The sequence below is a fragment of the Neltuma alba genome, unplaced genomic scaffold (assembly GCF_004799145.2).
Source record: "Neltuma alba isolate B1F8T4 unplaced genomic scaffold, ASM479914v2 tig00013223_pilon, whole genome shotgun sequence".
In the NCBI taxonomy this organism is placed as follows: Eukaryota; Viridiplantae; Streptophyta; class Magnoliopsida; order Fabales; family Fabaceae; genus Neltuma; species Neltuma alba.
In genome coordinates, this window is record NW_021637523.1 from 114,747 (window position 1) to 186,835 (window position 72,089).

The 72,089-nt window shown below is 32.5% G+C and overlaps 5 protein-coding genes across 5 annotated transcripts in view; 2 read left to right on the plus strand and 3 right to left on the minus strand.

Moving 5' to 3' along the window:
• Positions 1 to 18,699: 18,699 nt before the first annotated feature.
• LOC114735544 (uncharacterized) lies at positions 18,700 to 19,107 on the minus strand. The gene has a single exon (XM_028923244.1). It carries the CDS (start codon positions 19,105 to 19,107, stop codon positions 18,700 to 18,702), a length of 408 nt encoding a protein of 135 aa, XP_028779077.1.
• A 3,403-nt stretch (positions 19,108 to 22,510) lies between these two features.
• On the minus strand, positions 22,511 to 23,746 carry LOC114735545 (uncharacterized). Its single transcript, XM_028923245.1, has one exon. It carries the CDS (start codon positions 23,744 to 23,746, stop codon positions 22,511 to 22,513), a length of 1,236 nt encoding a protein of 411 aa, XP_028779078.1.
• Positions 23,747 to 30,731: 6,985 nt separating this feature from the next.
• Positions 30,732 to 37,170, plus strand: LOC114735551 (3-oxoacyl-[acyl-carrier-protein] synthase III, chloroplastic). The gene is made up of 8 exons (XM_028923249.1): positions 30,732 to 31,389; positions 32,719 to 32,867; positions 33,195 to 33,331; positions 35,001 to 35,103; positions 35,182 to 35,300; positions 35,729 to 35,793; positions 35,875 to 36,097; positions 36,539 to 37,170. The coding sequence occupies exons 1-8, from the start codon at positions 31,205 to 31,207 to the stop codon at positions 36,758 to 36,760; spliced, it is 1,203 nt and encodes a 400-aa protein (XP_028779082.1). The 5' UTR covers positions 30,732 to 31,204; the 3' UTR covers positions 36,761 to 37,170.
• A 20,296-nt stretch (positions 37,171 to 57,466) lies between these two features.
• LOC114735546 (probable trehalose-phosphate phosphatase F) lies at positions 57,467 to 61,547 on the plus strand. The gene is made up of 11 exons (XM_028923246.1): positions 57,467 to 57,766; positions 57,866 to 58,006; positions 58,126 to 58,197; positions 58,577 to 58,702; positions 58,842 to 58,898; positions 58,979 to 59,080; positions 59,215 to 59,292; positions 59,401 to 59,470; positions 59,564 to 59,634; positions 60,246 to 60,338; positions 61,467 to 61,547. Exons 1-11 carry the CDS (start codon positions 57,467 to 57,469, stop codon positions 61,545 to 61,547), a joined length of 1,191 nt encoding a protein of 396 aa, XP_028779079.1.
• A 4,689-nt stretch (positions 61,548 to 66,236) lies between these two features.
• LOC114735548 (LL-diaminopimelate aminotransferase, chloroplastic) overlaps positions 66,237 to 72,089 on the minus strand; it is an 8,333-nt gene continuing 2,480 nt past the window's right edge. The window contains exons 4-10 of the mRNA XM_028923248.1: positions 72,045 to 72,089; positions 71,419 to 71,481; positions 70,354 to 70,458; positions 70,142 to 70,192; positions 68,629 to 68,949; positions 67,446 to 67,652; positions 66,237 to 66,733 (exon numbers count right to left, since the gene is read on the minus strand). The exon at positions 72,045 to 72,089 is cut by the window's right edge and continues 72 nt beyond it. Of these exons, the coding sequence (XP_028779081.1) occupies positions 66,440 to 66,733; positions 67,446 to 67,652; positions 68,629 to 68,949; positions 70,142 to 70,192; positions 70,354 to 70,458; positions 71,419 to 71,481; positions 72,045 to 72,089 (1,086 nt within the window). The 3' untranslated portion in view covers positions 66,237 to 66,439. The remainder of the gene's footprint in view (positions 66,734 to 67,445; positions 67,653 to 68,628; positions 68,950 to 70,141; positions 70,193 to 70,353; positions 70,459 to 71,418; positions 71,482 to 72,044) is intronic.

Consider the following 72,089-nt stretch of genomic DNA (forward strand, 5'->3'; position numbering starts at 1 on the left):
TGAAACATTTATCCATAAAAGATACATAATTATTAAAATACAAACTTTATCGGATTATTTTTTTTTTAAGTTCAAAACATGTCATTTAAGGCTCAATAAGAAAAAAAATAACTCAATAAATTCATTCAAAATTCTTGATCAAAGCCATCAAGAGTGATTAACCAGTTTACTGGTTAAACCTACCTTATAAGGTACGACCCGGTCATTCCATTTCCACCGCCCTTTCACATTAAATAAATGTCTTTTCTCATTAGAAAAATCTCCATTAATTAAAACAAAAAGATTATCTTAATAAATATGAATCCCAAACTATGCATTGCAAATCTTTTATTAACGAATTCCCTTTTCTCCTCAAAATATGAAAATATGAATATGCTTTTGACAAGGTAACGGTGCTCCACGTTCGTTAATGGGTTTTAACTTTTTCAGCAATCATGCTAATTAAAGTTATTTATTTGCATTTTGACCAAAAAAAAAAGTTATTTATTTGCATGATCATCCATAATTATTACAGCTTCATCTTACCCTCGAGACCACAAACGCCTTCCTTTGATCGTCCTCTTTTTCTCTTTAATTAGTCACAAGAAATTAATTAATTAAATTAAATATATGAGCTTTTTTTTAAAAAAATATTTCATTGTGCTGTGAAATTAAACGTGTTGTGCGTGTAAGTGGAGAACAGTTTTCATAGTTCAAATGAAATTGGAGTAAGAAACGAGGAATTTAAACCTTTGCCTGTTTCAGGGAACAATCATGAGTTTCCTTTGTCCTTTCCTTTGAAAATTTTCACCATAAGAATCATGATTCATGGAGAGAACTATGAATATTGAATATTGGAATTCTATTCACATCAATTGTAATAATGTCACCGGGCGTTGAATTCTTTTGTCCCCAAATTGAATCTTCTTATTTTCCTTTGTTGCTAAATTTTCATTAAATCTTAATAAAATAAGGATCTTGCCCTGCATTGATTATTTTTTAGAAAATCATCAATTGACCAATCTAATCATTAAATAATTAGCTAAAATATGCATAACTCCCCCAAACTTTAAGTTACTTGCACGCAACTACCTTGTGCAACATTTTAATTTTTGTATTTTTATTTTAGTATATAAATAATTAAAAATATTTAAAATTTATTGATAAAATTATATTTAATTTAATATAAATTTAATTAATTTAAAAAATAATATATATATATATATATATAAAAAACCATCGGCCTTTTTCCACCGACAGTGGAAAAACGGTGGTGGTAATTAAGAAGAAGACATGGAGGGTGGGTGGTTGGAAAAAGGTGACTAAGAGGGAGCCGTAGGATGAAAAAAATGGGTGGAAAGGTGTAGGTAGAAGAAAAACGATGAAGAGCATTAAATGTGAGGATATTAAATATTTATGACTTTTTATTTTTTCTTTATTTTGTAAGAGAAGCAAAGAGAAAGAGAGCGAGCGAGCGAGCGAGCGAAAGACCAAGAGAATTGTAGAATTGTAGAGTGCCTGAAAGATGGGACAGGTTTGGAAGATCATTTAGTTATACAAAAATAGTTTTTTATCAAATTTTTGTTTATGAATGTTTGTTTAGAAAAAAATTTTGTGGTTTGAATATAAAATAAGTAGTGAGTTTTAACGATATATGATAATATAAAAATTTAAAGATAAATTATTAATGAATTTTAATCGGTTTATATTTATTCATTGGTTGTTTTGAGAATTTTCAATTGAGAGTTCAGTTGAAAAATTTATTATTCAAAACATATAAAATGCTTTTACCGATTAAATTTAATTTAAATAATTCATTTTGGGTTATTTATCATATTATTGAGGTTTCAATTGGTTGGAACATTGAATCAGTTAAACATATATTATTGAAAAAAATTTTAAGCTTGAGACATAACTTATAAATTGAGAATTTTTGAAATTAAATAAAATTCAAGTTTATTTATAATTCAAAGAAGTTGTTTGGGTAGAAGAAAAATTTTAAATGAGACTAGAATAAATAAATATATATTTAGGTAATAAATATATATTTATTTAAGTTATTAAATTTAAATCTTGTATTATATGAAAATTTTTATTCAATAATATGGTATCTATTATGAATAGTTAGATATTTGAAATTTAATATGTTTATATAATTTTAATTTAGAGGATAGTCTTAGAATTTTAGGTAATTTTAGAATAATTTTGAGTCATATATTAATAAATATTTATGGATAATTTGTATACACTTGTTAAGAATTTTGGAGTAATCGTGGTGTGATTATTGTAAGCTAAAAGTAGTAAGTAACTCTAAAAATTATTTCATATACATTTAAATTGTGTGTGGTTATATTATTATGGATAAATACTTTTTGATCTAATTAAATTATACTAAATTATATGTACATATATAGATTGAGTTTTAATAGATTTACTTTTATTTTATCCAAGATTTATGCTATAAATTACAATTAATTTTTGAATATTTTAATTAAAGTATAATATAATGAGTTGTACTGTTTAATGGTACTGAAATTTTATGGTTTTCTTATTTGAAATAATAACAGGAAAAATCAGAGAGAAGGACATAAAAAAAATAGTATATATTAAGAGGGATATCAAAAATTGTAATTAATTTGAAAGGCCAGAAGTTAAAATAAAATTTCACAATTACCAAATTATCCCTTGCCAAATCCCCCTATTATCCCCAACACCCTCCTATCTCAATATTTAACAGTTAGTTATCAATTGAACTTTTCTTGATTTTTCTCTCTGTATATCTCTTTTTGATGTACACAAAGTTTCCATCAATAATAATTGTCTTTCTATAAATACAGAACAAAAAAGACAAATGGAAAAGAATCAACCAATAGACAATTATTCTGATCATTATTCTCCCTCCTTTAGTTTGTTTGGACCGAATGTTTTCTTCTTTTCTTGTGGCGTCTATCCCATTGTTCAATCTGTGAATTGTAAACATTAGTAATTACAATATAACACTTTTTTTTTTATACTTACACTAATTATATGCATATGTTTTGCATCCAATTTTATTATAATATATTGTATGCAAATTTGGATGAATAAGAACTAACAGCGATGATAAGATAGGTAGTGTCATGGAATTCAGGTGGATATGATAGATATTTAGTTCATTAATAACGCAAGCTCTTGACTGAAGTCAATGTTATTGTGCAATATAAGCATAGATATTCTAGTTTGCACAATTTAAGCAGATGAGGTAGATCATGAGGATCAATAAGCAAATCACGATAAATATCAAATTATTAAATGAATAGCAACACCATTTTATGAGCGATTGATGGGAGATGCGTCCTCCTTTTAGTTTAATCAAAAAATTAATTATTAGCTTTTCATTTTTGGAATATTAGAAAATTAGTGTAGTAATATGATTATATGACAATTATCTAATTAGTGTTTTCTCACTTAATGAAATTTCATTTGTAATTAATTTTATGGTTTTGGAACTGATTTAATATTAGAGAGGTTTCATCAAAAAATAATAAAGAGGTTGGATAATGATGGATTTCCAATATTCATCGGAAATTTTTTGTTATTTTCATATGGATGGACAAGTTATTAACCAATCAAGAAGAGTGCTATGCTATGACGGAGGGAGAACGATAGGTAAAATGATTGAACATGGACAATCATTGAAACTAATAACCGTGGTATGATCTTATTTGGGGGAAAGATATAAGTGGGAAGAGACTCAAATATAGTCTAAAGTTTGATCCTTCTCAGCTTATTAGAATGAAAGGCAAAATTGCAGTGGCACAAGCTGGAAATTTTTCCAACTGTATCAGAATGAAAGGCTAGTAGATGCACTACAAAAAAAAAAACGAATTTAGGTGACGACTTTCCGTAGTGACAAAAAAAGTCACCGCTGAAAGTGGACTTTCAGCGGCGATACCAAAAAGTCACCGTTAAAACTAAGACTTTCAACGTTAACAAAAATGTCGCCGCTGAAAGTGGACTTTCAGCAACGATTTTTTTTGTCACCGCTAAAAGTGAACTTTCAGCGATGACATTTTTTGTCGCCACTGAAAGTTCGCGGCTGAAACTAAAACTATCAGTGGTGACAAAAGTGTCACTGCTGAAAGTTCGCTACTGAAACTAAGACTTTCAACGGTGACTTTTTTTATCGCCACTGAAAGTATACCTTTGAGAATTATTAGATTCACTTTCAGCAGCGACTTATGAAAGTGTAATATAATAATATATATTTTATTTTACAATATTAATAAACAAATTCAATTTGGCTCAGCGGCAAGAAGATTGGACACGAAAGGAGGTGGTCACGAGTTCAAACCTTGAAGAAGACACATTTAAGGTGAAAATATTTGGACGATGACGTGGTGGGAAGGAGTGATGTGACAATGACGTGAAGGTGGCTAGTGATGACGTGGCAGCCGGTGACAATGACATGGCGGTCAACGGTGATGATGTGGCGTTGGTAAAACCAATTCTTGTTAGACATTACTTTCAGCGGTGACAAAAAAATTGCCACTGAACATCCCTTTCGTCATCAACAAATTGTCGCCGTTGAAAAGTCTTTTAGCGGCGACAAGAATGTCGCTGCCGAAAACGACTTTTTAGCAATGAAAAGTTGTCGCTGAAGACTTTCAGCGGCAACTTTTTGTCATCGCTGAAAGTTAATTTTTTTGTAGTGATGTAGATATGAATGGCTAGAAAATAGGACTCTAATTTTTTATTAATTGCTGTATTTAGTTTTTAATTTTAATGGGGGCAATTTAATAATTATAAATTTATATTTCAATTGATGAGTAACCATCATATATTGAGATGGGTGTTGGAGACAATGTAGGGATTTGGCAAGAGATAATTTCATAATTGTAAATTTATATTTTAATTTTTGTCCTTAAAATTAATTGCAATTTTTAAGATCCCTCTTAATAAATACTAATTTTTTTAGGTCCTCCTTAATTTTCCCATAATAATATATTTACAGATGTATTTTTAATATGACGTTATCTGCATATGACACATATATGAAAGCTTGGTTGGCGTATTTATATATGAATTTTTGCAAACCTTTCTTCATCCTCTTCTTCGTCGACTGAGGTTAAGCTTTCTCATTGAATAAGCATATTTAACCCAAAAAAAAATATTTCATGGTGTTTTGAAGGAGAATGATCTTTGAATGCGGCTTTGGTGCTTAGCTTCATTGATATAACAAGTTTCTGGGCTGTAAAAAGAAAGTTTCCCTTTGTATGCTACATTTTATGGATTAGTTGCAAGTTATACCCGTTAGGATTCTAAACGATCATAATTAGTCAAGTATGAAAATTTTTGGTTCTGAAACTTACAAATTTGAAAATGTCCATTGTTGTTGCTTGTTAGTTGCTACCCTTTCTTTCTTGTTCAATTTCTTCGATCATGAATTTCACAAATGGGAAAGATGAAATGGGCCCCTTCCTTTGTTTATTTGTTTTTGTGCTGACCTAGATAATCTTTCAATTGATACATCATTTCTTCAAGAGTAAAGGTATTCAATTTGTTCTGTACCAACTATTTCGTCCTTGTATCGATCAATTTGGGATGGGTAAAACAGGATAAAAAGATTTTTGGGATGGGACAAAACAGAACAACAACCGAAACGACCTCAAGAAGGGACATGATTTCCTTGTTTATCGATCCGTTCCTTGAACAACCCTATTTAGATATATTAGTGTACTTTTTTTACACAAGATAGGTAAAGTAGTTCCAAATAATGGAGAGTGTGCTTCAACATTTTATTTGGTTTTTTAGTTAAGACAAATTAAAATCCATTCCTTTTATAGAAGATGAAAACAATAACAAAAATAAATCATCTTTTCCGCGAAAAGATAACACTTCCTTCTTCCTTTCTGCACTTTCCCTATCGAGAGATTTGCAAAATAGAAAAGTGGAGAAAACTGTGCAAAAATATGTCAAGAGGTGGTGCTGCAGGAGTGGTTATATGAAGTATCAACAGCATCAGTATAATCAAAACACAGGAAAGTTGTGCCCAAAAAGAAAACACACAGGAAAGTCAAATTGCTACCATATTCGAACAAATTGAAGAAGTTAATGGAGATGGGATGCCTGCAGAAGGGAAATTCGAAGGAAGAAGATGACCCCTTATAGCTTTCTACATTTGAAGAAAATGAGGAAAAGAGGCTAGAAAAACCTAGATGAAGATGGAGATCAAACAACTAAATATGGAACTGATTTAAAGTTCGGGTGAGTTATGCAATTTTAGTCTAAAACATTTCATAATAATAAATGAACAGCATTAACTCATTGTCATTTTCTTTTTTTTTTTAAGATTAAAATGCATCTAGTACCCTAATTTTTTTAGATGCCTTCAACACCCCAAAATATTTTGTTGTACATCCAGCACCCCAAAATATTTTTTTAAGTGAATCTAGCACCTTAAAGTTTTTTTTCCCTTGGTGGTAGATACACCAAAAAATATTTTAAGATGTTAGATATACCTAAAAAATACTTTAAAATATTAGATGTACAAAAAATGTTTCACAGTGCTAGACACATTTGAAAAATACTTGAAAGTACTAGATGCATCACAAAATATTTTGGGATATTAAAGGCACCTGAGAAAATACTTCAAGATATTAAGCATACCTTAACCTTTTCTTTTTTTTTACAAAAATTTTTAAGACAGGAGGATGACAACCTAGTCTAAATAAGGAAAGCTTTCGAGCTCAACAAAAACCTACAAAAGATTTAGATTTATACCTCATCTTAAGAGGATGAATCGAAACTTGACATTACAAGCTGCTTGCTTATTATAAGACTTTCTGATAATTAAATTATTTATGTGGGATTGTATAGTAGTTTTCTCCAGATTTTTATAGTGACCTCACATAGAAAAGAAATGCAAGTGAATTATATATCATTTGAGACATTTCTAACATGATAAATCCATCAATTCATAAAATAAATTATATAATAAGTTGTACTATTTGTAACATATAAATTATGTAACTCATCTCAAAATTTATCGACAATTTAAGACTCACAATTAGTTTATAAAATAGACTGAAGTATATATTTACCCTTCTAAATTTACATCAAATTTTAATTTAATTCTTCAAATTTAGAAACTATATTTCCAGTCCTTAATAGTTTTATTAACAAAAAATGTTGACTCAACAAATTTAAGATGATAACTTTACAATAAAATCCTAACTTATTAGCTTTTAATTATTAATCTGTAAATTTAAGAATATTTAAACTAAAATCTAATACAGATACAATTTTAACATCAAAAACTCACCTTTCAAAATATAAAAAGGTTATATTAAAGGATTAAATTTTAACATGCTTTATTAATTTTTAATTGCAAATTTATCATTTAAATCTGTTGTATTTGCATTTTTTTGTTAATAAAACTAATATGGTTAACATTGAGACGCCAAAAATACATTTTATAACTTAAAAGAACTAAATTCAAATTTTATAAAATTTAGAGGAGCTGATATGTACTTTACCTGATAAAATATGATATGCTTAGGGCCTTTTAAGCATTGTACAATAAAAAATTTTTTTTAAAAAAAGGCGATTTTGCAGCCTTAGAAGAATTTCAAGTTTTCAGCTTTCTTTCAGAATTCAGGGAAGTCGGTCAGAAAACTAAAATTACATCGAAGCCCATGCAATTTTTGTTTTTCCTGGTATAATTGGGCTGCGGCCGAAAAACTGAGCCACGTAGATTTTTATTCACCCGTCAGTTCAGCCCCTAGGCCCTAGTCCATTTTCTCTTACCTGAAACATAAAAATTAGACTAATCAAATTGGGTTTAACCAAATGAGATGATTCCTACTCATACGGGGGTTGGGTAAGATTGATATGATTTCTTATAACGTAAATGATTAAAGGAAGAGGTAACTTAAGAAATTCAAAACATATTTTTCATGAAATAATTAATTTAATTTTTTTTAATATTTGAATTAGTTATGTAATTCTTACGTGTGACATTGTAAAACATTTTTTAACATAAACGGGGACACAGATTTATTTAGATTTTCCCTGAGAAGCCCTTGAGGCTGTGTAAGAAAGTTTGAAGAATCTGCAAAAGTGAGACACCTTTTCTGGGATTCAGTAATTGGGGTATGCTTCGTTTGTTTTCCACAAATTCAGCCACTGAGTCTCCAGCTATTAAAACCCTAAATTGAAGCTTGCACCAAACGGAGCAGAAACGATAGGGATCTTGGACGCTTCTCCTCTCACATGTGATACACAGCTTGCCACACGCCTCTCTCTCGTTTTGTGAAATATATTAATCTCTATTTATAATGAATCTATGAGTCTAGTTTTTCCCCTCTTTCTCGTTTCTTAATGCTTAACACTATGTTTGGTATGGGATTTTCAGAAGATAGGAGAGGGAAGCTGCTCCCTTCCTTTTGTTTGGCTGGTGCAATTTTTAGGAAGAGATCAGAGTTGCTCCTTTCTTCTTGTTTGGTTAAGATATTTTTTAAAAAAAAGAAGGGACTCTTCTCCCTTCTTTTTCCCTTCTAGGCTCCTCTCTAAAAGTAAGGTTTTTTGGAGGTGAAATGAAAGATAAAACTTTAAGTTTCAAGATTAGCCTAACTAAAATATTTTAATTCCTCATATACTTTTTTGATTTGTTAATCCCTAATCAGTTGTGAACATATCTACATAAGAGAATTCTTTTGAACATCTAGCAAGAGGTTGCTGAGATAGTTGTCTCCAAAATTAGTGAGCATTGTTGAACCTTTTTTTTTTCCCTCTTCTTCTAATGCCAAGAGGCCGTTAGTATTTTCTTTCACCTTAAAGGTTTTTTCTCTCATTGAAATTTATCACTCACACCTTTTTATCTTGATATCCTATAAGTGTGACTGTGTCTTGTAAGTCAAAATTGATGAATTGCATTATATATATAGTTATATCTTAATAAAATAAAAAAATGAGAAAATTCATTTAAATTTTATGAGGTTAAAATAGTTAATTTTTTATTAGAACAAAATAAGGTATTATTGAAATTCTTTCCTTCTTTTCCCTCCAATTAATCTAATAGGAGATCATTAAAATCTCTTCCCTCTCTCCCCCTCCCTCCCCTCCTCTTTGTAATTACCCTCCCTCCGTCGAGCCAAACACAGCGTAAAAGTCAAATTATCATTCTACCTTCACACTTAATTTACTCCAAAATACCTCATGCTTTTTTCCAGTTTTAGGGGTATTTCTGTAAATGGCATTTAGGGCAATTTTTCCAAATTTTTATATTATGGTGTAAAATATTTCATCAGTTTTATTTTTTTACCAAATGAAATATAAAATAAATATTTTCCTAAAAGAAACATAGGAAAAATTATCCACTGGTCCTAGGAAAAATATTAAATAAAATAAGTCCGTCAAATTTCATTTGATATTAATACGTACCAAGGAATTTAGTATTACATGTTTGACTTCTAAATTATGCAATTTGAGTTGTTAATTGGAAAGTTTGGTCTGCAAATATTAATTTATAAATTTGACTTTTAAATGAAACAACTCAACTCGTAACTATGAAGGTTTCATTTAATTCTCTGAGAATTTATTTGTATTAAATGAAATTCAATAAACCTATTTATATTTTATTTTCTTATATGAAACGTATGGGCAAGTTTCTCAAATACAAACCAGTCTAACCAAAAACAAAAGAAGAAGATTAAAGCTTGGCCTGGTGGTCTTTTTTTTTCTTTTTGGCTGGGCATATGTATTATCTTATTGGAGGTAATTTTATTTGGAGTACTGTAAGATACTAAATATAGGCACCTCTTTTAATAGAGATTTAATGGAATGCGTGTTGTAATGTGAGTTTGAGCCCACCCCTATGTAACTATAAAAAAAAATAAGGGATTGGACCACGTCATATTTTAGCATTTTAGGAAAAAGGCTTCATAGTTTTTAAGTTTTTTTTTGGGCATATTGGGTTCCTTTTGGGCTGTTGTCCAAAAAATGGGTTGGTCATACTTATAATGTCAGGTGGCCTAACGCCTTATTTTACTCCGAAAAAAATTGTTATCCATATAGTCCATTATTTCATTTAATTTTTAAGTTTATTTTGATCTCTATAATTTTTTGCCAACTGATCCCTAAAATTTGGAATTTTTTGATTGAATCTTTATAAGCTGATGAAACTTTCAATTAATTCATATCATTTTGAATATTTGTTAAACTGTTTTTTTGTTTTTTTTGTTTTTATGAGTTCATGGTATCCACTATCAGTAGTAATAACTAATCTCTAAATATTGTAAATTTCCTAAAGGGATATAGTGCTGGCCGTGAGACTCTTTCCATAAACACTATTAGAGATCGAACTCTTAACTAGATACTTAAGGAACCCAGCTAAATTTTATTGTTATTTTAGCATATATTATTATAATATTTTATTTTAAATAAATATAATTTAACAATGAGAGTAGTGAAAGGATACATAATAAATGAAAGTTGGACTAGAATACACGCTGAGGCCAATAGAGTGTTGACTTGTTTATTACGTGCAGGACCTGCTAGTTTGGATCAAGTTTGGACTAGAATATAAATAAAAGTTGAAATTTTGACGTTTGATCCGATGGATGATGGACGTGCATTTAAAAAAAAAAAGGAAAAATGATAAAAAAAAAAAATACCTGTTTAAATTTTGAAATAATAAATAGGTAACACTGATTATTCTTATAAAAATATTTAACTATGTTTATAAAGATTGTGACATGCTAAATCACATATTTATTTTTTGTCATTTTTCTTTTAAAAAAATCTATTCATGGCTTATGTGTGCACATATATCTATGAATACGTATAATTTAATTTTAATTATGAACTTAAAATTAAAATTACAAGCAGATTTAAATCTATAAACTCCTACTTATAAGAAAATTTCCTTGCCATTAGAGCCCGATGTCTTTCATTGAATATATATATACATATATGTATATATAAAATTTTTTTACCAAAATGAAATTATATAATTTACACTCTACACATTAGGATATGTAGTGATAAGTAGGATTTTAAGTTATCAAGTACATTATCATCATTTTTTAAAGGTTAATATCATTTTCAGTCTCTAAATTTTGACCTCATTTTAATTTTAGTTTTTGAATTTTGATCTTATTATGGCCAGCCTAAAGATTTTTAGTAAATAGAACAACCTTTTCTTGTCCTTGAAACCAAAACTACTGCTTTTAGAAAATAAGATTACATTTTATGGATAATAAAAACATCTTTTGGAGTAATAAATATTAAGAAAATACTTATGTCAAGTTCTTTATATTCTGTGTCAAGTTTTCTAATTACACATGATCGTATGTCTTAATTTGGTTCATATGGGTTTATAATTAAATGTTAATATTTTATAGGTAAAACATATGGTTATATATAATTAGAGAACTTAAAACTTGACATGAGTATTATTCTAAATATTAATCTTTGTTGTCTAAGTATGAATCACAAGAAATAATCATTTTAATCATGTTTGTTTTATAACTAAGAGCAAAAATATCGAAGTCTCGACAATTTATTTAAGAAATACGAGCACGTATTATATATTCAAATTAATCGAAGGGGAAATTGCAAAAAAAGACCTTAGAATTGTAAAAACGCAGATAGGGACCCTTGACAACTTCACTTTGGGTTTTGACAAGAATAATATGCCCTGAAGTTGTCAAACCCAAAGTGAAGTTGTCAAGGGTCCCTATCTGCGTTTTTGCAATTTCAAGGTCTTTTTTTGCAATTTTCCCTTAATCGAACCTCATCATTACTTTCTTTTAAATATAACCACATAAATTATTGAGATATATCATGTAGCCACATGATGTATTTCATCGCTGGCAAAAAAAAAAACATATTTTTTCATAAAAGCCCTTAAGATATGTAATATTTTACTATTTATAGAAATTAAAAGACACTTTTCTTTGTCATATATAGTTTTTAGCTTGAACAATGGAAAATGACCAATAAAGGATATATAATATTTTACTATTTATAGAAATTCAAAGACACTTTTCTTTGTCATATATGGTTTTTAGCTTGAACAATGGAAAATGACCAATTTAGGACTTTAAAAATATGAAACAAAAATGCCCTGTATTTTTTTAAAAAAAAAAGTTTCCATTTATTTTAAATAAGAGGTATTTTTGTCTTTTTGCTTGAATTTTAAAATTCCAATATAAGTTTTTGTACTTTTATAAGATTATGCATATTGTGATATTCTTTTGGGAATTTCATATTTCCAAAGTTTTTATTGGTCATTTTTCCCTGAATAATTTATTGTTGTGGATTTTAGATTTAAGTATTATCAAACTTGAATAGACATAATATTTTTAATGTAACTTTTTTTTTCAACGAAATTTAAATCCTGAACTAAGAAAAGTCAAGTCTTTTCACCAAATAAAACTATAATTGCTGCATTAAACTAACAAGTAACAAATAAATGATCCATTTGACTTGCGGACACCAACCACCGTTTGACATGGATCCGAAGCATCATTATCATATGTAATACTGCCTCTGTTTCTTAATATAAGATCTTGTTTGATTTTTATTTTGATTTTAAATATAAGATTCTAATCTACTTTGTTTCTCATATTTATATATTTTTTTTCCAAAGAAGTCCTTTTAATAATGATAGTTATAGCTAATACACTTAATTATTAAAGATATTTTAGGAAAATCAACACTTATTCATTACAAATAACAAACTTAACTTACTTCTTTAATCACCTCAAATTAGTCAATTAGCTCTTATAATTAGAATGAGAGTAGGACACAAATACAAAACCAGCACAGACAATGTTTGGAATATGCATTTTATACGTCTCTTTTATTAGGCAGCGCAACTGATAATCCCTATCCAATCACAATGGCCACATGTTTTACTTAACAAACGTCGGGACCCAAAGAGTCAAAAACAGTTAGCCCAACCAGTTCCTATCTTTTTCATTTAAATGGGATGGATTTGATTTTAAATATAAAATATTAATTCATTTTGTTTCTCATACTTATTTTTTTTAATCAAAATATCATTATGAATTATATCAGAATGTTGTCTCAATTTAAATAATTTAAGAAAGTATTTTAAAAAAATCAATATATATTTTTTATAAATAATTAATTTAACTGTTTTTTAAGTCTATTTAAATTAGTTAAGTAAATTTTATGTTAAAAATCACAGTAATTTATTATGATTTTTTTATAACAAATTTCTTAAGATTTGTTATGAATATTATAACATGTGGATGTCCATATCCTCTTCTTCCTCTTCCTCTTCCTCTCAACTTCATCATCAACTCCCACTACTTCCACTAAGCATTAATCTTCCACTACTCCATTACCTTTCCACTATGATTTTAATCTTATAACTCCTCCTACTCATACTTATGTGGTTTATTGTTCATTATCTATCATTTAAGTATAAATGTAACTTATGTGTAAGACTATGCCTATAAATAAGGCATGCCATTGTATTATAATGCAAGTGAAGCAAGTGAAGGAATACAATATTATTCTCTCATTTTCTTGTCTACTTTTCTTCTCCAATCTACTTTCATTGTTGGTTAATTTTATAACACGTTATTAGGACGAGATTCTACCATATGAGTTCATGGCTTCCAGATGATACACTTGAATGTTTTGTTCATTGAATGAAGATAGTTTGATCTGAACAGTTTGGTAAGATTCTCTAGTTTATTTAGAGCAAATGATGGTTTTGCATATTAACCATATTGATTCATTGGCAATCGAACATTTTATTCATCATATAGAGATATGAAAATTTTTATTTTTATTTCTTATTTTTCTTATATTTTCATGATTCTACTATCCTTATACTCATTGATTTGGTATGAGATTTATTTTCATCATATCATCTCCGATACTAGTTAATTATTGTATTAGAAAGTAAAATATTAAACATATATGGCTAATAGCTATTGTACTCTTGATTTTGTGATTAGATGGCCAGAAGCCACATCAAGTTTTGATGATTATTTGATAAAAGACCATCTTGTGGTAGTAACAGATGGCATGACAAGATTGTCACAATTTGATAATCTATATCAAAGTCCTAAAGATTGATGGTTAAAAATGAAACGATACAAAGGAACTTCGTAGTTCTGAAAATTTTGTTATAGTCCGGAAGACTAATATTTGAGAAAATTGATGGTGTGCTGTTAAAAGCAAAGAATATATCTATAAGAGTGATAAAGAGTATGATCACATATCAAAGGGGCAATAATCTTGGGGCTTGACTATTGAATCATAACAGCAGAATTAGTAATAGCCCTATGATTAATATAATAAAATTATGAACAACTATTATAATATGACCAGAAATCATATAGACAAATATGTATCAATTCATTAAAAAGCAAATGTTAAAAAAAATAGTTGTGAAACCAAAAAGACCATGTGATATTATCAAAATATCGAAGGTAATTCTAATACCTGAAGGCAATAAATTATGAAGAAAGATAAATACCCAAAGTATATATGAAAATAGAAAACATATAAGTATATGCCTAGAAGGCTATATGTATAATGTTTAATTTTTATCAGCCTTTAAATTTATTGTAATTTGTGAGAAACAAATTGTTATAAGAATTTGATATTGTGATATTAATAAGTGTGTGATATAGAACTAAATAGATCAAATAGACCTAAAAGTTACTAGTTATATTTTGTTTATTTATATCTTATTTATATGATATGATTCAGTATTAGTTTTGAATATTTTAAATGTCTGTAGTACGTTGACCAATATTGAGAAGTTTTGAATGTTAAGTATTATCTGTACTTTATTTTTTAAAAGTTCTTTTTTAAATCTTCTTCATTATTTTTGTGTGTTCTTTATGTGTATTGCAAGTTAAATCTGTGATACTCATAATTATTTGTTATTATGTTAATGATATATTGAAATAAAGTTGTCTTTCATATTCGTCTTAAATTATATAGTTCCTGATGAACTAGATGTAATAGTATTAATATAGTCCCAGAAGAACTAATACTGATTTTTCTTCATGAGCAGACAAAGTATTGATAGTGAAAAATATGACCCATAGATCTATATTACAACTTTGGTTCTCCAAAGAGTGTAAATGTTACAGTACAATTGGATTAAAGTCCATAACTATATATGAACTAGGAAGTACTTGGGCTTCCAAGCAAAAGATAGGTTATTGACTTTAACCTATTATATGCTAGCAGCTGTTTATGAAATATATGAATAAAGGAATCATGTTTGAATGGCTCAATCTTGAGGGGGGGACCATTAGAATATAAGTATGAGTTGATATTGGATATATTTTTCATATCAATTTCATAAATAGATATCACCAATCATATATTATATTGAAAAATTTATTGTTGGTAATGAAATATGGTAAGTAAACCAGAAGTTTACTGATATAATTAGATTTATTATTAGCATGACTTGTTTGATTATCTTAAACTATATGATGCAACAAATTATTGAAGATTATGTATTGATATCCATTGAAGAACCAGAAGATTCTTCCGAATAGCTAATATTTTTAAGAATTCGTATGTGCTGCTTGTTCTCAAAGAAAATCAATTATAAACTATCACTAGTTATGTTTTGTTTTCGAATGGATCACTACATTTCTGGAAATATATATGGGCCCATTTAGAAGCACATAAGCCATACAAGTATTCAATATTTGATAGATGTATCTATATAAAATGATACGATATGTGATTGACATTAATTTGCAACCTGAAGTTTGCAAGATTATTTAGATAAATATTTTCGGACTATGTGATTCTCAAAACTTGATTTTAAAGATGCTAGTGAATTTATATATCAGGCTTTTAATGTTGAAAAGCCTGCTTAACAAATTGATCAGGAAAAATCATTTGTTAATGCCTCCGTGAATAGCTTGATCAATATTTATGAAAACAAATTTTTTCATTTTAGTGTTGGCATATTTGATTTAATATATTGCAGCACTTATAGACATCAAGGCAACAAAATTCTCCCAATAAAATTGGCTTTTGGTTAGGAGCTAGATATTTTTCATCTAAAAAAATTAAAATGTACAATATTTATTCCTACCAATCCAGCACAATATACATAGATGGATATTAAAAGAAAGTTGGGACATATGTTGGGTAAGAACCTCCTTTTTCTTGTTTGTCTCTAAATGGAACAAAACAATGTTCCTAAAAGAAACAAATGGATTTAAGAGCCTTATACTACATAATTAGTTGACTGTTATTTGACAAAGTTTTCCCACCATAAGAGGGAGAAATTGAGTAGATGGAAAAGAGAACACATGGAATGCATTATTAATATGAAATACAGATCCTCATATATATATATATATATATCAGTATGAACCAGAATTTCATCAAAATTGCATTCATGAAATACTACAAAATATTTTACTGACCTGAATGAAAATTTTTAAATCTCTTATTCCAGCTGAAAATGCTCCAATTAGTATAAAGAAAAATAAGACATGCCAGAAGCATGAGAGGTTAATCGGTTCCAATATAAAGATACTGAATAGAGAGGAGCATACAGCTTAGAATTTGTATTGAGGAGGCATGTACTCTAGAAGAGTGTCAGGACATAACTAATTAGAAAACCCCATAAGAGGTTCAAGTACCTGAAAAGGAAGAAAGAGATCTCAACAAATTATGTCACAAAAGAAAAAATAGAACCGAAAAGGTAAAGTTGTTGCCAATGATTTTCATAAGAATATCACCTAATAAAAGGAGGATCTTACACATAGATCTATCATACAAAGTACATATAAATTTGGCCAAAAAGAAAAAGAAAAAGACGTGATTAAAATATCATTTCAATATGTGAAAATGGGCCTGCAGTCTCAACACATAAAATATAAAGTTTTTATAGAATATATGGACGTTTATGTGAAAATATAAATTTTCACAAATGATTATGATGAGACATGTTACTTTGTGGTGGATATAATTTTACATATTTGAATAGTCTGGCAGTTATGAAATGCGCCTGTTAGATATTATTATGACTCATGGATGAGGATAATTAATAGTGAAATTTACATAATAATCCTTGAAGGATCCAGAATATGCCAGGAGCATATATAAGAAAATCTTTCAGTATATAAAATATTATGAAGATTAAAATAATTTCAGTATGTATCATCATTTTATAGTTCTGGATCAAAATATATGAAATTTCCTGAAGGATTTCACTTGCCAGAAGCATACAATTCAAGTTCTTGAGAACAATGATTAAGTTAAATAAGTTGCCAGAAGCAATCAGGGCATATGTGGTATAACCGACTAAGCAAATATCGGTTGAAGAAATGACATAAAAATGATCCAATTTGTCCATGCATTTTTATGAAAAGATCTGAAAATAAGTTTGCTATAATTGTTGTTTATGTTGATGACATATATATTACTGGAACTCCTGAAGAGTTTACAAAAGTTATGGATTGCTTAAAAGAAAGAATTTGACATGAAGGACTTGGGAAGAACAAAGTTTTGCTTCGGATTACAAATTGAATACTTGAGAAATGAAGATTTTTGTATATCAAATAATTGATACAAGAAAGGCTTTCAAGTGTTTTTATATGGATAAATCATATCCATTATATATTTTGATGGTTGTGAGATATGTGGAGGTGAATAAAGAACTTTTTGGATTTTGAGAATTTGATGAAGAACCATTTAGTCTAGAAGTACCAAATCATAGGTCCAGAAGTATCATATCATATCTCATCAGTCACTCATGACTTGACATATCATTTGTTGTTAACTTATTACTAAGATATAGTTCTTCATGAAAAACATTGGAATAGAATTCTAGATTCCTTTTTGATTCACATGTTGGTAATTCCAGATGAAGTATTTCATGATATTCAAAAGATGGTGAAATATATATCTAACAAATCCGTTCCAATGAAAATCTGGCAGATTTGTTCACCAAGTCACTTCCTTGTATGATATTTGAAAAGTTTATTCATGATATCGGATGTCACAAACTCAAGGATATCAATTGATGTTATCAAGAGGGAGAGCTAATACACGCTGTACTCTTTTTTTCTTGTCTATGGTTTTTTTCCACTGGGTTTTCCTAGCAAGGTTTTTAATGAGACAGCACCAAATAGTATATCAATGAATGTGTACTCTTTTTCTTCTGCTAGGTTTTTGTCCCACAGGGTTTTTCCTAATTGAAGTTTTTTAATGAGACACGTATCTTATACAATGGACATCCAAGGGGGAGTGTTATGAATATTATACCATGTGGATGTCCATCTCCTCTTCTTCCTCTTCCTTTTCCTCTCAACTTCATCATCAACTCCCACTACTTCCACTAGGCATTAATCTTCCACTACTCCATTACCTTTCCACTATGCTTTTAATCTTGTAACTCCCCCCACTCATATTTATGTGGCTTATTGTTCATTATCTATCATTTAAGTACAAATGTAACTTATGTGTAAGACTATACCTATAAATAAGGCATGCCATTGTATTTTTTTTTTGATATACTGGAAAGCAAAGACAAAAGCGATAAAAGAAGCTATCAGTCGCCAGTATTTGAATGCATGATGCTGTCAACCATTTTAGGGTGCAGGAGATAGAGCCTAACGCCAAGCGTTAGAGCATTCTTTGCCAAAATGTCTGCCAACAGGTTTTTATCCCTCGAAACATAGCAGAAGTGTACTCTCCAGTCTCGTTTCAGCATTTTTTAATCTCCATGATTAGTTGATAGTCTTCGTGTAGATTAGACGGCTCATCTTGGATGCTAGAGAGGGCCTGTTGTGAGTCGCTACAGAGAGTGATCTTTCTGAAGCCATTATCCCATGCTCTTTTCAACCCCATGAGACAACCCCAAAGTTCAGCAGTGAGTTCATCTCCAGCCGGAAGCTTTAGCTGAAAGCCTTCTACTATTTTGCCGCACCTATCTTTAATGATTCCTCCGCAAGCTGCAACCTGGTCTCTCCTTGAGTAGGCCCTGTCAACTTCTATGGAGCTTTCACTCTCGTTCGGTGGCGAAGGTTCCCTACTGCCAGGAGCCCTGTTTCCCTGAAAGTTCACTCTAGAAAGCTTTTCCTGAGCATTTGTCATGCTGCCCAGAATTGCCATAGCTCGCGCCTATATGGTGTACACACTAGGTGCCGCCTTCGTGTGTACCCAATCGTTTCGGTCACGCCAAAAGAGCCAACACGTAATGACAAATAGCCCCTTCCAGTAACAGTCCTGATTGCTTACTTTGCGTGACAAGTTAAGGTGGACCCACTCAGTTATAATGCTGTTGAAAAAGCTGTTATGGTAGGACGGCTTAACTAGCGACTCCCACATCTTCTTTATTTCCTCACAATCTCTAAGAGCATGAAGAGCATCTTCGTCAGAGAGTTTGCATATGTCGCACAGACCTGTAGGGTGAAGGGTCATTCGGTGCTTCCTTTTATTCGTAATGAGACATTCATGCAACAAGGTCCACGCAAAGGTTTTGCAACGTTGTGGTATCTTAAGCTTCCACAGATCCGTCCAACGCACCCCATTGCTAATCTGGCTTTCTTGTAACGAGCGATAAGCTAAGTGAACAGAGAAAAGTCCACTCTTCTCCCATTTCCATCTTGCTCGAATCTCACCATTACTATCATAGACCTGTTCAAAACCATCGGTCACTTCCTTCCATTTTCGTTTGATGCCATTCCATGAGTTAGAGCCTAGCTTGTTAGGGGTGATTTTTGGCAGTAGATCGTTGCCGCAGCTGTATTTCCCGCGAATGACCCTCGCCTATAAGGAATGTCGATCATTTACAAGTCCCCAACCAAGCTTCATCATAAAATCTCAGTTCTACAGCTTCACATGCCTTAATCCGAGGCCACCGACTCTCTTCTCGCTGCACACCCTCTTCCACGCCACCAGATGAATCCTCCTTTTCTCATCTGATGAGCCCCACAGGAAGTCACGAGCTCTCTTCTCAATAGTGTTACACGTGTGGGGAGGAATATTAGCCGTTTGTATGGAATAGGATGGGATTGCAGAGATGACAGCCTTGACTAGCGTACCCTGACCTGCGAATGATAATCGAGTGGTGTTCCATGTGCTCATTTTATTCCGAACCTTGTCAAGCACAAACTGGTAGGTCTCTGAGGTGACTCTATTGTGATGAAGCGGGGCTCCTAGGTACTTCCCAAGATTTGTAGTGCTGGCAAAGCCTAAAGCTTCGCTCATTTGGGCGCTCCTTGCATGATTGACATTAGCGGAGAAGAACACCTTTGTTTTGCTACTTCTCACTCTTTGTCCTGAGGCTTTACAAAAGACATATAAGCATTTTTTTTATGATTCCCACTTGATCCATGTTGGCCTTTGCAAAAAGTAACAAATCATCAACAAAAAACAAATGGGATATGGGAGGGCCATTCTTACCTAATCTTATCGGTTCCAACAGTTGTTGTCCACTTCTTCTTGGAAGAGGTGGGCTAGTTTCTCTATACATATCACAAATAAGTAAGGGGAAATAGGATCTCCCTGTCTTAAGTCCCGCGAAGGGAGGAACTTTTTCGCCTTGCTCCCTTCCCAAAGAATTTGCATGGAATGAGAGGAGATACAAGCTTGAATAATATCTTTAAGATAAGGTGGGAAATTGAGCTCAGTTAGGCACTCCAAAACAAAATCCTACCGAATACGATCATAGGCCTTTTCAAGGTCAATCTTGAGGGCCATGAAGCCCTTTTTCCCTTTCATGTTTTTCATGGAGTGGATCACTTCTTGAGCAACAATTATGTTGTCCGCACTTGTCCTTCCCGGCACAAAGCTACATTGGTTTGGGGAAATAATCTACGGAAGAAGACATTTAAGGTGGTTAGAAATGACTTTTGTGATCGTTTTGTAAATGACGTTACATAAGCTAATAGAGCGAAAATCACAAATATATTCTGGATACTCCCTCTTAGGTATGAGAACAATGAAGGTGTGGTTGAGGCTTTTGATCGAATCTGGCTCCGCAAAGGCTGACGTGATCGTCTTAATGATTGAGGGACCAAGGGTATACCATTGGCTTTGGAAGAAGAAAGCGTTCAAACCATCCGGTCCAGGTGCCTTAAGAGCACCCATACTGAAAACTGCTGACTTTATCTCCTCACTAGTGACTTCGCTGGATAGGTTTGTGATATGAGAAGGCTCTAGTGGTGGGAAGGAAGAGCAATGCACCGTGGGTGGGGAGTCATGGTAATCATCCCTGAACAGGTTGACAAAGAAACTAGTCGCTGTGTCTTTTATCTCCTTAACATCATCCGTCCACTCGTCTTTCTCATTTTTTATAGCCTCAATTTTATTTCTTCATCGCCTACCGTTAGCTCGAGCATGGAAGTATTTAGTATTCCTATCTCCCATAGAATACCAAACACATTTGGCTTTTTGGGCCCAAAAGAGATCTTCTTGTAGGAGAATCTCTTCTAATTCCAACCACAGACTCCTTTGTAGCTGCTCGATTTAGGAGGGGAGGATCTGAGCTCCGTAGGACTTGGTAATGCCTTCAAGCCGGCCCATGAGACGACTCTTCTGTTGCCCCAGGTGACCAAAGACGTTATAGCTCCACTGGCCCACTTTCTTCATAAAGTTGCTAACATTGTTTAACCAAGGTATTTCGGTCTTCCAAGCATCCTTGACCAACCTGGAGAAGTCATCATGAAGGCACCACAAGGCCACAATACGAAAGGGTCGTTTCTGTTTGCTATGAGGCCTATAAGGGATGGTACTCAATAAGACCGGCCTGTGATCCAATTTGAACCAAGGAAGGTGTTTCACCGATACATCTATGAATAGCTCTTTAAATTTATTGTTAGCAACCACCCGATTGATCTTGCTTTCGCAACCTTCCCTCTTCTAGGTAAAGAAGGGTCCACTGCATCCCAAGTCATTTAATTGCAAGTCTTCGTACCAAGCCATAAAATCTCTGTCAGGAGGAGTTGGATGGAAAGCGGTGGAGCGACGCTCATTGTGGAACAGGGTTGCATTAAAGTCACCACCCAGGATCCAAGGAATGTTTTCATCTGCCGTAAGCTAGTGAGGTCTCCCCAGAGTTGACGTCGTTTGTTTATGTTGGGGCTTGCATAGATAGAAGTGACGTACATTCAATCTTGTCCTTTTTCCACCAGCACATGGATATATTGATCTGACTTTCTTATGACCGAAACTGAAAAATTCACCTCATTCCACGCTATCCATATACCACCTCGGAAACCGTTTGCATCAATTATTTCAAACTTCTCGAAGCCCAGCTTTTGACACCTAAGGCAAGCTTGAGAGCCACTACTTTTTGTTTCGAAGAGGGCGATGAAATCAATTGAGTACCTTTTCCTAATTTCTTTAACCAGCCCCGGTAAGCTTTTGGAGCCAGTTCCGCGACAGTTCCAGAAGAGACTAATCATGGGGTACCTTTTCTGGGGGATGCGATGCTTATAGGTCCCCTAGAGATAGCAATGGACGTGTCACTCATCATGGGTTGCTTCATAGAAGAGCCTTCTTCATCCCTGGGTCAATTCTGGTGAGCGACAGTAATATCTGTAGAATCGTCACTGGTTACGTTCAACCTCGCGTTGCTGTGTGTCTCAGGTGTGTTATCTTTAAGCAGCCCACATTCCTCCTCCATGGGTTCTTCATTTTGAGCATCACCAAGGCACTGGAATGGGTTTGGTGACCGAAGGAAGTGGCCTCTTTCCTCTTGGGTATGACGTTGAGGAGGCCCAACCCCTATACTTTTTTTCCTGAGGGTATTCTCCTTGCCTTTCAGAACTTCTGCACCCTTAGGCGTTTTTTTCTGAGTTACCGGGACCCATCTTTTATTATTAGTAAGCTCCTTGCCAAAAGATCCGGTTCTCTCTTTCATGGCTTCCACGTCAACCGCCTTTATTGCCTCCTGGAAAATCGCTTCATCAATATTCACATCTCTTCCCTTGGGATTTCGCTCTTTAGCATGTGATCGCCCCATGATCTTTGCTACATGATTTACCCCTCCTGATTTTTCAGTGTTTCCTGGTAAGCGTCTCCGTGAACGTTGGACGAGGTTCCAAACTCCGAGACCTTCCTTTTGCGGTTGTGCACCACCCATTGCCGCCGTCGGGCTCTCCATGACCATTCGAGGTCTCTTTTCACCAGCAGTTCCATCCTCCACATTGATACTTGCTTGTTCTGACTCAGCGTACCTTCTGGTCTGCTCATGTGTTGCACTAAACTCCTGTGAACCTTCCTGAGTAGAATTTGGAGCCTGGTTATTGTTGGAGACTACGTGGGTCTCTCGTTCTGGGCAAACGTCCCTATGGTAGCCATAAACACCACAGCAGAAACAAATAAGGTGCAACCCTTCATACTCGATGCGTCTTCTCGTCCCAAAGAGGTTAAAAGAGGATCTTAGTTTTTTGTTTAAGTCAATCTCGACACAAATGCGTGCAAACCTGCCGCGCTCACTAGCATAAGTCACACGGTCGATCTTCAGAGTTCTCCCTATCAAGGACCCAATTCGTTGAAAACTGGCTGCGTTGAAGAACTCAAGAGGAAGAAGTGGAATCCTCAACCATATCACAATTTTCTTATGAAGTTCCGCATTCCATGGATCAAAATTCAGTCGCCACCTTTGAACCACCAAGTACCTGTCGGAAACCATCCAGGGTCCCTCTTGATAAATATTGATCATATCATTCTCATCCTCGAACGATACAAGAAAGTAGCCGTTATTGATATCCCTCGTGGTGAATGACTTCTCAGTCTTCCACATTTTTTGCAGACTCTCCTTCATAACCCAAAGAGGTACTGATTTCTCGAGAAGTTTGACGATGAGGGAGTTCCTCCAGGGTGCACACCACTGTTCATATTCCTCCTAAGTAATTCTCAGCGTGGGGCAATCCTCGTCATCAATGTCGACACCTTTCGTAGGTCCATGGATCTTATCGTCAGCATTTTCCTTGCTAAAATAGCACTGGAGTCCCTTGATGTACTCGGCCCAAGCATCATCAAACACCCCACGGCCTTTCTGGTCTTTTGAGACTTGCCCAGATGAAGCGCCTAAAAGAGTCTCCTTGAAGGACTTCTCCTTTGTTCCAGTTACATTATCCTTAGTCTGATCATCGTTGTCATTGTGTGAGTTGCGTTTATATTTTTTCTTCGTTTGGTTTGCCTTGTCGCCTTCGTCAGAATCGCCACCACCACCAGAGCGCTTGTTCGTCATTTTTTCGTAAGGCATGCCATTGTATTATAATGCAAGTGAAGCAAGTGAAGGAATACAATATCATTCTCTCATTTTCTTGTCTACTTCTCTTCTCCAATCTACTTTTATTGTTGGTTAATTTTATAACAAGATTCTTTTTTTGCAACTAGTAATCATGGGTCAGTTGTACTTCCCCTCGTGGATCATGGATATTAAAACCGGTTAATTAATTCATACATGTTGAAATAAAGGGTTAAGGTGTGAAAACATCATTAAAGCATTTTCCCATGCCCATTTGCCAACATAAATTTTTGGAAAAATTCTATACAAGTACCTATTGAATTCAAAAATTTCAAATAATTCGTTCCAATTTCACAAAGGACAAATAAATCTATAGGTATTAAATTGAGATTTGCAAATTTTGACAAATTAGCTCCATGTCTTTTTTTCATTCAACCAGGGATTCAAACTACTTGCATAATGTAAGTTACTAGTTGCATAATAATTTTTACAACCTGTTTTAAGCTATTTGTGTATTATTTTACAAAACAAGTAATGAAAATGCCAACTTGTGTAATATAAATGGTTTCATTTGGGAGGATCTGCAACTTATTTATTTGCAACCCAATTATAATCCATTTGAAGATGATTTTATTAAACATATAATGAAAACAACAACTTGCCTAATGAAAATTATATTAGTTGCATAATGATTTTTGTAGCTTATTTTAAGTAATTCACATATTAATTTACAAAACAAGCAGCAAAAATAACAACTTGTGCAATGCAAGTTACTATTTTCATCAAGAGATTTGAAATATGTTTATTTGCAACCCAATTTTAATTCATTTGCAAATAATATTATTAAATATATAACGAGAATAACAATTTGCATAATAATGAAAGTTACCAAATGCATAATGATTTTTGCAATCTTTTTTTTAGCCATTCACATAGCATTTTACAGGCCTTTATGGCAGCATAACGGCTTATAACTTAGTATTCCCAAGGCTTTATGGCAGAAAACCAGCAGTCAATCAATTTCAATTACAGAAACAAAAATTGAAACATTAGCAATTTCGATTATTTACCAAACAATTTATGGTGAAAACAAAAATTGAAAATACCCTAAACCCAAAAACTGATCTAAATGTGAAAGACCCCTTCGGCCGAACTGAAAAACCCATTTGGCCGAACAGCAAAACCCATTTTCCGTGTGCGCATTGTGAACAATCCTAACATCATCCTATCATCCTCTTTCAACTACAATCATATTGAACGAAACACTAAAGGAAATTAGGGGACCGAGTGACGAAGGAGGACCAACCTAAAGCTCTCAAATGTGGAGAACAATGTGCGACAACCGTATGCAGTAGGATGCCACAGTGATGAAGGAGGACATAGAAAGCGATGATGATGGAGGGCGATCAATAAAAACCAAAGAGAAGGGCCAAAAATGAGGTGGGTATGGCGGCGAAGAGAGTTCGAAGCAGAAATGGGGCGTTAGAAATTTTGAACCGACAGAGCGAAATGAACAAGGGAGGGGTTTTAAAAGACAATACTTGACGGTTTCTATGAATAACCGTCAAGTAAACCGTTAGGTATCTTAAAACAATACTTGACGGTTTTAAAACAAAACCGTCAAGTATTATAAAACTTGTCGGTTTTAGGGGAAACCGACAAGTTTTGTAACATGATACTTGACGGTTATAATATAACCGTCAAGTATTGTTGGATAATATTTGACGGTTATTTGAAAACCGTCAAGTATTTCAAATAAAACTTGACGGTTATAATAGGAACCGTCAAGTTTTCTCCCGCAGAAACTATATTTGACGGTTTTTGTAATAACCGTTAAATATTTAGCGTCAAGTATTCCTCACTCTGTAGTAGTGTAACGAGAATGATAACTTGTATAATATAAGTGACTATTTCAATGATGCTATTCGCAACCCATTCTTAGGCATTTTACGATATCCATACTGTTCACATGGTTAATTTTCACCAAGTCTTGGAGGAATTAAACAAAGGCCAAAGTGTATTGGCAAATTAGCATACTGATATACCTAAAGAATATCATAATAAACATAATAACAGTAAGTTTTATAATTTACTATATATGTAATAGAATTAACTACTAAAGTGATAATATTTATTAAATACTAGTAAGTATATGACAGAAGTTACATTACATATATTTAAATGATAAATTAACATCAAGATTAAACCGGCATCTTTGTCTTCCAATGATTCGTCAGAGCTTCCCACCAGTTTATTTGAGTTTCTCCTTGAGGTACCTGAGATTTTTGCATTTGGTTTCTCTTCTCCTGCGTTTATCGCAACCATTCCCTGAGGCTTCCCCATCTCTGTGTTAACATTTAGCACATTTCTTCATTGAACGGCTCTTTGCACTGCTACGCCTACTTTGTTTGTTTGTTTTTTTTTTTTGACGAAATTCATGGAGGACGGAGTTTTCGGGATCTGCTCAGGTTGCTCGATAATAATGGCAAACAAGGTCTATGGCGGTGGACTATTGGAGGGAAGGGGAGAAAGGATGGTAGGCATGAGAGGAAGGGGATACAAGTAATTGTCAGAACTTGCAAATTCCAATTTAATACCCATACACTTATTTATTCTTTGTGAAATTAGAATGACTTATTTAGAATTTTAGAATTGAATAGGTATTTATATGGGATTTTCCTTAAACTTTTCATGGCTGATGAGTGTAGCAATACATATGAATGTTTTTAAGCATTGTAAAATAGTTAATGGTTCATTTAGCACCTTGCCGTCATGAGGGCATTAAACTGTTGTATTAGGCACTAGTGTGTTTTTTCAACATTCAACATATAAAGTGTTTTTTTCAAATACATTGAGCACTCTGAAATAATTATTGGTTCATCCAGAACCTTAAATTATTTTTATAAATATATCTAACATTCTAAAATATTTTGTAACTTATCCAGTATTTTGAAATATTTTTTCCAAGTACATGGAACACCCTAATTTAGAATATAGGGTTTAGGGTATTTAAGGTATTGAACATATATGAAAAAACATTTTAAGATACTAGATGAATTACCAAATACTTTAATATACTATATGTACTTATAAAAACACTTTAGGATATTGAATGAATCATAAAATACTTTAAGATATAGATGCATCTAAAAAAATTCGTTAGAGTATTGGGTCAATCTTAACTTTTTCAATCTAATAGCTAAGCTAGCTTATTAATATATTTAAATATTTTTTCCAACAAACATAGTTAAGCATTTACCCCTATTCTAACGCAATCAACTAATGATGAGCAAATTTAATAAAATATCTCATATTTTTCATATTTATTGTACTCCCTCGATTTTTTTTTTATAAGCAACAATTATCATCCTCCTCTTGTCCCTAAATATAAGCAATATTTATAAGTTGTCTTAAATTTTTGTAGGCAATTATTTATTTTAATATTCAATATTTTTTTTTCTCATTTTCCAAACTATCATCTCTGTCCATCACACATTTCCTCTCTTTCATAATTCTCTTTATTATAATAATTTTTTTATTCTCTTTCATATACTTTCTCTTTCTCATAAATAAGGGTATTTTGAAGAAAAAACTTTTGATTTTTACTTATTTATTATCTTTAACTAACTTTTTGATCTACGTAATAGACTCCTTTGTTGCTTATAGCAAGGGAGGGAAAGAGTATTTCTTAATTGCTATGTCAAAACCTTAAAAGACCATTGTAGTGAAAAGGAGGGATAAATACCAACTTTAGTTCCATAATCTTTTTTTCATTTTGTATAATTGATTGATTTTTTAATATATTTTACAAAATTAAAAAAATTAAATATCATTAACTCTATCTTAAAAGTTTTGACAAAAAAAAATCTATCTTAAAAGTTAACAGCTTTCCGAATTCATTCCTATTGAATATATATATATACTACCTCCGGTCCTTATTATAAGACCCCGTTTGACTTTTTGTTTGGTCCTAATTATAAGACCTCAATCCATTTTGTCTCTCATATTTATGCATTTTTTTCCAAAATAATCCTTCTAATAATGATAGTTCTAGCCAATACACTTAATTAGTAAGGATATTTTAGGAATGACAACACTTATTTATTACAAATAACTAACTTAACTTACTTCCTTAATCTCCTCAAATAAGTTAACTGGGTCTTATAATTAGGACCAGAGGTAGTATATATATATTGCCATCTTTTATATATATATGTATATATATTTGAGAAGTCTAAGAAAATAAAATTAGAGGAGTAAATGAAATGAATACATCGATTTACCACTTAATGCTTGTTTTGATTAGCTGTGGAGAATTAATTTAAGATATATGAGATAAATATAAAAGATAAGCTTTGCTTTGTAAAGTGAAAAAAAAAAATTTTGGGTTAAGTTGACACAAATAAATTTTTAAAAGCACCTGTTTAACCATTCCTTGAAAAAGTGCCCACCCCAATTTTTGTTATGACTCACTTCTACCTGCCTCAATGATATATAGTCAAGGGAAAATCCAAAAAAAAAATAATTGTTGAATTTCAAAATTTCAAATAAAGAATTACTACAAAAATGTGTTGTCATTTATTTTTTGAATGTAGTCGTTTTCTTTATGAATATAGTAATCAATACTGATTTGAAAATTTGAAATTCAACTATTATTTTTTTTTTGGGTTTTTCCTATAGTTAACTCATTAACTTAGTTTAGAAATAATTTTTTTTCCCCAACTTCAGAGTGACATCAGGTCTCCTCCTCATAGTAAATTATATACCATTGGCCGAGTCCAAAGCGGTGGATAGCCTTTGAAGGGTGGCTGGCAGTGAGGTGTGCATTCCTAACGTTTTCTTCTTCCACCGCGTGCCGCGACACGCGCGACTCAACCAGTCGCGATAGCATCGCGCGTCCCTCAAACATGGGCCTGTTGGTTACTTATATTTGGAAGCATCACTCACTTTTTTCCCCCTAGCAAAACCTTATGTAAAGACTAGAGGGAGTAAAGTTTTAAATGCTCATACGCATGATGGGGATGGGGGGGGGGGGGGGGGCAAAACACAAAAAATTGTAATAAGGTCTAAAAAAATAATTACTAAAATATTTTAATAATAATATAAATAGCCTGATAAGTTTTAAAGTAGAAAATAACAAATTCTGATACTTGCTTTATAATTTTTTTAAAGACCTTATTGTAATTCTCTAAAAAATAAAAAAGTTCAAATGTATGAACATTTTATATTTTGATTTGCTTAACCATTAAACCCATGCTAACCCATTTAGACTATTTTTTACAACGGGTTGTTTGGATTAACTTTCCAAAACAATTTTATTGTGTTCAAAGTAAATATATATGAGGAGTTTTGTATCAACTTTTAAGGTATTTCAAAAACTCCAACTAATACTAACTTTAAAGCATATAGACATATACTACCTCCGATCCTTAATATAAGACCCTGTTTGACTTTTATTTTGGTCCTAAATATAAGACCCTAATCCACTTTGTCTCTCATATTTATGCATTTTTTTCCAAAGTAGTCCTTCTAATAATTGTAGTTCTATCCAATATAGTTGATTAGTAAGAATATTTTAGGAAAGATAACACCTATTTATTACAAATAACTAACTTAACTTCTTTCCTTAATCTCTTCAAATTAGTCAACTGGGTCTTATAATTAGGACCGGAGGTAGTATTTACCTATAGAGGCCTATTTCATGAATTGCATGTATTTAGATCTAGTCATAGTAATATATAAAACTATGGTATGAAACCTTCATTTGGTAAGATCAAAACATATAGTTTGAAATTTAAAAGACTAAAATCAAAATTTTTGCAAATTTAATAGACCAAAAATTATATTAACTATTTTATTTAAACTAATAATAAAATAAAGTATAGAGATTATGATAATTACTACTTTCGATCCTTGATATAAGAGTTAATGGACTAAATTGAGAAGATTAAAGAAGTTTGTTCAGTTAATTATTTGTAAAAAAATGTGTTGTCTTTTCTACAATATCGTTGCTAATAATGTGTATTAGCTAAAACTATCATTTGACAGAACCGTTAATATGTATAACTACTACAAAGACTGATTTTTGAAAAAAATATATAAATATGAACGATAGAGTAGATTGATATCTTATATTTAAGATCAAATTAAATATCAAATTAGCTCTTATATTACGCATATGAGCTAGCACTCCTTCGGTCCTTAATATAGGATCTAATTTTTGAGTTAACGTTGGTCATATATGTAAGATATATTTTGTATGTTTATCAATGTTTTTCTAAATTAACTCTGTTGATATTCTTCGAACAATAATTAAATAGGTGAGGGAGGAAAGAATTTAAAAAAATGTTTGGATATTTTAAAAAGAACATATCATATTAATTAATTAATATAGCTAATATGTTTAATTTAATCAAATTAATTAATTAGGTTATTCATTAATCATTAAGTAGGGGAGGGGCAGTAAAAAAGACGGTAGAGTGGTCAGAGCCCCAGGCTGCTCCAAATGAGCGCTGAACCAACTCTCAACTCCCATCCATGAATGGTATGCGATTTTGGTTGGCACCTCGAACCTAACGAAGAAGCCCCCTTATAGCTACAAGGCCACATTTTGCTTCTTCGATTTTAAGTCAAATCCCTCTTTTATAATAATACACCCAGATCTAGGAATTGCAGAAGCATCGCTTTGATTTTTGCTGGATAACTGTGAGGGGAATTTACTCACAGGGTGGCAACTAGCAAGGTTTATGCTTGCATTGGATTTTCCTCACAGATTGGATTGACATAATCGCTTCTTTGCCTTTCCCCTTCGGAGCCTCCGAAGAGTATTGTTGCGTTAAAGGGGGCCTCGTCGCTATTGGTTTTCTCCGTCTGTCTCCTTACCTATGGGCTCTCTACACTCTGTACATTACATTAATATTCTTTCGCATATAATCTGAAGGTTTATTCTTCTACATCTAACACTTCCCTTGTAATCGGCTGCTTCCTTGGTTTTGAGTTTTGGTGTAAATGGCCAATGCATCTGGGTTCTTTACCCCTTCAGTTCCTAATCGATTTGGGGTTCAGCCTGCCACAGGCATCAATCGATTTGGGCTTTTCTCTTTTAAACAAATCTCCAATAAAGTATTTTGCCTTAGTGCCGTAGAAGGCGCTGAAAAGCATGCTTCAAAGCCTTCTGAAGCTCGGATACCCAGGTGAGTTTCTTTTCAGTCCGTTTAGTAAATCAATGGTTTAGCTCTGCTTAGCACAATCATTTGCAAGTTAGGTAGTCTTTTTTTTGGCTGGTAACTTCAAGTAACAGTCTATGTCTTGTATTTGTTCGCCGTACTCATGGTAACGTAATTAGAATCTTTCTATCAAGGGCTTGGGGCTTGAAAGTGATCGAACCTTTAAGAGTATCCTGCCCAACTATTGATGTCTACACACAGGGTTTCCAGTATTGTTGAACTGGACCATTGAAATTTTATGCGGTGGTTAGCATGGGTATAGATTGCATGCTTCTTTTACTTCCATTAACATATCTGAACAACCATTTTCGGTTTCTGAACTAAAAAAGTTATGAAAAAGTAGCAAGAAGGTCAAATTTATTGGGTGGTTGGAAATTAGAAACATAGTTTAGGAACTGAAGAACAAACTTCTGAGAGTTATCAGTGGAATGCTATGGTTGACTACATAGTCTCGAATGAAGGTTCAAGGCCGTAGAAGTAAAACAAAGGGCATGGCTTGCTATTTTTTCTCACACCTGTGGGTTGTCCATATCTGTTCATTAACCTGTTTTAAATGGGATTTCTGGTTAGAAAAGCAAATCGGCTATCAGAATCTGCCTTTAGCAACTGGGTACATTGATCCTAAATACAACAATACTCTTGTATGCATTACTTTGATCTAGGTATGCTTGAGATGTGTGATGCCGAAATACAAGTTTTTAGCATCTGAAAAAACATGCTTAAAGAATTCTTTCATCTTGCTTTGCTCGCCTTTCAGAAAATTTTCCAAATTTAGCCTGATAGAGACGGAAGAGGTTAACCATTTTCAGCATTTTTTTTTTACTATTCATAATATGTAAGTCGTGTTATATCAGTAAAATTGCACCAAGTCTCAAAATATTTAGAAAAGAAAGAAGAAATGAATAGAAGCCTGAAACTATTTGCTCCTTATTTTTAATTTTTTAATATATAACTTTTAACAAACAGATTTATAACCATAGCTAACTATAGGTTATTTCCTCTAATTGTGTGTTTGCATTTTATCACTTGATTATATATTTGTTTGCTCTTATGGTATTTTGGAGTCTTTAGACATTTTTAAAGAGCCACTGCCTAGTCTCTTGTCACTACATGGAAGAATTTACTGGCGAGGAACATCTTGTGTTCATCTTATAATGAACTGGTCACGAGCCTCATTTTTCTTGGTCTGCATATGTACACGTAGCCAGGAGGAATAGACACATGTTTATGTTCTTTGGGATGACAAGCAGATTTCTCTTTGTCTTTTGTCTATTCATAGAATTAATGTCTTTATAGGCTTGTCAGTAAAGGCTGCAAATTAGTTGGATGTGGTTCAGCTGTGCCAGCTCTTCAAATTTCCAATGATGACCTTGCCAAAATAGTTGACACTTCTGATGAATGGATAGCAACTCGCACTGGAATTCGTAATCGACGAGTTCTTTCAGGTTAGTATCTGGTATTATTCCATGGCAATGGCATAGATTAGATGGCTGGAATGGTTAGGTTGCATTGCTGGCTCCTAGCTCTGGCTCTAGATGGCCAATTGGTTGGGGGGATATAGATATGGAAACAGACATCTCTAGTCTAGTCCTGCCATAAAGTCTTGGTTGTTTTTTTTTTCCAATTTAAATTTGTTTTTATGGACCTTATCAGCTCTGTTGACCCATTAATGTTCCATGAGATGATGCCAACTATGTTAGTTCAAGACTCTTTTGAAACTTTACCAAAATGAGATGGCCCTGGTTTATGTTTGCTTGATGTTGTGCTTGTAGGCAGAGAGAGCTTAACAACTTTATCAGTTGAAGCAGCTAGGAAAGCTCTCCTGATGGCAAAGGTTGATCCTGATGATGTTGACCTAGTATTAATGTGCACATCTACTCCAGAGGATCTTTTTGGCAACGCTCCTCAGGTATTGGTTGAGGATGTATCATTGAAACGTCCGTTGTGCATGTTATGCCGTCTTGCATGCATAGTGAGTAATGTTGAGAATCTGAATATACATAGACATGGGACAAAGAAAGTTGAACACGGCTTCTTACCCCAGGATTTCTTACTAAGCTAAAACCTCACTTCATGGACTTGAGGGAACGTAAAGGATTATGTATTTATCATATGTTTAGAGTAAAGTTTTGGATTAATGTTCGGAAATTTTCTTATTCTTGGGTATATTTTATGCCGTATTTGTTTCATAAATTTTTTCATTAGTATAGATATTGATTTTTCTTACATCCATTTCAATTAAAGATTATTATTCTTCAGTTTACGTTCCAATTTGGAGAAAGAATCGTTGCATCTATTTCAAAGATACATGGCAAAGCATTATATGCACTTTTATGGTGGGGGGATGTATTAGTTTGTTATGGATGATTTGTTCTGTAACCACATACTTTTATTGACTCGTACTATTATTTGGCTGATGTTTTGATTTTTTTTCCCCCTGTTAATTACATTAAAGGCTCCCTTGTAAGGGTATTATTAACTTTAGCCAAGTTATGGGCCTCTCTAGCCAATATCAAAGTTTCATATCTAGCAAAACTTGGCATTTGATGTTTGTGGTCGTCCCTTGTTATTTAGTGAATACAAGTAATATCATTGTGTTCTGTTTAGAATCCCTTGTCAGTTGACGAGCACAACTAATATCATTGTGTCTTCTGATTAGTCTTTCTTAGTCTTGCACTACAGAGACTACAGTAAAGAAAGAAAAATACTATTCCTCCGGTTCTCAATATAAGACCCTTATACACACTAGTATAAGGGTCTTATATTTAGGACCAAAGGAGTATCAAAAAGGCCAAGGGATACACTTGTGCTGTACTATATTTACTATAGGGGAAATTACACAGCACGAGAAACAATGGGGACTAAATTAAATGCAATTCAGCTCTGACTACTATTTTCACATATTCAAAAGGGTACTCTGGAATAACTTTAGCTTGACTTGAAATTGTAAATTAACTATTGCAAGTGCTTTCCAGAAGAATGCTTATTAGATGTCAAGTACATTAGATCGTTGTGAGACAGGAACCTTCTTATCTCTTCTACCGTGTTGCTAAGAAAGTGACGAGATTTGGAGTCAAACTGGCAATAACCAGGATTTTATCATATAGTTCGAGATTTTTCCCCCAATAATTGTGGGCTTGTTCTGTAATCACTTACAGTGCTTGTAGCTTTAAAGCATGCTGCACTTTCCATAGTTTTTTTTTCCTGAACACTTTCCTTAGATTGATTCCTAGGAAAGCTTTTGTGCCTTGACTATATATTTTGATGCCAGTTTTCTCCGCTGAGAAGTCCTTAGCTTTTAGATCAGATTTAAAAGTTGGACAGACCCTGATGCTGATTGTAGTTTTTTCTCATTAACATGGAAAAATAATCTTTATTGCTTTATAGACACATTTTACGTAATTATTGCAATGTTTGAATGATTCTGGTATTGGGGACTCCCTCCCACAAACGATTGAATCTTTCTTGCTGGGGAAAAAACATCCAAATCGGATATGGATGCTAAGGGACTTGTATAATTTACTCAAGCATTCTCACAGTTTGTTTTTGCTTGTCATAATTGTCACTGTGATTTTCAGATTCAAAGACAACTTGGCTGCCAAAAATCATTGGCTTATGACATTACTGCTGCATGTAGTGGATTTTTGCTGGGTTTGATATCAGCTGCTTGTCACATCAGGGGTATGAATTAATATTTATGAGGTCCTAATAACTGCTAGGTCTGTTGAAACTTAAATCCTTTTCTCCATCTGGGCACAGGGGGGGGATTTCAGAATGTTTTAGTAATTGGGGCTGATGGTCTTTCAAGATTCGTTGACTGGACGGACAGAGGGAGCTGTATTCTTTTTGGGGATGCTGCTGGTGCAGTACTAGTACAGGTAATTGAATATCTTCCTGCATCATATAGCATCTGCGACAAGTATCAACTATCAATTTGGATTGTAAACTGGTTATTGTCTTCTCAGTATGTTCATAATTAGAATAGCTTCAAAGGCAAGGTTTTGAAATTCTTGTGGTATAAACTCTAGAATGAAAGTAAACTGCTATGCTAATTCTTGATCTGCCAGTTCAAAATTGTAAATAAAGTATTACCTGAGTTCTGACTTGTGAGCCAAAGTCTGTTAACCTGTATGCCTTTTGTGAATTTGATAATTCTCTCTTGTTGATAGATGATATCGAACTTTCTTTAGAAGGATATAAAGCAAAAAATGACACTAAGCTTATTCTGTTTTCATCAAGAAGAAGAAGATATTCAAAGAAAATAATGTTTTATGGCTTTGATATGATGTTGTGCCTTACATTTCAGGCCTGCAACATTGAGGAAGATGGTTTATTCAGTTTTGATGTGAATAGTGATGGCTCTGGTCAAAGGTATGTAATTTTCATATTCATGAATGAAGAGCTGTTCATCTCTGTGGAAGTCATGTAACTAGAACTTTACTCTTCATGCAGGCATTTGAATGCTGCTATCAAAGAAAATGAAACGCATAATGCATTGGATTCAAATGGTTCTGTGTTAGCGTTTCCTCCCAAGCAGTCCTCCTATTCTTGCATTCAAATGAATGGCAAAGAAGTATTCCGGTTTGCTGTGCGATGTGTGCCACAATCAATTGAGTCAGCCCTCGAAAAGGCTGGACTTGCCACGTCTAGCATCGATTGGTTACTTCTCCATCAGGTACTGGGAAACGATCTTCAAAAGTCAAAACAAACCAAGTATGCTAGGATTATCGTTCAGTAGCTAAAATCTATTGGTTGAGTCGCTGGCATGAAGCTTTGAGGTGCCATGCTTTCGTCAAATGGACTAACATTAAATATGGAGAACCCCTAGATTGACGGGATTCTTTGTTATATCTAGCTTTTTTTGGATGGACCAGCGTTAGCAACAAAAGTTAATCTCCCATGGGAGGGGAAAGATAGACTCTTCCCAATTAGATTCACTTCACAAACTCCCAAACTCTTTTTTAAGGGATAAGAGCCCTTGTTACTCTGTGCCAACCTAGGTTGTATCTAGCATTTTCATTAGACTGTTCCAACTTTGCTATATACCTTTGTGAGTTGAGTTGGAAAATTCAAAGTAGCATACACCATCTTAAACTCTCTTGGTTACTAAATGCAGGCAAATCAAAGGATAATTGATGCAGTAGCGACAAGGTTAGAAATGCCGCCAGAGAGGGTGATATCGAATTTGTCAAATTATGGTAACACAAGTGCAGCTTCCATACCACTGGCTTTAGATGAAGCCGTTCGTAGTGGGAAGATTAAGGAAGGCCATACTATTGCTGCTGCTGGCTTTGGTGCTGGTCTTACTTGGGGATCAGCCATTGTTCGATGGGGCTGAGCATCTGGTCATAGGTGAAGGTGAGCTCATAGAAATTGCAGTTCTTGAAAATCCCACTATTTTTTTCGTTGAAGAAAGAATCTCTTTTTGTAGAAGCAAGTTCTGGGATAACAGTAACATCAGGCAATTCCTCATTTCCTATTTATTTTGTCCTGCAATACTGCTTCCTATTTGGTTGTGGCACCTCAATAAACCATTTTTTCCTTTTCATCAATAAACTTTAACATCATAGCAGTGTTGTATGGAGTGTGGAGAGAAACTTTTGAGTACACCACTGGGCCTAAGTTTGGTGATTCCTTCTTAATATTATGTTAGCACATTGAGAGTATCAGTCAGGAGAGAGCAAAGGAGGGAGTTGGGTTCTCTTGTACGCTTACCGTGATTTGATTTGAGGATTCTACAGCATGGTATATGTATGTTAATGCTGGAGCTCAAGCTAACCTTTCTTTCCTTTTCTACTAATTTGTGGCAATTCCTTTCCATTTTAACTATAATTTTGGTTTAACACCCGACTATCACGTACTTTCGTTGATGGATGTACTCTATCTTTCTTTTTTTAGACAACAAAAATCAAAATATATAAATATGAGGAAAAACAAATTGCAGCAGGTTCAGGGATGGGAGCATTTAGATCCCTGCCTTCCATTACCACACCTAGAGATGAGGAGAATGGGGAATCTGAATCCCATGTTGATACACATCACATTGCTGCATTTTTTAATATTTGGAATTTTAGTTGGATAACTAATATACTTAGATATGCTTAAATATAAACAAATTATATATCAGTTTAAGCAATCCTGCTTGATGTATCTTAATAGAATTTGATAAAATGAAATAATTTAAGGTAAAAAATTAAGGCGGTTATTTTTATTTGATTTTGGATCTCTGAGTCCAAATATATAGACGGTCGTGGGTAGTTTTTACAATGTTCAAAAAAGTCGGCCAGACCCACCTGTGATTGGACTCTGAAACGGTCTCTTGCCTTTCTCTGGTCTGACATAGGGGTAAAATCGGAACTGGATTGAACAGGTAGAAAACCAGTGAATCGTTAATCGGTTTGAATTTGCTAGAATTTTCTTTTTCAATTTTTGAGAAAAATTAAAATCTTGCTTCTAAGCTTTGTTTGGTGTATATTTATGCATTATAAGCATTGAAAAAGAAAAAATAGTACGAAAAAAAATGCGCCATAAATATGTATATGTATATATTATAAAATTTATAGAGATAATGTGCTTAAATATCTAAGAAGAAGCACTCCACACCAAGAAGTTTTTGGACTCTTCTATGTTCTGAAAATTTTATTTCGTAGTATTTTTATTCTGAACTATTATTCTCCGTTAAATTTGACTGCTAAATATATTGTTCAAATCACATAACTTAACTATCAAACTCAATGGCAGATAACAACAGTAATATTTTTGCTATGAAAATAAATTTTTAAGACATAAAAGAGGCCAAATAAAAACTTTCATATGCTAGATGCTTTTTTGTAAATATTTCTGGGACATTTAAGCACCTTATCTCAATTATAAATATGATAGTTTTCTTAATAATTATATGCAAAAGAAAAAATAGCACGGAATAAAATAATTATTTTTTCATTTTTAAATCGTAAAAGATTTATTGAATTTTTTAAATTATATTTTCAAAGACTAGTAATAATATTTTGGGTTAAGGTGCACTTTTGTTTTGGAAAATTTTGCTCGAGAGCAATCATTAGTTGGAAGTTTTTTCAAAATCATTGTCGCCCTAAAAATTTCAAAACATAGCCATGTTGCTCCATCCCGCTAAAAAACTAATGTCGATCATTAAAAGATTGACATTAATTATTAATATTTTTAATAATAGGGAGCACCATTGCTCCATTCTAACACTTCTCAGTAACATTGAATCCAAAAAAACTTGCTAGCAATATTACTTTTGAGTGAATTCTTTTGGAACAAATTTACACCTTAATCCTAATATTTTTGGCCAAATGGGAGAGGAGGCAACCTTTCATCTTCATTCCTCCGAATTTTTACATATGAAAAAAATGATATCTAATAATAATAAACCAATACTTTATTAAATATTACTTCCAATGTCATATTTAACATATAAAATAACAAATATAATAAATTAATCATAATTGATCTAATCACAATCTGATCATTAACCTTTAAATCATTGCCTTCATTATATAATTTAATAACCGGTTTAGTTTTTAAAACATTGGTTTATTGAGAAGTGGCTTAAATTGAGGAAACATGAAACTCCTCACTCTCACACATACAAATCTATCGTGGAGATCAAGTCCAATGTAGCGTATCAAAAAAAAAAAAAAATCAAGTCCAATGTAATTTAATATATCCATGTGGTGATCAATCGAAAACTTATATATCATAGATATGCCTAAACTATAGTACTATTTATAGAAATAATTACGTATTAATATCTTTTATTTAATAAAATTAAAGTACAAATTTCCTTAAATAAAATCATCATGCGGTTTAAAACATCTTATAAAGAAAGGAACATTTACCTTACAAAATATTAAACATTATTATTAAATCAATCAATCAATTAATCTCAGTGACAAAGACACTGATAATCATTAGTTACGTACTTATATTACATTACTGAAAAGCATTGACTTGTGGCTTTCATTATCAATCAGATACATATAATTGATATTCTTAATTAAACTAAATTAATTGCTCCCATGTGTACTCTTTTGCTTAATCGATCCTTGTTTTCCCACTTGAATATATATTACTTTTCGTATTCGATTCTCACGTGGGATTACATCAGAAAACTATATGTAAACCCTATTTTTGTGGCCTCAAGTAAACTATATGTACTAAGTCCTAACAATTTTTTATTTGAACCTTTCGGGCTAGTCACATGCATACTTTATTATTCACATTAAAAAAAAATGAACTACATTTATGTATATTATTATCAATGCCTGGTATTAGCAATGACTGCCAAAGTGTGCTGGTATTGTCTAGGCAGTAGTATATTGATAATTAGCGGTTTTTTTTATTTAATACTCCTCCGGTCCTTATTATAAGACCCAATTTGACTTTTTATTTGGTCCTAATTATAAGACCCAATCCATTTTGTCTCTTATATTTATGCATTTTTTCCAAGATAATCCTTCTAATAATGATAGTTTTAGCCAATATACTTAATTAGTAAGGATATTTTAGGAATGACAACACTTATTTATTATAAATAACCAACTTAACTTACTTCCTTAATCTCCTCAAATAAGTCAATTGGGTCTTATAATTAGGACCGGAGGAGTACAATTATACGAACACACACATAAATATATCAACAGTGGACTCAAATTTTGAGACCTCATCAAAACGTGACGGGTGAGTGACGTGATCGTTGGGATAACTAGCCATTAATAATAATTAGCAGTTAAAAGCATCGCAAAGAAAGAGCAGCGACTTAAAAGCATTGCAGAGAAAGAGCGGTGACTGAAGGGCCACAACCCTTGGAGAGTCTTAATTTTTTTAATATACTACCTCCGGTCTTAATTATAAAAGTCAATTGACTAATTTAAAGAGATTAAGGAAGTAAGTTGAATCATTTATTTGTCCTAAATAGGTGTTATTTTTCTTAAAATATCCTTACTAATCAAGTGTATTGACTAGAACTATTATTATTAGAAGGGTTATTTTGAAAAAAAATGTATAAATATGAGAGACAAAGTAGATTGGGGTCTTATATTTAAAACTAAAATAAAAATCAAATAGGGTATTATATTAAAGACCGGAGGTAGTACAATGTTATTATACATTTTTGTTAGTATGGATGAACATCTAAGATGAATTGAATTGGATGTTGTAAAAATCTTGTAAATAATAAAATAATCCAACTTGATTAATATATAAGTAAAGTAGAGTGGAGAAAATATTACTTATTACTTGAAGAAAGAGTATGAGAAAAATATACACAGAGATTTATATTAGTTCAGTTCAACCTGATTCCCCAAACTTTTCATTCAATGCATCTTCTTTTTGTAGTCTATGTCTGAAAATGTCTGTTAGACAGTGTTTGTTTTTATTGAAGTTTGTGTATGAGATAAATGAGAGCATTAAATTAAACTTCTCATTGAAATTTAAGCATGCAGTAGTCAAAGTCTATAGTAGTCAGCTCAATTCTTTTAGATTTTTCAGAAAATAATTGTAGTGACTGATCAGATTGTTAAAGCTTTTATTAAGGGTTAATCTGTCAATAAAAGGAGAAAAAATAGATTTTCCAACTTGGGTTAATATAATTTTTGCCTCTCAAGTTTACTTTCATTTTTGTTTTGATTCCTCAAATTTCAAATCATAAATTTTGTCCTTCAAGTTTCTTTCCATATAAAATCTTAGTCCTTATAATTTAATAAAAACATAGACAAAAACTTATGATTTGAAACTCAAGTAACTAAAACCAAAATTTATGCAAATTTAACTGACAAAAAATTATATTAACCCTTCCAACTTTTACAAACTCTTAACATAGTTTTCTAAAAGTAGTAAAAAAATTTCCGACACATAAGTTTATGTTTTTGCACTTCATATTCGAATTGAATTTTGAGAAAATTACCCATAATGCATAGATGTTCTCAAATTTTCATATTTACAGCCAAACCTATATATGTATAAGTCAATTTTGTCATTTGCAAGTTTCATTTACTAGTGAAACTTGTATAGAAGTGTCAGGCAAAAAAAAAAAAAAAAAAGAAAGAAAGATAAACTTGTATAGAAGTGATCCTTGGGAGCTGTTGCCATCTTTTTTTCTTGTCGGAAACCTATGAGGAATTTTCCCTTGAATTTTTTTATTGTCCGAAAAAATATAGTAAAATTATTTTAACAATATATATTGCAAGATATCCCAAAATTAAATGACTTAAATGCATCTTTAAGCTTCAAAGTTGTATTTTTTTTTTTCAAAAATTTGTCATGAGGTTTTCTTTCAAGTTTACTGGCCAATTTCTCCAACAAGATAGATGATGATTTTCTCACTAATTTATTAATAGTTTATATTGCTAAAATTTTTTTGACAAACATAACAATTGAGTATTTTGATAAGGTTAAAATAATTTTTAATCAATAAAATTTGACTTAATTTTCATTTTGGTTTCTAAAATTTAAAACAAGTAGTTCTGGTTCTTAAAATTTTATTTCATTTTGGTTTTTGCTTTTAAAACATGACTTCAATTTGGTCTATCTAAAGATTTGTGGTCCCTAAAACCTTTTAGACCACTTAAATTTCAGAAACTAAAATCAAAATGAAGTTAAATTTTAGGAACTAAAAATAGTAATAACTCATTTTTATATCATAAAATATCGATGGACATGACTTTAAAATAAAACTATGTATTCCTTTTTAATTATATAGTTCAGAAATTCAATCTAAATAAGTCAAAAAATTTAATTATATATAATACTTTATTTCATGTTTTAGGTGGTTAAATTTAGGGGCAGAACTAGGCTAGGTTATCACATGCCTTAACCAATAGATTTGAGCCTGTGATGGAAATTTAAAGCCTGAGCCTGCGTGCTTGTATGTAGGTTTTGTTTAGTCTCAGACATGAGTTTTCATCAAAAGGGATGGCAAGACCCGAAAACTTTTTAAAGGCTTATTTAAAATATAAGCCTTTTTTTTTGTTAATTATAGATATTCTCCTATTAGAAGTAATCCTATTCGAAGCACTATTAGGTATTATAATAGGTACTTCTCCCAACGGGAATTCGAATCTTGGTTATTCATGTTGTGAGGGACTAATTTCTTCCACTAGACATGACCCCTGTTGGTAAAATATAAGTTTTTAAATAGGTTTAAAAACATGTATTTCCAATTATGTATATAACGTAACCCTTCAAGCCTATTTAAAAGCCTACATTATGCTAGAGAGATATATTTTTCAAAAATCAACCAAACACAACAAGTGACATATCATGTAAAACTGGATTTTGCTTCTTTTACTTTTGCCATAGAAATTGAGATGACAAATTTCTCCTATTGAAATTATAATATTATTTCATTTGGGTATCACTAAAATAAAGTCACAGTAATTATTATGCTTTAGCGAACGATGTAAATTATAAAAAAGATATTGATCTAGTGTTGTCATCTTGGGTGATTGAAGAGAAGAGAGGGAGAGGTAAATAACTGACAAATGAAGGAGTTGAGCTTTTGTGTAAACGATGAGAAGTGAAACTTGGGGTTAATGTTAAGTTAGCAATTTTATAAATAATTCTCAAAAAATTTATGTATATTATATTAAGTCTAATACTGTAAATTAAAAAAAAAGGCTAAATAATCCAAGTCAGCTAGGCCGTATGATAATAGACCTAACATATTTGCCTAACAATGCTGAATATGTGTCTGACTTATTTTCTATTCACGAAATAAGCTAGGCGAGACTTAAAATAGATTAGGTTTTAGAGGTGCCCATGAAAATATCAAAATAGTGCAAAAATACCGTGTCAACTAATGTTAACTGTTTAACAAACATGTCAGTCAAGAAAATAGTGAAAAAATTCACATAAAGGTTTTAAAATGATGCAAAATGCCATGTAATTAAGTCAACCAACGTTTGTCATCAAGCAAACAATCTCCCAGTAGCCTCGTTGACATGCCGCTATGGGGTTTTCCAATGAAATGCAATAGTTGTACCTCCTTAGTCCTGGAACTGCCTCTCCTTCGGTTACCTCATCTGCCATCCTTTTCTTATGAATTAGTCATGTGTAGGAAGGTGATCGAAGAAACTGGAGGCAGTATATGCTTAACCCAATATCGTTCCCATTTTATATAATAAACAACAAGATCCATATTGATAGTTCTGTATAATTAATTAGCAAGACTTATACTAGACAAAGAATTTCAAGCAAGGCTTACGAGGAAGGACACACACATATAAATTAATAATATATATGTTCAAGTTTGTCCCAGCGAACGCTAGTCATTTAAAAAAAAAAAAAAAAGTTGTCCCAGGTATATAATCTATTACTTGTTGCCCTGCTAATTAAAGCTTATCCACAATTATCATTGAAAATGTGCAAGTGCATATCTATATCTCCCAACCTGTTCAAACTCACAAATATTTATATGCAACAAAACTTGATCACTATGCAGTTTCAATTTGCTTTGTTACATTTCCAAGGCACCTTCTGCTGAACACTACGTACAGATTCCTCATGTCATCCTCATGTGATCGCAGAGCTTAGGAACTACTTGAGTTTTATTACTTTCTCAAAATAAAAAATTGAATGTATTATATATATGTACACTACTGAAAAAAAGCTCATTAACGTCGGTCATACATGGCTTTTAACGACGGTTAAAAGGGGTCGTGAATATGGGTGACGTAGTTTCAAAGGACATTCTACGGCAGCTATTAGGCGTTGTTGAACATACCTCGAAGGAATTCAATGACAGAAAGAAGAGGCGACTTGGGAAATAGAGGGACCATGACAGAGACAAAGGAACGCCATGAAAACATCAGGGATTGGCCGGAAAACGCCGTGCGGAGCAAGTCGGAGGCAAAGGATAAGAATATCACTTCACGGCATAGGAAATTTCTAAACGAGAAAGTGAAACTGTAAACTCATCGAGGATAACTATCGTTGTTTGCATAAACCATGATGGTTATAAACACAATCGTCGATAAAAGTAAAACAGCAACTCTTCAGTTCTATTTTTTGCCATGTTATTAGAGTTTTGACGATGCTTATTGAAACAATTGTCATTAAAAGTTTACTCTTATTTACAAAAATGTCACTGTTTTTTTTTCACTACAGTTTGTTCGGCAACCGTCGTTAAATGGCAACGCAAGAAGCTGTTTTTGCAGTAGTGTATGCTATATGTTTGCACTGTACGATATGTATAGCTGACCATGCTTAATGAAATAAGACTTGTTATTGTTATTATAATTATACAATTATGTGTGTTGACTTTATGACTCGATGTCTCTTTAGTTGTTGCATCATTTCATGGCGCAATAGAAAAAGAAAAATATTTAGAAAATTAAACATGATGCCCCAATGCTTCCCAAATAAAATAAATTCCATCCTTACTTTCACACTAGGGCATTATTGTGTGTCTCTTCTCTCCTGTTTGTAGGAGACTAAATTAAATTCCTATTTGGGAATTATAAATCTTGGATACATATATACATGCCAAACACAATAAAGTGGCTCTAACTCAACTTGTTGTTCCCTTTTGAAACCCCATTTTTGCATTTCACCAAACAAAGCCTTGTTAATAATGTCCAAATCAGGTAAACATTAAATATCATAAGAGAAGACATTTTAGGATATAAAACACTCACGAAACTCAAGACGCTTGTGTGCTCAGCTGCAAACTGTACTGATTGACATCACACATGCAAGAGCATGCAATTTGGCCACTTGACGACGAGGACGATGAAGGCACGCAGATCATTAATTATAACAACATTAACTTTAATTTCATTTCGTGGATCCTTATAATTGTTTTCACTGACTATTATTGATGTTCTTTAAATTAGGTTATCTTCAAGCATCCATATATATATATATATATATATCTGCGCATGTGTGTTACGTTATATGCATATGCCAACTTGCCTTCTCTTCCTTTTCCCTCTCTCTCGCTTTCCTTTTGAGCTGTTAATGTACTACTTCTCTTTCATATGTAGATCCAGTCTATTGGGTTTCAGAGATCGATGTCAGCAATCTCTAGTATTTCTTCTTGGACAAAAATATGCAGATTTTCAATTTTGAATTATTTCATATTTATGGGGAAAAAGAAACCTTCGGTAATTAACTAATTCCAGCTAGAACTCGACATGAATTAAGGCCTAAATTGAAAGAGAAGACGCAGAACAATATGCATATGTTAGCCTGTGCCATAAATAAGAATATATAAAATTCTTAAATATACATATGTGTGTGTGTGTGTGTGTATTAAGTGGTGCTCAATGTATGAGTTGACCTATAACTTTAATATAGTGTTTCATTCTCCAGTTTTTAATATAAAACTTGGTGAGGGATTGAATTTGATCTTAAAACATTCATTCATTCTATAAGCTGATACACACACATATATATGTAATGTTAAATACACACACATGTAGCAAAACAATTTATTTAAAAAAAAAAGGAAAGAGAGATTTTCAATTGAAACTGAAAGACAAAGATCAAAATTAAACAAATATTAATTTTTATTTCATATTGTGTTTAGGTGTACAAGATATTTTAAATTAGTAATAAATGATTTTGATTTTAATGAATTTTGTTGCAAATCTTGATGAGAAAAGGATCATAAAGAATTTTAGTAAAAACTTAGGAGATCATAACCAAGTGTGAATATTTTACATTTATATGTCATGTAGCGAGCTGGAAAAAATAATACTCTTAAGATATAATTATCATATATAAAATTAGGTCAAGGTGTAAATTTACTCACAAAGTTTTCACTCAAGAGTGCTAAGTCGTCTAAAGTTTTTTTGGATCTAAATTTGTCTTAAAAATTTAAAATTATTTTAAACTTGTAGAACAAATTTGCACTCAAAAAAACTTTTAGGTGCCCAATCCTCTTGAATGAAAACTTCCGGGATAAATTTACAACTTAATCCTATAAAATTTGTAAGAAGCCATATCATATAATTCAAAATGTTGGGATTAACTAAATTCATATGTTTTCTTATATAGTATTTATTTTTGTGAATATTGAGGATTACTTGGACTAAGATGGTCAATGTGAATTGTACAAAGAGGTCCAAGAACTGTTGTGTTGATTTGGGACACACATCCGAAGGGTTCACTCTCCAACCAAAACTACCTTTGGACCACCCAAATGTATCTTTGTGCGTATATAATGTTTAATAAGGATGGGCCCCTATATATGATAGCTAATATTACTTTTAAAGTTTCAGACAGATTAAAAATTGCCCACAATATTTTCCATTTACGTCATATATAGCACATAAAAGCATAAAAAAGACGTTGTGTGCTTGCCAAAAATCAAACTCACTCTTTCATACAAGAGTAGTGTTTTGTTTTACATTTTAAAATTTATTTTTAATATTGTTGGATAAGTTTTATAACGCATAATTTTCTTCCGGAAAGGAAATTGAGCAAGCATATAGGGTTCGGATAATAGAACCTTCGGTACTTAATACAAAAAAGCTAATTTCATATTTAATTTGATTTTAAATATAAAACCTATTATCTATTTTTTTAAGCTAATCCTTGTCGTAGTTGTACATGTTAAATGTTTCATCAAACGGTAGTTCTAGCTAATACACAGTATTAGCAATAGTATTTTAGGAAGAAGAACATTTGTTTATTACAAATAATAAACTTAAGAAATTTTTTTATTTTACTTAAATCAGTCAATTAGGTGTTATATTAAAAACCGAAAATAGTATATTACTCCAAACATGTAGGAACTTAGGGGCTAAATGTTTCTAATCGACTTTGCCAAGTCAGCAAAGAAAGAATATTGTTGGTACGTCATGAATGAATAATTCATTTTGTTAAATTTGAATTAAATAAATGGGAATAGAGATTAAGGAAAAAAATGATAGAAAAATTATTCGTAAATTTTAAAATCCCTAAAAAGTCACTTAAATAAACAAAATTTTAGTTTATAGATAAGTGACCAAATTGGAGTTTGCAAATTTATTGAAATAACCATATTGCCCTTTATTTTTTTTAAAAAAAAAGAAAGCACCTTAACTAGCTGACCAGTCACCAGAGCTCCAATGACAATGGTAGCAGTCGGATTTAGGTGGGGCTGCTGTCACGGGAGCTTTGGCAATAGACAACTATTTTTTTGGAAAAATTTTACAACTTTAAGAATGCAGTTAACAAGTTATTTAGTACTATTAACAATTTCAGTATAGTAATTAACAAGTTTTCCAAAAAAATTCAAAAAATGGTATTTTTACTAGGAGTGAGCAACAAACCCATTACCCGCTAGTCCGGACATTACCCATGAAATTTTTGTCCATTTAAACCCGCCCAATTAGTCCAAATAAGATATTATAAACGGGCGGGCTTAAATGGGCGGGGTAGCCCATTAAACGGGTTGGGCTATGGGCAAGGTATTGGGCTGCCCATACCCGCCCGTTTAAGTTTTAAGTTTTTAAAAATATTTTTATTCTTCATTTAATTGATGATATTGTTTCTCATTCATCTTTTATCAAAAATTCATGCTTGTCTAAGCTTTTATTTTATCCTTTAGGTAAAAGTTGGAATTTTCAAAGTTTATGAGACTTTATGATTAGTGACTACTTTTATGATTTTATCAGACTTTAATTGTTTGCGAATCTAAGTGAGTTGTGTGATTGAATATGGTTGATGTTATTTCATATTTGATTTGCTATTTGGCATGTAAAATTTATTGACAGCTTCATAAGGTTACATATACAAAATAACTATACTGAAAAAAAAAATATAAAAAAAATAAATGGGTTACCCCGTAACCCGGTCAGCCCAAACGGGCTGCCCCGTAGCCCATTTAATACGGGCTAAATGGGCTACTACCGGGTTATGGGTTAGCCCATGCCCATTTATGAATAAATGGGCGGGCTATGGGCTAACCTTCGGGTTAGCCCACCCCGCCCATTGCTCAGCCCTAATTTTTACAACTTCAGTAATGCGGGTAATAAGATCTATAACATTATTATCAAGTTTGATATAACAGTTAACAATAGATTTTTCAGGAAATTCAAAAAGTGGTATTTTTACAATTTCAATAATGTGATTAACAAGTTCAATATAGCAGTTAACAATAAGTTTTTTAAAAAATCCAAGAAGTGACATTTTTATAATTTCAGTAATGTGATTGACAAGTCATGTAACAATATTAATAACTTTTATAACACTATTAAAGAAATTTTTTTATGAAAGTTGATGTTTTTAATATTAACTCCATATGAATGTTGTACATCAAATTTTTTCCATTTATTGGGTAGCAACTATGGTGATGACAGTTATTAATATCATTACATGACTTGTTATTAGAGTTGTTAATGACATTATGAGAATTGTTAATATCGTTATATGACTTGTTAACCGGGTTATTGAAGTTGTAAAAATGTCATCTTTTGAATTTTTTTAAAAACCTATTATTAACGGCTATATCAAACTTGTTAATAGCATTACAAAACTTGTTAACTATATTATTTAAGTTGTAAAAATGTTATTTTTTGAATTTTAGGAAAAAAATCTGTTATTAATTGCTATATCGAATTTGGTAATAACATTAAAGAACTTATTAATCGTATTACTGGAGTTTTAAAAATTCTCAACAAAATAGTTTTTGGTTGTCAGAGCTTAGATGGTCGATCATCTATCAGCTGTTGGAGCTTTGGTGATGGCTTCCCACTTGAACTTGAGCCGCAGCTGCTATTGCCAGAGCTCTGGAGATCAACTGGTGAGGGTTTTTTTTTTTTAAAAAAAAAGACAATATGATCATTTTAGTAAATTTGTAAATCTCAATTTCTTCACCTATATTTAAACTAAAATTTTACTTATTTAAGTAACTATTTAGAAATTTTGAAATTCAGGAATCATTTTTCTATTATTTTTCCTTAAATTAAAGTTAATTTTTGCATTAAACAAAAATACGAGAGGGAACAATGTGGGGAATGGAGACGTGGGGCCATTATGGTAAGTGGCGAGCAGTGAGGTTTAGTACAAAGGTACGGGTATGGAACGTGCAACGTCCCACTCGCCTGCTGCTTCTCCTGCAGCATTTGTTCACCGCCACGTCATCTAGTTCCCCCTACCCCCGCCAGCCTGGATCCCCTTGTCCTCCCTCTGGGGTCCACGTGCCCCTGTCTTTATCCATCCTGACAAAATCAGTGGGAAAATGTTTGGGCTCCTAATGTGCCTCCTCCTTTCAGATGGCGTGAAATATCCTTACACCATTTATTAATCATGTTATTAAAGTTATAAAAATATTATTTCTAAATTTTCATAAAAATCTATTATTAACGGTGATACCAAACTTATTAATAGTATTAAATAACTTGTTAACCGTGTTACAAGACTTGAAAAATTCCCTACTTATAATGATGTGACTAATCTCCTAAAATATAAAATGCTCTCAGATCACATAGTTAATAGTATTATAAGAATTGTTAATATCAATACATAACTTATTAACTATATTACTGAAATTGTAAAAATGTTTTTTTTAATTTTTTAAAAAACCTGTTGTTAACTACCATAACAAATTTGTTAATAGTGTTAAAGAACTTGTTAATCGCATTTAAATTCAAAAATCATTTTTTTGTTATTTTTTCAAAAATTAAAATGCCTGATGTGGCTTCTCTAATCCTTAATATGAAATCTAATTAAGTAATTTAAGTAAATTAAGAATTTTAGTTGAATAAGTTAATATGATTTGTTTTTTTCTTAAACACTCTAAACATCTGTTTTAATCCTTTTTCTCCCCCTCCTATTTAAATATTGTCGAGGAATAGGATTAATTTGAAAAAAATTGATAAACATACAAAATAAGTTTTATATTTAGGATCAATATTAACTCTTCAATTAAGTTTTATATTAAGGATCGGAGGAGTATTTATTTTTAAAAAATAATTTTGAAGTATTTTTTAAAAAAATTTTCAAATCTAAAATTACATGCTTTTTTGGTCTTTAACATATCAAAATAACACTTAATATTTTTTTTTTAAAAAAGAGACTAGCTGGATGATTATGCCTGGACATTAACAGAAGGCCCGGCGAGTCAAGTACTCAAGTGCATATTATTCAGGCGGAATCGCGCCTTGACCGAGTTTCACCTTCAATATTGCTCTCGCTCCTCGCACCCTCGTGAAACTAACTAACCGTTCGAACCGTTAAATTTGGAACCAAGTAATTAATTAATTTGAACACCTAATGAACTTCATTTAAAAAAAAAAAAAACAAAGAAAAGAAAAGAAAAGAAAAGAAGTGAAGAAAAGGTCGGGGTGGGTGCCAGCTAGGATGAGAGGCCACGTGATCACTGCGATTCCATGTGTGAAATGAATCTTGCTCTCAATCTCAAGTTTTGTGAATTGTGATTGGTGGTTGCGTTATTTTTCATCACAAAGCCGCTTTTCACTCATATGCCCTCCCTCGTCTCATCCTTTCCTCGCCTTTTTCAACCTTACCCCACGTGGATCCTCCTCACTTTTATACTAGTATATATTAATTACTACAAGCTTAGATTTTTGGGAAAATGACAATAAAATACCACCTGAATTCCAAAAAGACAAATAAGGGACCTGAATAAGCAAAATGACAAATAGGGCACTGGGTACCAATTTGGAATATAGATTTTCGGCCAAAAGACCGAATTGCCCTGATTGTCTCTGAACATTGAGTAGTGTATTCATGCGATAGAGAAAGGGAGAAACTGATTTCCTTCTACGAAACTAAATCCAAGTTCCTGCAGTCACCAAAAAGGATTTTTCGAAATCACGTTGCCGTCGTCGTAGGAGTAGATTGCCATCGCTGAATTTGGTTACCATCGCTGAAATACATTGCCCTGTCTGAAATAACTTGTACCCCTTGAAATTGTCGTCGTCGAAGAGGTCGCTGAAGTATTTGAATTATTCATGAGTGAGTAGAAGTTGATGGCGGGATTTGGATTATTCATTTTGTGGCTGTTTCATGGTGAAATAGGAACAGGATTATTGCATTTGAGGGTTCATATTCAGTATTTGGTGAATGATGAAGCAGAAATCAGAAAATAGTCGCAAGCAATTACGTAATGTAATTGCTGTCATATGTTTGCTGGTTTTTGGTAAATCCCATTCTGTGAATGGTAAATCCCATTCTGTGAATGGTAAATCCCATTCCGTGAATGGTAAATTTTAATATACATGTAGTTAATTATGAAACTTAATAGTTCAATGTTTATTGTGATGTACTTCAGGTACACGTTCACTGAATGATTTATTTATGCTTACAAGTTGCTCTTCCGGTGAAAACAGGTTTACAAAACCCATTGAAGAAGTGGTCACTTTCACTATAAAAGTTGTAAATCCCATTATGTGTTTTGTAAAATTTAGCGTGAAATTTTATTGGTGGTGAAAAGTAAGTTACTCATCCCCCGAAAATATATTGCAAAATCTATTAACAAAGCGGTCACTTTTATCACAAAAGTTGTAAATCCCAGCATATGTTTTATAAAATTCAATGTGAAATTTTATTGGTTTTTAGAAACAAGTTACCTATCCCCTGAAAACAGGTTACAAAAGCCATTTAAGAAGTAGTCATTTTCACTATAAAAGTTGCAAATCTCACTGTGTGTTTTGTAAAATTCAATGTGAAATTTTATTGGTTTTTAGAAACAAGTTGCTCATCCCCTAAAAAGAGGTTGCAAAACCCATTTAAGAAGTGATCATTTTCACTAAGAAAGTTGTAAATCTCACTACATGTTTTGTAAAATTCAACATATAATTTTATTGATTTTTATAAACAAGTTGCCAATCCCTTGAAAACATGTTGCAAAACCCATTGAAGAAGTGATCATTTTCATTATGAAAGTTGTAAATCTCATTATGTGTTTTGTCAAATTCAGCGTGAAATTTTATTGATTTTTAGAAACAAGTTGCTCATCCCCTGAAAAGAAGTTGCAAAATTCATTTAAGAAGTGGTAATTTTCACTACAAAAGTTGTAAATATTACTCTATGTTTTGTAAAATTCAGCATAGAATTTTATTGGTTTTTAGAAACAAGTTGCCAATCCCTTGAAAACATGTTACAAATCCCATTGAAGAAGTGATCATTTTCACTACGAAAGTTGTAAATCTCACTATGTGTTTTGTCAAATTTAGTATGAAATTTTATTAGTTTTTAGAAACAAGCTGCCCATCTCTTGAAAACAAGTTACAAAACCCATTGAATAAGTGGTCATTTTTACTACGGAAGTTGTAAATCCCACTATACGTTTTGTCAAATTTAGCGTGAAATTTTATTAGTTTTTACAAACAAGTTATTTATCTCCTGAAAACAGGTTGCAAAACCCATTAACAAAGTAGTCACTTTCACTACAAAAGTTGTAAATCACAATATGTATTTTGTAAAATTCATAATTAACTACATGTATAGTAAAATTTACCATTCACATAGTGGGATTTACCATTCACGTAGTGGGATTTATCAAAAACTAGCAGGCATATGACAGCAGTTACGTAACGTAATTGCTTGTCATTGTTTTCTGATTTTCACTTCATCTTCCCCGTAGGTTCACTCCCTCTCTCACTACAAATCCTCTTTCCCACAACCAAAACCCACCAAATCAACAATCTCTACAGAATGGTGATGCGAAGGAGTAAGATAATAGCATTTCCAACATTCTTCTTTCCTTCTTCCCGCATTTCATCACCGTCGGTCTTCCTCTCTCCTTTCTCTCACTGTGTCGCTTTCTTCCTCTCTCATTTCTCTCACTTTCAGACAGGGCATTTTGGTCTTTTGGCCAAAAATCTGAATTCCAGATTGGTACCCAGTCCCCTATATGTCATTTTGCTTATTCAGGTCCCTTATTTGTCTTTTTGGAATTCAGGTGGTATTTTATTGTCATTTTCCCTAGATTTTTTTATTTTAATTATATTTTAACCAAAAAAAAAAGGTCAAGATGCATCTAATACTCCGATCTTATTTTTTAAGTGCATCTGGTATCCAGATATTTTGTATGGTGCATTCAGCTAGGGGTGTTCAATTATATCCCGTTCCAATCATTTTGGAACCGGAAAAATTTGTTTTGAGACGGGATGGGATACAGGATAAGAGTATCCCATCCCGGTCCCGTCCTAATATATTATATTTATTTTTTATTGTTATAAATTTATTTATTAGTTGTTATTTTTTATTTGTTTATAGGTTGTTTTGTATGGGTTACATGATATTCTTTGTAATGAACATCTTAAATTTGTTTATTTTTTATCTCTTAAGATTACCCAAAAAAAAAAAAAGTTTTTTCTTTGCCAGTGTTTTCTCATTTTATCTATTTTTTCATATAGTTTTTATCACAAATTTGTATACTTTATGTATATATGAGATGTCTCTGTCCGTGTTCCGTCTCAGTCATGTCTCGTTCCAATTGGGACGAAATACTACTGGGATGAGATGGGACAAATCCTGATTATTGGCATGGGACTAGGGTAGCGCCGTCCCTATTTCGTCCCGTCTCATGAACACCCTTACATTCAGCACCTCAATCTTTTTTTTGTGTGAGTTTAGCACCTTAATCTTTGTTTTTATTTTTTTATTACCCTAAAGATTAAGATACTGAATATAACTAAAAAATCACATCTGGGTGCTAAATGCACAAGAAAAATAAAATTGGGATGCTAAATATATTATACAAAAGATTAGGATGCTGGATGGTGCTAGATTGACATTTACTCAAAAAGAAAAGAAAAAGCAAAATCTGATAAAAAAAATACTCCTCCGGTCCTTAATATAAGACCCATTTAACTAATTTGATTAGATTAAGGAAGTTAGATAAATTGGTTAATTATAAGAAAAGTGACACGTTTTTCCTAAAACACCATAATCATCTTTCTTAATACCCCATCTCCCTCTTCTATTTGATTATGGTTGTGGGAGTATCCATAGGGGTAATTTAGAGAAAATTGATAAATATGGAAAATGGGTCTTATATTTAAGACCAAAACTAACTCAACAATTGGGTCCTATATTAAGGACCGGAAGAATACTGCTTATACGAGTATATACACTTTAATAAAAAAGGAATTTTTTGTGATGTACTTGGCGGAAATATTTCTGTCACCGACGAGTGCCAGCTTTGCGTGAAAGCGACTAGACCGCAAAATTTGTTCTTCCTTGAGGATGTGGGCCCCGCACTGACGCATGTCCACGTCGTTGTCGTTTTTACAGGTGTCACTGCTTCAACAATCTACTGAATCCCACACACGCTGCCATGGCGGGACCAATTGTCCCCCGCCGGATTTTAAATGCTTATATATGCCCAATCAATGCCCCTCGAGAAAATTTGCTCCAAAAACAGAAAAAGAAAAAAAAAAAAAAACAAAACAAGACCCCTCCTTTTTTAACAGTAAAGAGAAAAGCCACTCCAAGCTGGGTTTAGTCCGTCTTATTAAAATTTATTCAATTTCATGCATCAGGAATCCAGATGCATTATGTTGATTTAAATGTTTGATTAATTGGCGCGCACAAGAAAATATATAATTCAATGTAATCTTATTATATAACAAAAACAAGCTAAGTATTCTCTGTTACATAATGTTCACTATGTAATCTGAATTTAAGTTTATATGATTCAATGCATGGACATTTATACTCTTAATCAATCAATATTTATACATTTATATATACTTTGTAATTGTTATTTCGTTACATTTTTTTATGATTCTCTGAACCAAACCGCAATTGGATATCAAACATTCAAACATATCCATTTGTTTGCATCATAGAAAAAACTTCCACTAATACCAACATGAATTTTCTTCCCTTATAGAGATCCTCCTGCATGTTCAAAACACTGTCAAACACGAAAAATGAATGCTTTTATTAACGAGATTTGAACTTTAATTAGCCATATTGTAAGCTACTAACCCTTTTCGCTAGCTAGACTGAATTTTCTTTTCCTACCAACATGAATTATTAGCAAACAATAAAATATTAACATAAAATTTTTTTTGATACAATGTACGCACAGGATGTGAATCTATCTATTTTAGCATAGAAATTTCAATCTCATAAAATATTTCTAACTGAAAATGTTATACAAAACAAATTCATGAACATAATAAAATATTCTGCAAATGAGTCAATGAATTCGAATTAATTAAAATTTCCCAGACTAGTGCAATACTTTTTTATATGTAATTTAATTTTTTATAAAAGTCAAATAATTGGGAAAACAATAAACAATAATTTACTATAGTTAACAGAATCGAAATCTAACGAGAATCGTGGTAAAATTCAAACTAGCTACCTGGTAGGCACGTCCAGCCAGCCCCACATACCCCTCAAACATATAAATACCTAAACCCTTGGCTTCTACGTTCTTCTTCCTCCCCTTTTGTTTTCTCTTCTTGTTCATTCATTTCTTTCTTTCCTTCCTTCCAGTTTCTGGGTATGGCCCTTCCTTCATTTTCTATTTTCTTCCAACTCCTTGCAGGACCATAAAAATCTCAAAATCATCACTTTCTCCTTATCGGTATCCTCCTCCTCCCTACGCACCTACGTTCTTGTTTTCCTCGACGACGATCGAAGAAATTGCAGGATCCAGAATTAATCTCAATCAGGTACATCCATGTACGTACAAGTTAAAAGTTTCTATTTCTGCGATTAAGATCTGTCCACGATCTGGGTCTCTTGTTAGTTTTCTCTCATATCAACCTTTTTTGCATTCGTTTCAATCTCAATCTTTAACCATGTAATCGCTTGAGCCTGGTAGGTGCATGAGGTCCTTGCAAGAAGGAAAGTTTTTCTTTCTCCTTCTGTATTTCCTTTTCCGTTCTCTGGTTTTGTTTTTGTCTTTTTTCAAACCGTGAACCTCAATTTTAAAAACGCAGGTCTTTTGATGGATTCAGCACGAACGATCGCTTTTGGTTTTGTTTATTTTGTTTTTTGTTTTCAAATTGTTGATGTTCAGATTGAGATCCATTTTACTGGTTTCAGGCGACATTGTTCCCTATGTATATATTTTATATTTCAGTTTTTGTATTATCACGCAGTTTAGGGAAAAAAAAGGTTTTGTTTTTTTTATTAGTGTCGTATTTATTAAACAATGATTTGACAACCTTGAGTAGAATTTTCTCCTGGACTCTTCCTTCCATCACGAGCATGCTCCCGTAAAAATAAGGGGGATCGGAAAACTTCACGTCCCTCTAACAGTACTTTTCCCGGTCACCGATCATTCCCAGAATTTTCCGGGAAAACTTTTCTCAACGCGTATTCTAGGCTTTCCTGTTTTGTTTAATCTTTTTAACTCATCTACGATAATTTGTTTTCTCTTTTAAGTGGATTCTCAATGACAATATATAAGTGACGACAGTCGACGGATAAAAGTACATTTTTATATATATAATCTACCAATCATTTGGGTAAGAGCTCTGCTAAATGTGGATAGCTTTGTTTATCATACACCAGTACGAATCAAAATATCTGTGCTTGTTTGGAATTTTTGGGTCCCCTTGAAAGAGAGTAGTGTTACGTCATTCAAAATTAGAGCATCGTTAATCCAACATTTTCCTCAGTAATATTGTTCGGAAACTGTTGTGTCCTTTACTTTTGTCTCTATATGTCTGTGCTTGTTTGTATATATATGCTTTTTTTTTACTTTTTAGTTGTTGGCATTCATGAATTGACAACACTTTTTATTACTCGGGTAATGTTCTTATCTTCATTCAATAATCGATCGTACTTTTTGTTTTAAAAAAAAAAAAAAGAAGGAAAAGTCGCTACTGTGCATTTTGGTTATGTGCATATCATTCCTCTGATTGTTAAGTTTATATATCTTCGTTTAATGATGCACAGAGATGGAAGTTATTATCATCAGTTCTTGATTGTCTGGGTTTCTGAAGCTGATTTCAAAGAAACTCTAGAGGATTTTCAGGATTTGTGTTGTGTCTCATAAAAGGTTTGAAGGAAAGCTAGCTAGAGAGGTTGATGAACAAGAGAACACTGATGAAGCGTTAACAAAGCAAACACTAATAATAATATATAAGGAATAATAACAATGGATTTGAAGTCGTCTCATGCTTCTCCTGTTCTTACTGATCCTGTTCCAATAACCAAGTCAAGACTAGGAATGCATTCTGGTCTCATAAGTTACTCCCAGCAAGATTCATCTCTCTCATCCCTCTCTCCTGTTAAGTATCCAAGAAATGGTTCGAGAAAAAGCTCAGGAAACCTTGATGATGTTCGTTCTAATGGTTGGCTCGACGCCATGAAAGCTTCTTCACCTCCTAGGAAGAAGCAGCCCATCAAAGGCTTCAACTCTCACATGGATTCCGAGCAAGACTATCGCTCCTGGTTGGTATGTCCTCTCCTCCTTCATCACAAACTTAAACATATTTCCCAACCGTGCAAAATCTTCATCTCATTTCTTTTCCTTCTAATTTCCATATACCATCAGCTGGATTATCCTTCAGCACTGGAATGTTTTGAGGAAATGATTGAGCATGCGAAGAACAAGAAGATTGCAATGTTCCTAGACTACGACAGAACTCTTTCACCCATAGTGGATGATCCAGATTGTGCTTTCATGTCTGAAGCTGTAAGCTAGCTTCTTTTGATGATTCTGATACTTTGCATAACTTGCGTGATCATAAAGTTAATTGCACTATAGATATGCCTATAAGTTGTCTTGTTTAAAACATTATTTGTGTTGATCAGATGCGTAGTGTAGTGAGGGATGTGGCAAAGTGTTTTCCTACGGCAATCATCAGTGGAAGAAGCCGAGACAAGGTGGTGATGTCAGAACAGTACTGCGATTAATACTATCTCCGGTTCTTAATATAAGAATTAGTTTAATATTCAATCTGATCCTAAATACAAGACCTCAATCATTTTTTTCAAGTAGTCTTTGTAATAGGTGCACATGTTAAAGATTCCATCAAGTGATAGTTATAACTAATACACATGATTAGCAAAGATATTATAAGGAAGACAGCATCTAGCTATTACAAATAATTAACTTAACAAACTTTTTTAATCTACTCAAATTAGTCAACTAACTCTTACATTAAGGATTAAAAGTAATAATAATAGACAAGTTTTCTTAGGAGAGCGCAAACTTTATTTGTACCCAGAAAAAAGTGTTCATTTTTTTTCCCCAAAATTTCAGGTTTACGACTTGGTTAAATTAACGGAACTGTACTATGCTGGTAGCCATGGGATGGACATTATTGGGCCTGCCTGTCACAATCTGTCCAATAGCCATCCAGACAGTGTTAAGTCCACTGACCAGCAGGTCTCTCTCTCTCTCTCTCTATATATATATATATATATATATAAAATCATGAGCATGCATCAGAAAAATTATTACAATATGATGGAGGGCGTTGATGACTCTGTTTCTGTGTGTTGGTGTTGAAACAATATTATTGCAGGGAAAGGAGATAACTCTGTTTCAACCTGCGAGAGGATTCCTGGCTATGATTGATGAGGTACGTACAAATCCAGCATCTTAAAACAAGTGAGAAAAGAGGAAAAGGATAGTATTTGAAGTTTAGTGGACAACATGCAGGTTTTCAAAAGGCTGGTGGAGATCACTAAAGATATAAAAGGTGCAAAGGTTGAGAACCACAAGTTTTGTGTTTCTGTACATTATCGTAATGTAGAAGAAAACGTAAGTGCCTGTAATACATACATATCATCACTCCAACTAGAGCTAGCTCCTATAGTTATCCTCGTAGTTACCAAGCCTCTCTCTCTCTCTCTCTCTCTCTCTCTCTCTCAATTAGTCACTTTTTCTTACTGCAGAATTGGACACTTATTGGACAACTTGTGCATGACATGTTAAAAGATTACCCTCTTTTACGTTTAACACACGGACGCAAGGTAGGTATATATGTGCTTTGCATGGAGATTATATATAAATATATATATATGTTACAGTAGTGTTGGAAAGCTTTAGAATAATGTTGTTATATATGGATGTGACTGCAGGTTTTAGAGGTTCGTCCTGTGATAGATTGGAACAAAGGAAAAGCGGTTGAATTTTTACTTGACTCCCTGGGTAATAATCCTATATAATAATTAGTTCTTATATTAAAAATCGAAAATAGTATATACGCAGAAATATGAAATTGCATGAGATGGGGCTGTGCAGGTTTAAGTGAACGGGATGACGTGCTTGCCATCTACATAGGAGATGATAAGACCGATGAGGATGCTTTCAAGGTAATAACAAGCTGATTTGCCATATTAAAACTGACTTTTTTTAATTCGAAAAGACCAATTTAAAACTAAAATTATGTTTGACACAATTTTAGAAGTAAATTAAATTATTTTTTTCCCTCAAAAGTCACCTTAGAGTTGAAATAATTTTTTTCCTGACTTTTTTGCTTTTAGCTTTTCTTTAAATTTAAACCTTTTAAACCTGACATTTTAACATGTTATTTAAATAAATTTTTATTAAACTGACTTTTTTAATAAAAACATATTCAAACATAATTGCATTACAATTATTAGCTTTTACTTCAATTTTAATTTACGAAAGCCAGTTGGGATAGAAATTACTTTTTGCGAACATTAATTCAAATAAGTCCTTACTTTTTAATTTTATAAAAAATCGTGAATTTAGATTTGAAAGTTTTGATATAGGTCCCATATATAATGACATGAATATTTATTTTATATTTTTCTACACGTATCTATTCGAGACAGTTTATAAAGTGTTTTTTACGAATTAAGTTCATGAATTTGACTGTAGGTAGGGGTTTATTTATAATAAATGAATAAGTTGATTGGCTAAAATTGAAGATTAATATATAATGCATGAATTTGGATAGGCGTTGAGAGAGAGCAGAGGAGGCTATGGGATCTTAGTTTCCTCCACCAGAAAACAAAGCAATGCCTTCTATTCTCTGCGGGACCCATCTGAGGTTTGGACTTTAATTTCCTGTGTCCTTCTTCTCATTCTTTTTGTTTTGTTTTTTTTAAAAAAAAATTAACTTCACAATGTAAATATTTCCCTAATGAAGTTTTAAATAAAAAAAATATAAATTGTCAGTGGTTAAATTTTAGGCACATTCACATGCAATATAAATTGTCAACCTGGCCATTTCGAAAATCATATGTATGTCTTTTACATGTATTGAAGATAGGAGAGTGTGTTTGTAAATAAATATATACTCCTTCGGACTTTAATATAAGATCTAATTAACTAATTTGAATAGATTTAAAAGGTTAGTTAAATTAGTTAATATAATATGTTTTTTTCTCAAACACTTTAAGTATCTTCTTTAATTTCCTCTCTCCCTCTCCTATTTGCTTATTATTAGAAAAATATCAATAGATCCCATCAAAAAAAAAAGAAAAAGAAAAATATCAATAGGGTTAATTTGAAAAAAATTGATAAACATGTGAAATAAGTTTTGCAGGTAAAATCAATATCAACTCAATTAAGCCTTATATTAAGAACCGGAGAACTATCTGTAAACCATCTCACATAAGTTTCACTAAAATCAAGTTGGGTGAAAAAAAAAACAATGTACTACCTCAGGTCCTTAATATAAAACATTGTTTAACTTTTATTTTGGTCCTAAATATAAGAGCTCAATCCACTTTGTCTCTAATATTTATGCATTTTTTTCAAAAATAATCCTTCTAATAATGGTAGTTCCATCCTACATACGTGATTAGTAAGAATATTTTGGAAAAGATAACACCTATTTATTAATAACTAACTTAACTTATTCTTAATCTCTTTAAATTAGTCAATTAGCTCTTATAATTAGGATTGAAGGTAGTATTAAATATGAAATGAGTTGCCCTTTTATTTAAAAAGCCCTACACTAGTCTAGATAAGGCAGCACAACAGATTCTAGCCTCCAATTTTAATGCTTGATTAAGATTGAAATTGGATAAGTCATCTTGGGTTAAAATATATGTATATATTTTAATCAAACAATTTAATTTCATAGAAAAATATGATGAATTATATGTATTTTGATATTCAATTTGGGTAACAATGATTAAAATTGAAGAACGTGTGGTACTGGTGGGTGCAGGTCAAGAAATTTTTGGAGATGTTGGTGAATTGGAAGATGGAAGAAGAAAATAAGCAACAAAAGAAGAGCCATTCATTTTGACAAAATATTTTATTTTTAAAATTCAGGTCGGATATCAAACCCGAAAAAGGCAGCAGGATCCTCAAGGTTCAAGTACCTGGAGCACAATCATTAAATTTTTGTCTTAGCAATGCTATTCATTTTTTTTTTTCATTTCTTATTTATTTTTCCTCCTCCAACTGTAGTCTTTATTAAATATCAATAATTTCATGGAAGCCATTGGGTTTAATTTTTTCAAAATGTCATAATGCTGTTTATCTGTTTTTTCCCTTTAATTTTTTTCCATTTGTTCATAATAATTTCTTTTTTTCCTCCCCTTTCTACATTTAAGAAGGTAGCAAAATAGCATAAATGATCATTAGAGAAGTAATCTACTCTTGAAACTTACCAGCTGTTATTTATATTTGTTTCTGACGATGATCCTTTGCGCTTTTTTTTTTTTTTTTTTAAATTATCATCATAAAATGTTTCCATAATTAAACCAAAACGAGCCTTATCTACACATAAATACCTTTATGCTACAACAAATTAAACAACATAAAAATGAAAAATTAAATCAAATTAATTGAAAACGAGTTAGAAAATTTTCATCACTGCTGTGTTTAATATGTTGTACGTAATTTATATTTATATGCCTTTAAGTTTTTAACATTAAAAGAATACCTATGAATTAGACATATTAGAGGCCGAAATAAGCCGATGAGGTGGTGATCATCTGGCTGTCGACCCTTGAAGATAAAAAGGCCCATACCATTTGTATTGGGTCAGCCCAAATCCTGAGGCCCATTATCAAATATAGCCATAAAGTAGGCCCCGTTCGTGAAATCTGAAAGGGAAAAGAAGTTCCAAGATGCATCCTTGCCGATACTCTAATACCTACGCAAAAGGAGGTTAAAACGAAGGAAAGAAAGTCGAACGAGAGGGACGAATAGTTCATGAAAAAGGTAAATACAAATTATCACTGGATTATCTTTTATAAATTAATACTACTTCCGATCCTAATTATAAGAGCCAGTTGACTAATTTAAGGAGATTAATGAAATAAGTTGAGTTAGTTATTTTTTCTAAATAGGTGTTGTTTTTTCTAAAATATCTTTATTAATCAAGTGTATTAACTAGAACTATTATTATTAGAAGGGTTATTTAAAAAAAAAAAATATGAGAGACAAAATGGATTGGGATCTTATATTTAGGATCAAAATAAAAATCAAATAGGGTCTTATTAGTATCATTAAACCATGATTTGGATCAAAACTATACTTTTTAAAGAAGCAAAATGAATTCTCTTCTGGGCTAAAAATTGAGGACCGTTGATGATAATTATGCTGTCAGAGGATGTATATGACAAAAAACACCGCCACAATTCAATTCTGCAATCCTTCTGCCTTCGGTCCTTCAGAGACAATTTGGCCTTCGCTCCTCCTGAGACACAAACAAATAGGCCGCCGGTCCTTCAGAAGCAATTCGGTCCTTGAGAAACAATTCGGCCTTCTGCCTTAATTATTCATCTTCTAAAAAAATATTTTTGTTCTTATATTTTATAAATATATATATACATAGTAACAATTAATTAATTATATTAAAGATCGGAGGTAGCATATTGTTACAAAAACTAATTGTGAATAAACGTTATGGAATTTCGTGTTTAAAATCTTTCAAGCAAAATAAAAAAAAATCATTTTTCTATAAACATATTTAATCTTATATTTTATAAATATATATATACACATATTAATTACATTTTCTTATATATTATTTATTACAAAAGGCAAAAAATATATTATCAACAAATTTATTACTTCAAATTAAAATATATTATAAAACCTATCTTTTATGTAATTATCATATTAACTTATGTTTTTCTAGTAATTTGTACATATAAAAAGTATTTTCATAACAACTATCCAAATATCCTCACTTTATCATAATTACTTTTTCACAAAATCTATTCTTTCAAAATTTATTCTAAAAAATAACTTTTTCCCACAAGCTATTCTCCAAACAATGGTTTGGTTTTATCTAAACCAAACTATGGTTTTAAAAGTGATTTTATGATATACAAAATAAATATGTGAAGGAATTTGTTTTAATTTATAAAAAAATACTTTTAAAAAGCACTCTTATTAAGGGGTGTTTGACAAACTTCAAAAAAGTACTTTTTGGCTTCAAACCATGGTTTGACTTGAAAACCATCCAAACACCACCCATTTCAAAAAAAAAAAACCATAGTTTTGCTCGAAAATCATGGTTTCAGTGTGAGAAACCAAGGTTTCAGGAGAAGTGAAAAATTTTCACTTTTCCATGACTGCTGCAACAAAGTGGAAAGAGAAAATGTGGTCAGTATGTACAGTGTTATGCTTTTCTTACACTGTAACAGTAAGATTGTTAATGGTTGCAATTATGGACAGTTAACCATAGCTTTTCTTGCTGAGTTTTTTATACCCTTGGAGTCCGTCCCACTCCTTAGCTATGCCAATCTTCCTCCTCGAAGTTAGATCCTAAATTACACATTTATCATTATCAAAAAAGACTTGGCATTTCTGTCCTTTAGTTAGTTTGCTCATAGAAACTAAACTGCAAGCGAGTTTAGGTACATAAAGCACATTATGAATTATTGCGTGATTAGATAACTCAACAGACCCAATTCCACACACAGGAGTATGAACTCCATTTGCTACCTTGGCTTTAAGATCTTCATGATACTACTTGAGGTTTTTAAACAATCTTTTGTTACTAGTCATATGATTAGTAACACCAGAGTTAATAATTTAGACATCATCACTAGTTCCCATAGCATTAAGGGCAATTATGAAGTCACCTGATTTTACCAAATTTATGTTAGGTGTACTGGTCTGTTTCTTGAGTATTCGGCGTAGGAGTTTTAGCTGTTCTTTGCTAAGGGTGTCTCCATCCTCTTCTCTACTTTCTGCATGGTAACTTTTTCTAGCTGTTTGTTGTTCACCCTTCTTGAACCAATGTTTTTACCGGTTTAGTGTTCGGTTCAGTTTTTTGAACCTTGATTGGGCTGCCTTGTAAGGGCAGTAGAGTTACATTGTGGGCCTTCATATTTGGGTAAATTTAGTGACCAATTGTTTAAATTGGTTCAACTTTCAAGTGGGCTCGATAGATGGCCGCGACACTGGATTTATCGGCTTGGCCTTGATGACTTCGTCGGTACCAAAGGCAAGCCTCTCCCCCTTGGGTACCCAAACTGAACTCAAAGCCATTAATGGCCAATAAAGAGGTTGACGTTGGCCGAAATGTACCTGAGAAGAGAACAAGAACTTTGTTATACATGTGACGACTAATTATTTGCTAATAGTAGATGACCAAATCGTCAATTGATGATTTTACAAAGCAAGATAGAAGGAGAATGTCAACTTCAAGGATTTCACGTCATTTCGATAGGTTTTCTTTGAGCTGTATGCACTTTTTTGATGCATATATGTATATTTTGAATAATCAGATATAAACAAATATACATGGAGGTTAACAATCTCCTTCCATTAAAATGAATAAATGAAAGGAAGAGTTTAATTAATGAATTAAATTCCAATTTTGCTCCAAAAATTTTCTTACACCCTTCCGGTCTTTAATATAAGACTTAATTGTTGAGTTGATTTTAATCCTAAATATAAGACATATTTATCATATTTATCAATTTTTTCTAAACTATACCTATGGATACTCCCGTCATCATAATCAAGTAGAAGGAAGGAGGATATTAAGGAAGATGATTATAGTGTTTAAAAAAAAAAGTCATATTTCTTATAATTAACTAACTTACCTAACTTCCTCAATATAATAAAATTAATTAATTAGGTCTTATATTAAAGACCAGAGGAGTACTAAATTACTTGTACATGTTCTCTCAAGTCTCAAAATAAATGTTTAGTTCAATTAATTTCTTAATCTTTTAATTAATTAATCAAACCCCAATCTTCATTGCAAATTCTACATTGTTATGTAAAGTTAATGAGTACATCTCTACCTCATTAACAAAATTATTCACTCAACTTGCAAATGTCAAGTTCTCATGTGACTTGATTCGAGTTCTACAATAAACCAAACTCTCTCAAGTATCAACCTAGCAAACCCAACAATCTCATTCCCGTCAACATGTCTCCTCCTTTAGCAACTTGATATATTGTTGTCGCAGTGTCATGCGCCAAAGGAAAGGATTAAAATAGGTTAAACAAGAGCTTGTTCAGCACGAACACAAAAATTGTTCGACATCATGTACGTATGGCATAACCTTAAGATCATGTTATGGCCAAGCTTGAAGTAAATTCAACCAAAAACTGCTGCACTGCAATAACTAACCTTCGCTCAAATATAAGCTTGCAAACTTCAGCTTATGCAATAGCTTTAAAGCAAATACACACTTTAAGCCCTGCATTGTTTTCATCATTGCCCATGCATGAAACAGTTGTGACATTCAATATTTGTCCCGTTCTTCATGGATGAGGAACTATGTGTCAATTTGTATCCTTTGCATTACATTCATTTTACAGTCAACTAATCTCAAGAAATTTCAAGAACTTGCCGTTTCCGTCAGGAAATTTCGAAGAACTTGATAGAAAAATACTCTTGATAAATGCCACCTCAAAATTTTGGACTCAGATTGCTTACCTCTGGTCAACAAAACCTACTTAGTCTCTACATAGAATCACCAGCCAAAGTCTAATTACAGGTTTAGGACATCCTCAATTGAAACAGATCTAAAAGTTCAATGACATCAATATAAATATGTTCTACTACAGAGGCTCCGTGTTCACCAGCTCAGATGAAAAAACAGAGATAAATTATTAAGCAATATTCAGAATGCTACAACAACCCTCCTAGGCCTAAGGAAAAATAGATCAGTTTCAGTCCAATACAGCATAAAATTTATTATGTATCATACCCTAAATTCAATTGTAAAGTTGCTTGAACCTTCTGCAGGCCTCCAATATATTTTCCCTGTGACCAAAGGCACTAACCCTGACAAAACCTTCCCCGCCAGGCCCGAAACCACTGCCAGGTGTTGTAACCACATGAGTCTTCTCAAGAATCTCAGCAAATACATCCCATGAACTTCGCCCAGCGAAATGAACCCACACATATGGAGCATTTTTACCCCCATATACTTTAAATCCGAGGGTTTCAAATGTCTCTGTTATTATGTTTGTGTTTTCTTTGTAGAATCCAATAACATCTTGCATAGCCTGCATTCCATTTCAGCAAGTTTATCACGCTGCTCATCTTATATGTTTTGAATTTTCACAAAATTTTGTCAAATCACATATCATTCTGCCCCAAATAACATACTCCATTCAGTACTAAATGTAGGAGAGATGACTAATTCACAAATATTGACGAAATTAGTTAATTATTTGTAACAAATGTTTGTTGGTTTCCCTGAAATATCCCCTTTAATCATTACTCCCATTAATGGAAACTCCCTTTAATATGTGCAATTAATATGGATTGTTTGTGGAAAAAATTATAAACTTGGGAGACAAAGTTGATTGAAGTCTTCTACTGCGGACAAAAGCAAACATTTCAACTAATTCCTACCTTTAGGACTAAAGAGAGTATTATCAAAGGCAGAGAAGTGGGAAACTCAAGGCTGAACTTTGCAACCCACTGTGACATCCTCATTTAATAAAAGCAAGTCATAACAGTTCATCATTAACTACAATCAGAGAAGTTGAAAAGGTGGGGTGAATGTATGCAATATGGGATGATATCAAAATCAGAGAAGTTGAAAAGGCATCAAGTGGATAAAAAGACTGTGACATGCAATAATTGAAACTTTTTTTTTTTTTTGAGAGCATAGTCCGTTGAACTTGGTCAAATAAAGGTAGCATATATAGTATGAACCTAGCATGCTTGTGAAATGAATTTGAAGACGTCGGCAATAAAACAATAACTAACCTTAAGGCCTTCTGGTGAGAGGCAAGCCAGACCACCTGCTTGAGAGATATTAGATGCACCATTAAAGCTAGTACATACAATACGGTTGAAATCCCTGGCAACTGGAAAGCCATCTGAAAACAATAACTGCTTTGGAACCACTGTCCATCCCAACCGAACTCCAGTGAAACCAGCATACTTGCTAAATGATGCTGTCTCAATTGCGACCTAAGGTTGTTGTGAGGATACAGACATGTTATCAAACAGAAATGCAAAAGGTATTACTTGATGGTCAGAATCAGTTTCCTAAATGAATTCAATTGGCTGGCGCTTATTAAACTTGTACAACTTTAGTGTAGCCCTGTGAAGCACTGACATGAAAAATGATGTATTATTATAATTATTTTTAAATATTAGGAGAAGTAACGGTCGCTAACTGTTAAGAGAGATATTTAGGTAGTGATTCGTTCTGTAATTAGGCCTATAAATAGACATGACCAGGGTACCCCATTGTACAGAATTGATTTTGAGGAATATACAGTGCACTATTCAGATTCAATCTTGCCTTCTCCCTGTTTTCTCTCTGTCTTCTCTCTTGGATCACCTCTTCGCTAACTCTCTCTTCCTAATTCCCATCTTTCTCCATCTCGCCCCTTCTCTGAATCTTCTTCTATCTCTCTTTTCTATTTCTACCCTATCAAAAAATCTGAGGCATACAGATATTGGACATGCCAAACATTCATGGGAATGAATATTTGAATCCTGCTCTAATGTGCCATAATGCAGGAACTAATCAGCTAAGTGCAATCAGAATACATGACAAGGCACTTATAGCTGAATAAATAAAAGAAAAATTATGTCACCAAAGAGAAAAGAAGAAAAATTGTCACCAAAGAGAAAAAAGAAAAATTATATTTTTGCCAAAAAAATTTAATGCTACAGCCTACAGCAGAACAGTAACACGTAGAACATATGAAGTGGCACATAACATAGAATAAAAGAAGAATCTACCAGATGTATCATTCAATGGTAAACTATTTATAATTTACCATGATTCAAATCGCCCACATATTATGATCATATTAATGGTTAACTAAATGCAAGTCATTAAGAATCATAGTCAAAGGAGCCAAGAGTTGACAAAATGCCAATCGTTAAGAATAAGTTCTGATAGAGAAAGGGTGAGAAGAGACTTCTGGCATACCTCTTTGGCTCCAGGAATTTCAAAGATGGAGCGTGGTTTGTCATCTGAAATGTACATTGCATATGCAGAATCATAGACAATTATAGACCCATTGTCCTTGGCAAACTGAACTAATTGAGTTAGTTGCTCCCTTGTTGCTGCAGCACCAGTAGGATTGTTGGGTGAACAGAAAAATATTATGTCTGCTCGCGAAGCTAATGATAAATCAGGAAAGAAACCATTTTCTGGAGTACACCTCATGTATTCAATGTTTCCATACTTTTCGGCATCCTTCAGATATTGGCCAGTCTGACCCATAATAACACTGGAGTCCACATAAGCCTGCATAAAAAATTACCATGACATTTATAAAGATACAAACCAAGGAACCTGAGCAAAATAAATATAATATGTTCACTCCATCTTCGCATATTCTTTTTTCAATGTTCTATTTAGCTCACCATCTCTTGTAAGAATATTGTTGGCAGATATATATAGCCCAAACCAGGCTATTTTCCCTTTTTCGGTATTCATCTGTTTTTTTATATAAGTATTTATCTGTTGTTATTTTCAGATTTCTTGTTTCTTTTTTCACTTCAGTCTCCCTTGATGCTTGGGGTTAATCTAGTTAAATGTGCAAATCTGCAGTAGCCCCTCCCTATCTGCACTCTTTTGGCCAACAGAATAAATAGAGAACCATGGTTCAGGTATGCACAAATATAATCTTGAAAATTTTCCAAAAAGAAAATTCAGAATGAGGATGATCAACCACTCACCCAATTAGAATGAATATAGATAGTTTGTCACACACAAAGAAAATTCTGACTATGTGCATTAAGAGTGCCTTTATTGCCGGACAATCGTATGTTCAACCATGGAGAAATAGCAAACCTTCCTCAGAAACCATGAGGGAAGAGCAGTGTGCAGTATAGTAAGACAGCATTCATACAAATTTCACTGTTGACAATTATTGGAATGTCATAAAAAGTTTATTCTTGGCAAGAAACCAATCTGCAAAAGCAGTAAAATGTTAAAACACTGCCAAAGACAGTGTGTGTTTAGGAACTGAGAGTAGAAAGGAAGGCAAGGAAAGGAATCCAAGGAAAATGAAAGAAGGATGAAGGAAGTGAAAGTGGTAGTTAAATGACAGTTTCACTCCCCCTGACTTCAGAGAAACTTCAATCCATGCAGGTTTGAAAGATTTTGGAAGGTCAATTAAGCTTGTGTTTGGTTTACAGCTTACCAAAAGTACATTTACAACCAAACTGACTTGCAAGACAGTAAAAACAACTCCCACATACGCATTCCAAATTGACTTTTCCATGACTTCTAAGATTTGTTGATGGACTTTCAAAATATAAATTTTTCTATACAAAAATAGGTTGAGTGGAAGCTAGTTTGCCAAAAGGACTTTTTGGGATATCAAAAGTGGTATCCAAACATCCCTTAAAATGTTTTCATTGTCCTCTACTCTTCATTAATAACTCCCAAAGAAATTGATGGATCATAATGAACAACTTCACATAAAAATTACCGGGTATGATGGGTCTTGTACTGCTATTGTTACATTTGAACCAAACATCATCTGCCACAAAATGAATATGAGAATGCCATTAAGATCTAGAAATAACATGTTGATCATGGAAAACTCCCAATACAAACTTCCCCATCCTTTTTTCCCCTCCCACAATGAAAGTAACATGGTAGAAACAGAGCTAGACATCATGTTAAAAGAATATTGTTAACCTGGAGGCGAGATATGTCACATTTTGCTCCATCAGAAACAAATATATCACCTTCCTCAATGCCAAGATCGTTGTAAAACGTCGAAGTAATTGCATTTCTTAGTGGCTGCATACAATAACAATTCCTGTCATTCTTCCAGCATCTTAAATTTCATGGAAAATCGAATAAGAAATAATCTTCAATACTATTATAAATAAAATAGAAGGAACATATTGCTTCCGGTCAAATCTTGTCCTTTACTTAATGTTCCTAGGAATAAACATTAAAACTTATTACATGGACTCCAGATTCTTACATATGACTCCATATAAAGACACTATTCCCTAGTCAAATCAATTTTTTTATAATAGAAGTTTAAATTAAAAGGAAACAAAACATGTTCAGATGACAAGAATATAGAATGATAAAAGGATATTTCGAGCTTTAACTTATGCTAAAAACGACAGCCACCAAAGGCACAAGATGGCACACAAATCCACTCGGCAAAACTTGGCTAATTCTATATGCATATAGAAATAGAAAGACATCCACTCCACACATACTCTAGAAGGCAGAACCATGGGACCAGAGTGGGAGTACTTGCAGGAAGAGTTGGCGAAGATATGGTTGATGTTGATCAAAGAGAAAGCTAATGCAAAAACATGGGAGAAGCAGCTGAAAGTGTGTGATTTCCTTATGTTTAGCAATTGTTATTCAAATATCTAATATCCAAATCCTACCAAGATAATCTATCCAAATCTTAATAAAATATTCTAAATAAAATGACTTAACTATCCCAACGGCTTATTTACAAATTACATATCATAATCTTCTAATTTTTCATTAAGCGTCTTGCTTAAGTGATTTTACAATGAATGCCAGATATTAATTCATGGGACGCATTCTGCCAGGAAACAAAAGAAAGATAAGTCTCAGCAAACTATCAGTAAGGGTGAATCATTATTCCCCACTGACTAGAACATGATAAGAGAGGATATGCAAAACATAATGAGAGGATTTATAATTTGTATTTATAAATGTAATAATGAACAAACAATACCTCTTGAAACTATCAATGCCACATACCTTTTCACCTTGTTCAGCTCCATAACCACTATACCCCTCTACAGTAGACAATGCAAGTGATCTCTGATACCAAAAATAAGCAATTTCAGCGCTTACAGCAGGCAAAACACTAGTTTTGTTTAACGGAATAGAAACATAGCATCATTTATCATGCCACTTTCCAGTTACCAAAATAATAGGAGTGTGTATTCATAAGATATCATTTTCTTACATAATCTATGATTTATATAAGGTAAAATTAAGCAAATGCAACAAAGTATAGAAGGGGAATATAGATGACTGCCACAAAAACTAAAGACACTGAGTGAAACTTGTTCTATAAATCATGTGGTCCATATAAAATATCCTTTGAAAACTTGACCATAGGACATTGTCTTTCAGGTGGCCATTCTACTTAGAGGGGCACAGGAAGTCAAACAGTTAACATGGTCAGCACATTAAGAGTAAAGCAACACATGATTAATTTTCAATTTCAGCCAGTATCACTTGACTTATTTCATTGGTCATCAATACAATCCTTGATACTATGAATCATGAAGCTCCCATGCGAGCAGTAATTTCATAGGAATAGAATCACAATTCAGAATATAAAAGATGGAATAGGTTCATTTAAATGGAAGCTTGACCTTTGCCATTGCAGAAGTTATGACTTCAGGAATGGGCTCAGTAGT

Bases quoted from the DNA above. Each gene is read 5' to 3' on its own strand.
- LOC114735551 (XM_028923249.1), top strand. From the start codon at position 31,205: ATGGCCAATGCATCTGGGTTCTTTACCCCTTCAGTTCCTAATCGATTT. The intron at 32,868-33,194 runs GTTAGTATCTGG...TTGTGCTTGTAG, and splicing joins TAATCGACGAGTTCTTTCAG to GCAGAGAGAGCTTAACAACT. The intron at 35,104-35,181 runs GTATGAATTAAT...ATCTGGGCACAG, and splicing joins AGCTGCTTGTCACATCAGGG to GGGGGGGATTTCAGAATGTT.
- LOC114735546 (XM_028923246.1), top strand. From the start codon at position 57,467: ATGGATTTGAAGTCGTCTCATGCTTCTCCTGTTCTTACTGATCCTGTT. The intron at 58,198-58,576 runs GTGGTGATGTCA...CCAAAATTTCAG, and splicing joins GTGGAAGAAGCCGAGACAAG to GTTTACGACTTGGTTAAATT. The intron at 59,471-59,563 runs GTAATAATCCTA...GGGGCTGTGCAG, and splicing joins ATTTTTACTTGACTCCCTGG to GTTTAAGTGAACGGGATGAC.
- LOC114735544 (XM_028923244.1), bottom strand. From the start codon at position 19,107: ATGGCAATTCTGGGCAGCATGACAAATGCTCAGGAAAAGCTTTCTAGA.
- LOC114735545 (XM_028923245.1), bottom strand. From the start codon at position 23,746: ATGTGGAAGACTGAGAAGTCATTCACCACGAGGGATATCAATAACGGC.